The sequence below is a fragment of the Meles meles genome, chromosome 7, assembly GCF_922984935.1.
Source record: "Meles meles chromosome 7, mMelMel3.1 paternal haplotype, whole genome shotgun sequence".
NCBI lineage: Eukaryota > Metazoa > Chordata > Mammalia > Carnivora > Mustelidae > Meles > Meles meles.
This window is the reverse complement of record NC_060072.1, coordinates 90,780,806-90,851,647: the sequence shown is the minus strand read 5'-3', so window position 1 is coordinate 90,851,647 and position 70,842 is coordinate 90,780,806. Positions and strand designations below refer to the sequence as shown.

Here is a 70,842-nt window from a genome sequence, read left to right as displayed (position 1 = left end):
AAATCTCTCCTGGAGGAGGGGTACAGAATGGGGGGACCTGGTAGTTGGAGCCCATCCAGGTGATTTCACACGAAGTATCTGAACCTTGAGGGGTGGGAGGAGAGAAGTGGAGAGGAGGCAGGGGTATGAGCCAGAGACAGGGGAAGAGCTCAAAGACAGAAGTAAGAGAAGCAAGGGAGAGAGATCAAGGGGGGCGGGTGGCAAGAGAGGGAACAGGGATGGGGGAGGCAGCAAAAGGAGAGAGAGCAGAGGAGATGTGGATGGAGAAACTAAAAGGCACACACGGTGAACTTCATAAAGATGTGATAGGAACAGAGCCCCTCCGAGACTGAGGGAGGGATGCAGGGAGGGAGACAGGGAGAAGGAAGAGCTTATGGCAGACATAGCCCTAGAAAAACTCAGACCAAAATATATCTGGAGTCGGAGAGACAGACAGACCGACAGACAGATAGATCTGCCTGACGGAGATGAAGGTGAAGGAGGCAAAGTAGGAACAAAGAAAACAGGGATGCGGTGAGGAGGGGGAGGGAGCAAGACAAAGAGAGAGAAGGAGGCAAGTGTGGAGCAGGAGGAGGGAGGGAGGCCGGGGAGGGGGATATATATTTTCTTTATGATCCTCTTCAATCTCACTCGGCTTGCTGCTGAGCCGGTTCCCCTCTCAGGTGCTGCTGGGTGGTGGATGTGCCCAGAAAGCTGATGGGGGAAGCTGCTGCATTGGCTGCCCTCAGGCTCTCTCCCAATGCCAACCTGGGGATTTCAGGGACCCTTGCATGGATAGAAAAACGGCCTCCCTTGCCCTCGCCCCCAAAATGCTGCAATCAAAAGAGGCCTGAAGCTCAGCCCTAAATTTTTCAGAGTTAATGCAGCCTGGCAGACCCAGCGCACGGGGGGGGCGCGGGGGCTGAGGAGAAAGAGAAAGCAGACAAGAGAGGCACGCAAGCGCTGGAAAAAGTGTTGGGGACAGGATGGAGAAGAGTGAGGAGACGGGAAGGACTGGGACCATATCTGCATTGAGGGCTAAATAAACACCGTGCAAAGCATAAGCAAAATAAGATACTAGGGACTGTCCATTAATTTGAAATCAACAATAAAGACACCTTCCGAGCAGTCACGATCAATGCTTTCAAGCAACGCTCCACTAAAGGCCCCCACAGATACACATATGAAACCCACAAAAGGAGAAAGTGAGACAGAGAATAGAGACCTTGAGGCCAGTGTACATGTGTGAATCTAGGTTTTAAGGGACCAGTGATGAAGCAACCAGCCAAGTTTCTGAAGACCTGAGATTTAGCATTTGCCTTTTTCCCCAAGCTTTCTTGGGGTTCTGCAAAGACTAGCTCCCCTAGCTCCTCTCAGGACCAGGGGAGACTCTAAGAAAATTAACTCAAACAATCTAAAGGGGAAATGTTCTATCCACCCCCTTCCCTGCCAGCCCCATATTAAGGTCCCAAAGGCCAGATGTCTGGTTATAGCTAGAGCCCAAGGAGTCTCTTTAGCAGCAGGAAGAAGCAGCAGGAAGAACTTCAACGGGGCAGCTGGGTGGCTCAGTCAGTTAAGTGACCAGCTCTTGATTTCAGCTTGAGCATGATCTCAGGGTCCTGGAATCGAGACCTGGGTCAGTCTCTGCCCTCAGCACAAAGTCTGCTTGTCTCTCTTTCCCTCTGTTCCACCTCTCTCTCTCTCTCTCCCTCAAATAAATAAAATCTTTTAAAAAGGGGGTGGGAGGAGAACCTTATCACAGATGGTTTGGGCCTCCCCGAGGTAAGTTCAGAGGTTTCAGGAAAGAACTGGGGTCACCTATCTCTTCCTACACCCATTCCAAAGGGGTATGTGTAGATGGCCACCAGGGAACAGGGTCAGAAGGACTCCACAAACCAGGGAAAAGGAGGACTCGATCCCCAGAGTCCCTGACAACAGCTAGGTAGGTCAATATATCTAGAATAAGGACCAAAAGTTGGGCAGCCCAGGCTGCAGGCCAGTTGAACAACACCCCACCCCACCCCCAACCAAGGCAGTTTGATAACTGGTAACTGTTTCTTGGCTGGGTCCCACAAAGCCCGCAACTAGGAGGCTCTGCAGTACCAGACGGGAACGCTAGGGAGTGCTCGCCAACAGCCAGGCTCCGGAGAGGCGGGAGCCGGCTGACTTGTAGGGAGGCAATCGATCAGAGTCGCCCTGGCAACCGGGCTGAGCCCGAGACAGACAGCACGTCGATAATGAAATCATCGTTAAATGACTTCAAGCCCTAATTAATAATCCGGGCCAACCGAGGCCACGCCTGACTGAGGTCGGGGGGAGGGGATGTCATTGTTGGGGGAGCGTTGGAAGCTTCTGGACAATTAATCAATTAATTCACTCACTCAATAATTGGCTCCTTTGTCCTCTGCCGTGCCCCCTCCCCCACCCCATCCACCTCTGACTGTGGAGAGGGTAAGATGAGATGTGGGCCTAATCGTTTCCAAGGGCCACACATGCCCTCCCTCTCTCCTTTTTATCCACCTGTCTGTTTTCTGGACAAACTCACAAAAGCCTTCCACAAGGTGGGACTTCCCTGTGCTCTTCGACAAGACGTACAAAAAGAGTGATTACTTTAGAACCTGGATCCCTAGCGGTCTAGATATGTCCCCACACCTCTCTACTCCTTCTCCTATTTCATCCCCGCCCACGTGCATATGCACACATAGACACATAAGTAACCCACAGCCCACCCAGACTGAGTAAAAGAGCACTGAACTGAGAGTCATGGAAGTCAGACAAATCCCTGTCACACAGCCCACCATTAGAAATGTGACTTTGGGGTAGGTTACGTGCCGCTCCAAGGCCTCAGTTTCCCCATCTGTTACCTGAGGAGACCCAACTCATAGCTATGATTCCTTCCTGTCCTCTCATCTATTATTCCAATCATGGGATCTGGATCATCTCCCAGGCCTCTCTACTCAGTTTCTTTACCTCAGGGAGGGAAGAGGAGGATAGGGAAGGAGTGCCAAGTACTGATTTATCAAGTGTCTCATCCCTAAGGAACTCACCTTGAGACCTGGAAAGAGCGGATGGCAGAAGAGTGATGGAGGGATGCTTCGCTCAGCCCATCCCCCAGCTGCCCAGTCATTCGGTCTGCCCACCCACCTTGCTTATTGCTCTCCACAACCCCCAGCAGGAAATGAAAAAGGTACAGGAAATTGCACTTTAAATCCCCCAGCTCCTGGCTCCCTCCATCAAGCTGGGGAGCTTGGGAGGGACTAATCTCACAGACCAGACTTTCTGTTTGTAATTAGTAAGCAGCTTAGGAGGAGACAAGCCTGCAGAAAGAGCCCCAGCCAAGTGGGTTATCAAAAACGTGGTGTTGGGGGAGAGCATTTGGGTTTGGGGAGAAGGAATCAGAGGATCTTGAGAAAAATAAAGAGAGTCAGTGAGACACCTGGCCTGGACAGGTGATCACCTCCTTTCGGGAAGAGCTGATCAGGGCACCACCTATAGCAGGGTGAAAGGTGTGTAGCCAAAGGCTGGGATGGGGAGGGAGGCTAGGAAGAGAACCTTCCAGAGAGGTCCTGCAGAGAAGATCAGGGAGCAAAACTCACCAGATCCATCCCACCCCCATGGACACTTAGAAGTTTAATAAAGTTCAGAATATCCAGAGCTTACATGTAATTAAAGCCAGGAGCTGGGCAATTACATTTCTTCTCCAAGTTCTACCCTTTACTCACCTCCTCCCCCATGGACACATATCTTTTCTGAAAGACATTGAACCAGATACTGGACTTCAGAAACTGTCTCCACTAAAGACATGGGCTTAATTCAGCAAAAGAAATCTAGAATACACTTTGGAAAGGATTTCTTTAGAGCTAGGGTTGATAAATGCTAGGACAAGAGAAACACATACACACACACACACACACAACCTAAACAGGAAAAGGAAAGCCCTCTCTTGACTGCCCTTTCTTTTCATGTGGGATGGACCTCCAGATGACATACCCCACATCAGGGAACAAAATATAGTCTCGCTAAACATTAGGAAAATAATTCCCTTCTAACCCTTAGCTCCAGGATGGAGATGACTGTTTCCCTCCCCGAGTCAAGGCAAACATTCCGAAGAAGGACTGACACGGTCTGGAGGGAAGAGCTCCACAAGCAGACACTTTGCTGTCTAGTTTGCGGTCCTGTCCCCCAAGGCCTCCATCTTGTGTTTGAACCTCTCATGGTCCATTCTTTGGATTCACCCCGTGATCCAGCCCTAGGGGGAAGGAAGGCATCCCAAAGAAGGAGAAGACAGGGGGCGTCTGGGTGGCTCAGTTGGTTAAAGCCTCTGCCTTCGGCTCAGGTCATGATCTCAGGGTCCTGGGATCGGCTCTCTGCTCGGCGGGGAGCCTGCTTCCTCCTCTCTCTCTGCCTGCCTCTCTGACTACTTGTGATCTCTCTCTCTCTCTGTCAAATAAAAAAATAAAATATTTAAAAAAAAAAAAAAAGAGGGGCGCCTGGGTGGCTCAGTGGGTTGGGCCGCTGCCTTCGGCTCGGGTCATGATCTTGGGATCTTGGGATCGAGTCCCGCATCGGGCTCTCTGCTCTGCGGAGAGCCTGCTTCCCTTCCTCTCTCTCTGCCTGCCTCTCTTGTGATTTCTCTCTGTCAAATAAATAAATAAAATCTTTAAAAAAAAAAAAAAAAAAAGAAGGAGAAGACAGGGCCCTGTTCTCCGGGATGTGAGAAGAGAGACACAAGAGACAAGAAACCCTGGCAGAGAAAAAAAAATGCATATAAATTAATAAAGTATAGCCAGATCCTTCAAGGGCTGCGGGACTTATGGACACAGAGATTGAGAATATGAAGCAAGATCAGAAGGAAAGAAATGCCAGATTCAGAGGATGGGGGGGCGGGGTTACACAGAGCTGGGGAAATGGGAGGCTGATGTGCTCAGCGGATCTGGAGAGAAGAAGCTGAGAAGATAACAAAGATGGGGATGAGGATGGTTTAAAACGCCTAATATAACTGAATTTACAAACCTTCACATAAATCTCATTTTACCCTCAAAAACAAACTACAGAAGCAGGTATTAGTACCGCTATTTTACAAGTAAAGAGACTGAGGCGCAGAGATGTTTAGTAACTTGCCTCAAGTCACATAACCAGTAAAGGGCAGAGCAAAGAATCAAACGACTACATTCTGGTGCCGCCTCTGCAGGTTCTGCCCCAGGCAGCAGCCAGGCCTGGGGCCTATTTGTATAAGGGAGAAATCACTCTCCAGAGGGCAAAGACACGCCTCCTGGTACCCCTTCCAACATATTCTGCCCAGGAGAGTTTTGCCAAGTTTAGGCCTCGTCTGCGAAGTGGGGATGTAATAGCTTACCCTCTGAAGATGAAAGGCTAAGCCAGATCATTTACTGAAGATTTTTTTAGCTTTAAAACACACAATTCAGTCCACGGAAGGGCTAGGGAAAGGAGAGAGCCAGGATAAAAGTCTCAAAGCCTTCAGTCTTCCCATGACCCCTCCCCATCCCCATCCCTGTCTCTCTCTCTCCCTCTTTCTGTCTACTGACCCCCAGAGGCCTCTTCCCCACATTTCATGGCCTGAGCAGCTGTCTCCACCCAGCCATGGCTCACTAGCCTAGGAAATCCAGGCTCATTCATCCTCACAGCCTATGAGGACACATCAAGGCCAGAGAAGTCAGCCTCGCTTTCCAACGTCCTGCCGGCCCAGCCCCGCGTCACCCCGGAGCTAGACCCTGGGACGTTCTACATTGCTGCCTCCCATCCCCACCACCACTGCTACCCCATCACATCTCCCCTTGCGGTGGGGAGGGGGGGTGGTCTTCTAGGTCATCTCCACTCAAGCCCTCTCATCCCCTCTCCAGCAGACCCTGTCCCCTCCATCCCTCTGCCTCCCTAACATACATGCACACCTACACATTTCCTCCTGTCTGTCTACGAGGTTCATATTCCTTACCCCAAGATAATGCACTTCCTCAGAGCTCTGACTTCTGTGATCCTCTCCTCTCCATTTTCCTGCTCCTTGCTAATTGAATATCATTCTCCTTGTCTCCTAGCAAACCTTCGAGACTCCTGTGTCTTCCTGCATCTTCCCTCCTGTGGTCATTGCCCATCTCCCGTCATCCAAGCCATGGGGTCTGGGCCAGTTCCCCTTGACCTACTCAGCTCATGAATATTTGCTGAGGGAGTACCGAGAGCGCGCTGTGCCTCTCTGTCTCAGCTGTCAGCCTTGTCTCCCCAGCTGCCCAGGAGCTTCTGCACACAGGGCCCCTGCTCCTCCCTCTGGATCTCCCCCTCGGTGCCTGGGGCACAGAGAGAAGGTAAAGTGTGTAGGACTCATTGATTCTGCTCCCTAGGAGAGAGAAGGAAACTGAGAAACCCAAGCAGGGACAGCCTTCTGAGCCTCCACTGCCCTGTGACGTTGTGTCAGGGAAATGGCAGCTGGAAGGACTCCACATCTAGTGGATTTCCCTCTAGTGGATTTCCCTTTAGAAATCCCAGTGCGGGGGTGCCTGGGTGGCTCAGTGGATTAAGCCGCTGCCTTCGGCTCAGGTCATGATCTCAGGGTCCTGGGATCAAGTCCCGCATCGGTTTCCCTGCTCCGCAGGGAGCCTGCTTCCTCCTCTCTCTCTGCCTGCCTCTCTGCCTACTTGTGATCTCTCTCTCTGTGTCAAATAAATAAATAAAATCTTTAAAAAAAAAAAAAGAAAGAAAGAAAGAAATCCCAGTGCGTGTGTGTGGATGCATGTCCCATGCATGGAAGGGACAGGAGGGTGGAGGTCTGAGGTTCTAGGAGTCCGGGTCTTGTCTGGAGGTGCGAGTTTTGGGGGAGCTGGCCTCCCAGGCCCACTGCAGCCCCCCACCAGACACAGGCCCATGACAGCATGGACAGAGGGCGCCTGGCCCTGCCACCACAGGACAGGTGCTGGTTGGCCCTTTGGAAATGCCTCCATCCTCCCTGGGTTTGAGTTTGCTCCATCCCGGGCACCAATGCACATGGTTTCCTGTGTTCTGTGGTTCAGTCCAGTCCCAGTCGGTCCTTCTCATCTACACTCACAGGCATTCCCTGTGGTCAGCCCTTAGAGCATTCGCTAGGCTGAACCCTGTGATATTCAAGCGACGTTGACTTACACAGTCTATTACTTTGGTAACATTTTTTTTTTAACTCCAGGCTAGGGAGAGAGGGAAGAAGGTTGAGGAAGGGCAAATAACAAGAACTAGTAGTAGTGAGTGCCTACTTTGTGCGTAGTAGGACATTCCCACTATAATCCCATGAAGCCCCTAAAATCCTTTCCCCCATTTTACAGGTGAGTAAGTCCAGGTTAAAAGGCTACACGGTGAGGCGCAGGGCCAGGGTTCAGCCCCAGCCCAAGGCCACTGCCACCCACAAACAGAGAAGTCCTGACAGAGACTAGAAACCAGCAACCAACGGCTGGTTGAAAAGAGGGAGAGGAGGAAACAGGCCAAACAGGACCTCTGGCTCGAACTGAAGAGCCCCCATGGGGGCGGAGGGAGGGCCGCAAAGCCAGGGACCACACCTGAAACCGAGGCTGAGAAGGGCCGATCCGAGAAAGAGCCGGGCAGAAACAGACCCAAACAGACCGAAGGCCGGGCCCGAGACTGGGAGGCGACAGAGCGCGGGAGGCGCAGAAAGAACGTGGAGGGGGAGGCCCAGGCGGGTGTAGACAAAGCCCCAGGGCAACTACGCGGAGGAACTGGGCCAAGGGGTCTACCACGCCGCCCGAGCGGGAACGGTAGCGGCAGCCTGGGGAGGAAAGATAAAGTGGGGGCGAAAGTCTGAGAGCGGGAGGGAGGGAAAGACCCTGTGGAAGAGATACGGAGACTGCGGCAAAAAGAGGAACTGAGGGTTAGAGGCGGAGGCGGCGCGCGGAGAAGGGGAGCCAGAGTCCGCCGCAAAGCGGTGGGGAGGGGGGAGTAGTGGAGCGGGGAGGGGAGGAGAACGAGATAGGCCCAAAAAAGAAAGGCAGAAGCTCGCCCGGCCGCCTGGCATGGGGAGGGACCTTCAGCTCAAGGACACTGAGAAAGGCAAATGGATGGAGGAGAAGTGGGGGAGCGGCGGACCCTGAGGGGCGGGCAGCGGCCCAGCCGTGCCGCCCCCGGTTGGCCTGCCCCGGCCCCGATGCCCCGGCTCGGCGCCCCGCGGACCCCGATCGCGCCCCCGCCCCCGGCCCGCGCTCGGCGGCGGCATGAAATTGGCTGCAGCCGTAATGAGTCCGCGCCGAGCGGAGGAGGCTGAGGGCCCGCCAGGGAGCCCTGCGCGCCTCGTTTAGCTTGTTTATTGTTCAGGCCTAATTAAAACGTTCCACCGCGCTGCGTTTACATCCGCCCCCCGCTAATGAATTCTCGGCCGCCGGGCGATTTCGGAAACTGCCGCGGGCCGGAAGGGGGGGGTGGAGGTGGCGGGACCGGGGAAGGAGTGAAGGAGGGGGCACACACGCACGCACGCATACACGCGCCCGCACACCCTTCCACGGCCAAAGGAGCGATTAGACATCCGCGGACTGGCTCCGAGGACTGTGTGCCCCCCCCCAGCCCCATCGCCCCAAACCCTCGCAGCCTTTTGGAGGTGAGGGAAAGCAGGGATGCAGAGCTCGGAGGAGGGGTAGGGAGAGGGATGTCAAGAGCAAGCGTGTGTGGCCTTCTGTGCGTAGTGGGCCTGTGGGTGCACCTGCTCAGAGAAGCAGCCTGTGATCGCAGGGCTCTGTCTGTCGGGCGGCCCTCTGGCTCTGTGTGGGTTTCTCCCCGCAGGAGTCTGCGCATGGTTTACAATGTTTCATGTCTCTCTGGGCGTAGCAGTTTGCCGTTTGCTGTTTGCCTCCTTGTCACGACCTCAGCGAGGGCAGATGGAGCCAGTGGAGGGAGAGAGACAGACGGTGATGCGTGGGCAGCCAGACCTCCCCGCCCGCCCCACTCCTCCTGCAGACACGGGCAGGCAGGCACACACACACATACACAGCACATACGCCGCACTCCACCGCATGCAACGTAAAAGCAACGGAGACATTTTCACATATAAATAAAATAAAATACGCAAAAAGCAACCGAGATACCATTCACACATGACCACATGGAAACACACAAATGAACAAACGCACTCAGACATAGCAACATACCAATCACACACACAGATGGAAAGACAAGAGCCCGCGGCACAAAGCCACTTGGCACAAAGCCACCTGGATGAACACCCCCCCACACACACACACACATACACACACAGAAGACATGCAAACTTGAATACACGCTTCTCCAGAAATTATGTGCACACACATCACTGCCTAACACATGTCAGGGCACCCTCCATTGGGCACCCTCTCCTGGCAAATTCAGATCAACCAGCCTGCCCCACTCCATTCCCCTTCATGCTGGTTCCCCAATCTAGCTCTTTATCCCAGGTTTATGTCTCCTGCCTGGCTTATGGTTTGCTTATCCTGCTCCCGAAACAACAGACAGAGAGGTTCTCTTGTTCATTTCCTCTTTCAATTCATACCCTGTTTGGCTTCTCCTTCTACACTCCAATCATAACTCCCCTCCTCCAGGCAGCCTTCCCTGAACTTACTGCCTCTGATACTGAATTTGCCCTAGTCCTTTGCACTTGTTGATCTATGCTGGGGGAGTGTCACCAGGTTACTTGGCATATTAGGCAGCGGGAAGGGGGACTGTAAGCTCCCCAAGGGCAGGACCATTTGACCCAGTATTTCTGGCAAATGTCAGGCCTCTTTCCTCCAGTACAGGCTTCCAATGCTCCTGGGAGCATGACTGACTGGTTTGAACAGGCAGAAAAATCAAACCAGGGCTCCAGCAGCCGCCAGGAATGTCTCCTTCTGTCCCATCCTGCAAGCTTCTCTTTGACAATGACCTTGCAGAGCCATGAAGGAGGGTGTATCCTCCACTGTGTCTTCCCACATTCACTTTGTTTTTAACTGGAAATAATGCTTCCCCGCTGGGTCCTCACCTTATTCTCCAGCCTCGGAGAAAACTTGGCAATTTTCAAAAATTAGATCCCTCCTAAAGGATAAAAATTGGCCTCTGGTGAGCATGCTCAGAGCTGTACTGCAGGCTGTAAAAGCGATCCCCTAGGAGGAACGCCAGGAGTGACCCAGGCACCTTCAGCAGCAGTTACAAGCGCTACTTTGAAGAGGATGGCATGCCTTGGAATAGGTTTGTTGTATTTAGAAAAGAGAGAGGGACAAGGTCATCCTAAGAAGCACTCTTTGACCACCTCCCTACCTCACCATAGGGTTGTTTCAACCCAGCCCCCAACCTCTTTGGAGAGACAGGTGCCCTGTTTGCTTCCCCCCCAAACTTTCCCCTACTCTGCCTTCTCAACCATGCCCACTCAGCCATGGCTCTCCCCCTGCTCCTGCCCCTCTCTCCCTCCTGCAGGGAGTGGCACCCTCCCTCTCCCTGTCTCTCCCCCATGCCCCCTTCATCCTATTTCTTTCTCCACCTCTGTCTTTCTCTGTCTTCTCTTCGTCTATCTACTCCCTCTTTCATTATCAGTTTCTCTCTCTCTGATCTCTGTCACGGCTCTACCATTTCTTTTCCTATCTCAGTCTTCCTCTAACTTCCATCGTTTTTGCTGTTCTCTCCCCCACCCTCTACCTCTTCTGCTCAAAGCAATCGTGGCAGAGGGAGGCTGTGAGGATCTCTTTCAGCACCAGATGACTCTGGTATTTTTAATAGAGCTCTGAATTGCTGTGTTCCTCTCTCTCTCTCTCTCTCTCTCTCTCTCTCTCTCTCTCTCTCTCTCTCTTACACACACACTTATGAGCCTCTCCTCCCAAACAGAGTGCCAGGTCCTGAAAGGCCAGCAGAGCCCTTGACATAGACCCTGCACTCCACCCTCTGCCACCCCTACCTGCCCCTTCTCACTGCCTGGGCCTCTGGCCCCCACCTCCTCCTTTCCCTTCTCTGTCTCCCTCTCCCTCCCTCTCTGTGTGCACTTCTCCGGGCATCTTCTCAGCCCCGGCCAGCCCCACGTCCATCAAACCGTCTTTGGCTCTGGGTTCAGGGCTCTTTTACCCCCTGAGTCTGGGTCCCACTCATGTTCCTGAGTCTGTGTCTGCGCCTACTATCATCTGGGTGTCTCTTTGTGTCTGTCTTCCATTCTACCCCCCGCGCCCCCCTCCCCACCTCCCGCCCAAGCTCCTCTCTTCTCTCTCCTGTCTCTCCGTTCCCCTCTGAGACTGTCTCTCGACTTGGTCTCCGTCTCTTTGACTCTCCAGGGTGTCTGATCGGCTCTGCCTTCTTGGTTCCCACTCTAGAGGTCTTGGCTAGAATTTCCTGGGCTTTTGGGTCCCTGTCTGTGTCTCCGTCTCCCCCCTTCTCCGCCAGCCGGCACTGCGGGGCAGTGACCGGGGTGGGCCGGCGCGGAAGGCCGGGAGAGGACGCGGCGGACGGCCCTTTGTGTGGAAGATTGACGGCTCACCGCGCAGCCTCCGCAGCGCTGATTAGGATGCAGCGCGGGCTCCGACTGCAGCATTCTTCTCCTCGCCGAACATTCTCCACCACTCCAAATACTGATCCCCTCCCTGCCTGCTACGCCGGCCGCTCGGGTCGTGAGGCTTACCCCTCCCTCCACCCAGTTCGTTCCACTGGGACCCATTGGAAATTCGGGGAGGGCACCCAAGTCCCCTCTCCCCCGCCCCCCAGGTATCTCTGCGTATTGAGCCTTCGGAGAGAAGGGGAGTACGAAGGCGAAGGAGGCCCACTGGAGGTGCTTTGCCGGAGGGGGCGGGGGTGTGCAGAACAGAAATGAGCCTGGAAGCTTTGCCTCCGCATCCCGGGTTGAGAACTGCCGAGCAGCTCTTTGCACCCATCAGACAAACACGCATGGAGCAACAAGTCCAGGGAGGACATACGGCAGGTCTTCAAATACAGGAAGGAGAACAGGAAACATGCATGCCCCTCTTTTAATCCCCTCATAGCACTTATAACCCTTCCCTGTACAGAGGAGGCTCTCAAAACAATCCTTGGCTCCTATTTCACCAGCGCTCCCAAAATGAGCGCCTAAAGCAGTGGAACTCAATTCCTTTAAATATCCCTTCCCACCCCCGCCCCCATTCACTCACCCTCGCATCTCACTGTCTGCCCCCAGGACAGTTTCCCCTGACAAGCCTTCCAAGCACCCCAGTGATCATTCGACCCCAGCTCAAATCCCAGTCATTCCAACCACTCCTCCTCCATCATTTACCTGGTGTCCCTCCCCCCCTTCACTCCCCCTTTTGCCCACCCCCTTTGCCCAGTGCAACTTGGCCGACTGGGTTTCTCCCCAAAGACAGGCAGTCACTAATGAGCACTGAGTACAAGAAGGGGAGGGCCAAGGGCAGCATGGTGGGTGGGAGGGGATTCCAAAGCTAGCAAATAACCAGTCCTGTCAGCATCTGTCAAATATACCATCTCCCTCCATCATCCCTGTCTCTTGCCTCCTGGATCCTGCCAATCCATCTCCCTGCTGACGCTGACCGACTGAGCTCAGGTGCAAATTCGCAGAAGCATAGACGCATAATGCCTGGTCTGTTCCAGACCCATTTTCTCCAGAAATGTCACCAGCCCCAGCCATCTTTCTTTGAAAACTCCCGACGACCCTGGGAAGCTGGGGTTGTAAATGGAACCCAAAGAGGAAGAGAAATTGCTCTCTCCACTCAGTTACTTGATCTCAGCCCCTTGTCTCTACTGCGCATCCCCAAAAGCAGAACTTAAAACTTCAGGCAATGACAAAGAGGGTTAAATCTCAGGAAGACTTTCCAGCCTTAAGGAGGTCGTGAGGGCCTCCAGAAACTAGGGGAGATTGGGGGGGTTGGACGAAAAGGGATTGGGGAGATGCGGTTGGACGACCAAAGATCGCTTCTTGTAATATATGAGATTTCCACCAGGGGGCGAGGGACGCAGTCCTGTGGTTTGGAGAGGACCCTTCTCAGCAGCGACCTGCAAGGGGCTCGGTGGCCACAAGAGGGCGGCAGAGAATGGCTCTCCCTGCAGAGGCTGCCGGGGCCCTGGTGCTGAGATAGAATTGGGCAGCGGAGGCTGGCAGAGTCTTTGGCTGCGGCAAGAATCCATGAATTTCTGACTCGATTCGGGAAACCCCATTTGCAGCCCTTCCCACTGGCATCGCTTGTTCCCTTTGGCCCCTGAAATACCATCACCTGCTCCAACCCCTTATCTCTTTTTTCTGGTCCCCAGCTCTGGGGCTCCTGGCACAGAAGGGTCACATGGCCTTTCCTTCCACAACTGTACAAGAGATGACACCCAGCTCCAAGAGAGTGATGCTTCGCAGGGTCCCAGCTGATAACTAGAGCCAGAACTGAAGCCCAGCTTTTCTTGGTTCCCAGTACAGGGGTCTTCCTATTGGTGCTGACTGTGGCTCCTAAAAGAAAAACATACTTCGTAGGCCCCAATAGGAAGCCACTCACCACCCTGGGTTTAAAACACTGATGTCCGGCGCGCCTGGGTGGCTCAGTGGGTTAAGCCTCTGCCTTTGGCTCAGGTCATGATCTCAGGGTCTTGGGATCCAGTCCCACATCCGGCTTTCTGCTCAGCAGGGAGCCTGCTTCCCTGTCTCTGCCTGCCTCTCTGCCTACTTGTGATCTCTCTGTCAAATAAATAAATAAATAAATCCTAAAAAAAAGACCTGATGTCCAAGCTACACCCCTTCCCCATTGTATATGTGTCTACCTACAGAACTGTTGCACAAAGGACTGCTCACCACAGAGCACCGTGTATGCCACAAATACCTATTGTGAACCCCTCATCCTCAGCACATACACCCCTCAGGTCCTCAGAGTCCCACAGCCCCTGCCCCTCTCCTCCTACTTCCTGACTGGCTAGAGGAATGTCTCTTCGTTTACCATTTGCTCTTTTCCCTCCCCAGAGGCTCCTCAAAGCTGCAGACAGGAAAGCCTCCTCCCAGTTCTAATCTTGCTCCCTCCTACCGCAGCTCTGTGCACAGGGAGGTGAGGGGCCACCCAGGATCCCCCACTCTCTCTTTCCAAGGGTCCTCTCTCTCGTCTTTCACTGCTCCTTGCCTCTCCCAGCCCTCTGCTACCTGCCTACTCCTCCTCCAGACCTTTCTTGCTGCCACCGGCTCTCCTTCACCTCAGAAGCTGGTTCATCTAGGGAGCTGAGCACAGAAAAGAGAGAAAAGGAAAGATGTGAGGGACGGGGAAGAAAACCTAACCGCAAACCAGGAGAGGGCTCTGTCTTGTTCTCTTTCTCCTCAGCTAGGAAGTTCTGTTTTAAGTATGGCTCCAGGGCGCCTGGGTGGCTCAGTGGGTTAAGCCTCTGCCTTCGACTCAGGTCATGATCTCAGGGTCCTGGGATTGAGTCCTGCATTGGGCTCTCTGCTTAGCAGGGAGCCTGCTTCCCCCCCCCCTCTGTCTGCCTCTCTGCCTACTTGTGATTTCTCTGTGTGTGTGTCAAATAAATAAATAAAATCTTAAAAAAAAAAAAAAGTATGGCTCCAGTCTTCTGGTTCGCCCTTACTTCTTCCCCTCTCCTCAGAGCTGAAGACCTGGCAAAGGTGATGATAACTGGATTGAAGGCACGGGTCCAGTGGAATGGAGCAGGTGGAGGGAGAGGGGCATGCCCATGAACAAACTATGCACTGACAGGCTGCATGTGGGCATACAGGTGTGCCACACCCCACTCTTCCTGCATAGACTCCCCCACACCTGAACTCCACCCCATTCCCCAATCCAGGATTCCTTCCTTATAAAACAAGATGAAAAAAAATCATGTCAACCTCCCAAACACCTCATTGCAACTTTCATCCCATAGGCAAAACCTGAAAAGATACAACCCTCCCCTTTTCTTTCCCTCTCTCCGTGTGCCCCCTTGTCCACTCTGGCTTTTGCAATTTCCCCTTAGACCCACCGGGTGCAGCCCCCATGCACCTTCCCCAGAATGGAAGAGGCACCAGACAGAGCTTCCTCCCTGTAAAGGACTGAGACAAATGCCAATCACGCTGGGGCCTCTCACGATGCCCATTCTGCTATGAATTCCCAAGGTCAAAACCATTCTGGTGTTATTAAAAACATAAATGTTGCATACCAGGCAGCAGGGGAAAAAATTATAAGGCAGCCAGACGAGAGGGAGATGGAGGGGCCGGTAATTGTCTCCGTCTTCCCAGAGTCAAGCTCCACGGGGCTGGAGCCGCACACAGAACATTGCTTTTTAATTTAACTCAGTAAGGTCAGCAGCAGCAAATGAGGCCGGGGAGGAATGGCACCTCAGAGGGAGGGCTTCAGGGCCCAGCCCCCACCCTGAGCCCTCAGAGCCAGGGCTCCTGACCAAGATCTCCAAGCAGTGAGGGGGAAACAGAGGAGAACAGTAGGGAGGATTCTGGGACTCTCAGCCCACCAAAAAGCGATGCTGGAGTTGGGGGAGGGGGTGGAGGAGGAAGTATCTTTGTGAGGGCTTCTGAGGAACTGGGATGTGGGTGCCAGGGACAAAAAAAGACTTCAAAAGGACCCTGGGTGAGACCAGAAAGGACTCGGGCTGATGGAAACAAACCCTACCCCCCATCTTCCCTTCCCAAGATACCCCCTGTATAACGAGGATCATGATTGGAACTCAGAGCTTCACCCTTTCCCCAGCACCTGTGAATCATGAAGCCCAAGCAGAGAGAGTTCTCCAGTGAAGGTAACCACTCTGTCCCATCTCCTTCATCTCCAAGGATCCGATGGGGCAGGGGAAAAGAGGATACAGGAGAAACTGAGGCAGAACTGTCCTCCCTCAGAACCTTCCTCACAGGTTCCTTTCTCTGGCCACCTTCCCATCTGCAGTTCTTCTAGCTACATGGGGGATCTTTCTGTTTCCAGGGCTACAGGAAGGACTGAAGTTAGACCAGAGAAGGGACTTCCCAGATTAACATCTTGGCCATAAGCACACACAGACTGGAGCAGGGAAGGCTGAGGAACCTGAGCTTTTCTGAATAGGTCCAATGAGCTGAGCATGGTGAGATCAGGGCATCTAGGGAAGGCGGGACAACTCACTAGGAGTGTTGGGGGGTGTCCTTTGAAAAAGCTGTGCACCTGTCAGAAGCAGTGACATCCAAATACAATTTGGGATTTGTTGGGAAGCTCTTCTGCAGGTCAGATATCAAGTCCTGCTTTAGTTTCAGACTGTTTCCCTTTTAGGGTTTTTTGGGGGAGGGATAATTTGAATAGGAGGTTTGAGAGTTGAGGACAGGGTTTCAATTATCTCTCTCCATCTAGACGTGTCCTTGCCCCTTGGCTTTCCTCCCAGGTTTCTACTCCCCTGCCAATTAAAAATTCAAAGGCTCCCTGAGAAACCGGCAATGTCAATAAGATATTCTGAGGCCCACTACCCTGTAATGTAAACCCCTGCCCACATCCCCTTCGCCCCTTCTCCTCTCCGCACGGCCTCCACCCTGAAGCTCTAAATATGGCCACAAGGTGGCGGCCAATGCATCCCTTGGTCCCGAGCTAGGCCTGGCGCCTCACCCGAGCCAGGACCCTCTCCTCTGCCAGGACCTCCTCCTTCCCAGGCAGAAGGCCAATCCCAAGAGTCTCAGGAAAGGAAGAACTGCTGCAAGAACTCAGGCTTTGGGGATAGGTGGGCTGGGTGAGGATGGAGTGGAAAAGGGAAAGAGGGTGGAAGAGAAGACTGAGAAAACGGGGGTGCAGAGACCGAACCGGGATACCCAGGGGGCAGTGTGAAGCCCAAGGTGAGAAATCACAGTGAGATTGCCTGTCACACGCCTCGCCAGACCCAGCATCTCAGGGCCGTCGGGTCAGAGGCACCCAGGAACAGGAGGAGGAGGAGGAGCTGGGGATGAAGCCTGAACCAGAATTAAAGTCTAGGATACAGACAGGGGAGGCTCTGCTCCTCAGGCTCCTCCCTCCTTAGGCTAAGACCCAGTTGGACACCATTATCTCTGCTATTCCCAGAACACAGAAAATGAGGAAGGATTCAGTCAAGTCCCCTCAGAAGTCCTAACACTCCCAAGTGAAGAGAGAGGGGTCCTGAGAGGGAGGAGAAAACCCAGCAGGGGTTTTAGTTGGGGGCAGGGGTAGGTGCAGGGAGGTTGGAGAAGGGAGCAGGGACAAGGAACACAGCCAGGAAAGAAAAGAGAGAAGAACAAGGAATAGCCTGCAGGTACCTTGGCAAAAAAGATTTGGGATCCAGAAACCGGAGAAATAATCTAGGAAGACTTCCCAGAGGAGGAGAATATGGGGCTATAATGCAAAGGGCTAAGAGGCTGGTCTGCAGGAAGAGGAGGAGAGAAGATGGGTTCAGACTGGGGACAGACTGTGAGGTCAGGATCAAGGTAAGGAGGGCTGAATACTGTGCTGGCTGCCCAGGTAGAGCTAAGAGACAGATCCAGCAAACCTGTGGAGGGAGAGCAGGAAGGAGAAGGTCAGCCTTTAAGCCCAGCTGGGAAGGCTGGAAAGGAGTCACTATAATTTTAAGCAAGAGGAAGGGGAACAGCACCTCCATCTAGCTGAAGTATTCTTCTCTTTCTCCCCATTGCATAAAACCAAGAAAAAAGGGACAGAATCTAGGGTCCTCCAAATGGGGCACAAGAAGGACTCTGAGACTGGGTGTCAGGGGCCTGGGTTTCCCAGAGGGAGCCATCACGGGCAGAAGACACTGAGTGTTCCCACCTGGAGGGCCCCTGGCTCCTGTGTGTAAAGAATGTTGTAACTGATGGTCACTGAACTCTCTTCTCCGAATCTGCCCTGATGATCATGGCCCCCCTGCCACAGATGGATCTGACCCATCTGTGAGCCACCAGGCTTTAGCCCACATCCTCTCAGTGTCCCTGTACTCCAAACTCCCTTTCCTATCCAGAAGAAACTATGTCCAAACTTGGTGCTGGGTTCCAACTTCCCAGACTCAGCCTGGACTTATTTGGCACAAAGTGCAGCAAGAGGATTTCAGGTTAGACTCAGTAAGAACTTCCCAGCACAAGGGGTCTGAAGGCTTTTGTGAAACTCAGTAACAATGCTTACCTGGCCTTACTAGAGCCCCCCAAGAGACAAGGACTTGTTTTGGAACTGTCTGGGTTGTACTGACTAGAGAGAGAACTTTCCCTGTGATTATGGCCCTCCCAGTGTCAGAAGTTGCACGCAAGGACTTCTGGGGACTCTACTGCCCTAAGATGGAAGGAGTGGAGCCTTCAGTTAGGAATTGCAGCCTCGGAGCTCCAGTGGCGCAATCGGTTAGCGCGCGGTACTTATATAGGAATTGCAGCCTCTGTAGATCATTCCCAAAAGCTGGTGGGGGAAAGAGAGTTGACCTGAACCCTCCATTGTCTGGCCACTCTCCCATCCTGACTGCACCTCTTTATGGCCCTCCGTGGTCAGAGCAGAGCCTCCGAGCACTTCCAATGCAAGCCCTGAGTGCAGGTCTCAGAGCCCGGTATCCCCCCAGCCTCATACCAGGACCCTGACGCCCTCCCTCCTGTGCCTGGCAGGACAGAGTCACCCACTGCTCAGGCTGGTCTGGGCTCCACACCCCAGGACAAACAACCTTCCTCTTTTGGCCTCCCACCTCCCCTGACCACATGCCACAGCCTCGAACCTGCTAGAAATTCGGAAAATTCAAATCAAAAACATCTTCAGCAAGGAGTCTTCCGGCTCCCCTGGGACATCACACACATGCACACGTCCACATCTACCTGCACACATGCAGACATACACACAGATGCTCACACTCATACGTATACACAGACGCTTACTCTCAAAATACACACATATACACAGCCAGGGGTCATGAGCATTCTCATATGCATGCAACACACACTCACAAACACATTTACAGATAGGCATGCGCACTCACACTTACACACACTCACACACACTCAAACCCCTGAGTGCACGTATCCACATGCATCTCTACTCCTTGATTCTAAGGATCCAGAGCCCCATCCTCTAGATTCTAGAGGTCTAGAATCCAGGAGAAAGCAGGGAACCCCACGGGAAACCTATTTCCAGCTTCCTGACCCCACACTGGAACTCTTTTGTTATATTCCTCTTCCTGCCACCAGAGTTGCTAAGACCATGGGCCACACCATGGAAGTGAAACCCACAAAGATAATTCATTCCTTCCTGAGCATTTTTGAGCACCTCCCCCCAACCCACCTCACCCCCCTCCCCAGGCCTGAAGGTGAGGCAGACACAAAAGAGAGTGAGACCTTCTGCCCAGTGGTGTGGGGGGAGAGAGCAAGAACTAAGGAGTCAAGGACCTGAGTTCAAATCCTGATTCTGCCTGTTTTAATAAGCTGTGTTACCTCGGGCACTTTATGCAACCTCTCTGAACCTCAGTTTTATCACTTGTAAGGTGGGGTTCATTAAATTTACCCAAGCATTCTGTGAGGATTGAAAGACGGAAATCTTCCATCAGCAATGTGTCCAGCAACATGTCTGTCCATAGAAAGCCACCGCATTCCCTTCCCTAGCCCCTGCGGTTAGCGTCTCCCCAACACCTTTCCAATCCTACTGTCGCTGAAACAGAAACCCAGTCTCCTTCAGCCTCAGACCCCCAGGTGCGCACACCTTGGGAAACTTGATCTCCGACTTGGCCGGCTCCATCCGACTCCCCTGCCCCCACCCCAGCCCCCGCCCCTCCTGGTCCATCATGCCTCTCGCCCGTTTGCAGGTCGCGTTTTCCGTAATAACCTTTAATGCGGCTGGCCACGGCCCAAATGTTCGCGATGGAGCGCTGGGCCCCGCGCATCAGATGGACGATGAAGTGTTAATCATCCCCCAGGGAGCCGTCCCGCGGAAAGTCGTCATTAATTTCTCTGAATTACACCAATTCCGAGACATTCTTTATGGACAGACAGTGCGGGAGACAGTTATATGACAGGACTTGCTGTGCTAAGCAGATGTGGGAGAGATTGCGTCGCCCCATGAATACTAAACAATCGCTCGGAAGAAACCCCACTCGCTTCTGCGCTCGGAGCTGGGAAGCGGCCCAGCCCGCCCCCACCCTGATGGGCACGCCCGGCAGGTGCCTTGGGCCGGGGACAGACGTGACCGCACCCCTACCCCTGCCTCTCAGGTGGCCTCCGCAGCTCCCTTCCAGAGTCAGGCCTCAACCTGAGTGGGAAGTGGCTCTGGAGGTCTTACCCTCACCTTCCTGGGACCCTCCAAGGACCCACAAACCCCCTTACTGTCCCTGCCACAGCCTTTACTCCCTACTAGATTCCTCCTAGGCTCTGACCTGCCTCGGAACTGCTGTCTGCCTTCCCCTTCTCACACTCTGATCCTCCTCCAGCCCTCCTTCCAAGACAACTCACTACCCTACCATCTCGGAGTTCCCATCTGGCATTGCCCCATCCTGGTTCCTCCACCTCCCCACCCCGCCCACCTCTATCTCTCCGACACCCCCCCCCCGCCCATCACCCACACTGTCCCCTCCCACCTTGACAACCTACCACCCTCCCCTAGCCTGCCTCTGTCTCCTCCTGGCTCACCTCCCCGAACAACCCCATCTCCCAGCGGGCTCCACCTTCCCATTAGCTCCATCTCTCCAACCTGATGCATCCTACCACTTTGCCCCATTTCAAGTAATCTCTACATCAGCTTTCACACCTCTCCCCGCCACCACCCTTCAGAGTCTATAGGGAGGAAGAGCAGGGCTCAGAGCCGAATGAAAGGAAGTTTGTCCCCTTCTCTCTCCTCATGCCCTCTGGTTATCTTCCCTGCTGTCTTCCTTCGGAGAGACCCGGACGGGTGTTAACGGGAGAGCTGAAGAGATCTCTCCTCAGCAAGGTGATGGACGGGGTGCGCGGAGGAACAGGGTGACCAGGGGAAAACCTGCGAGGCAATTCAGTCACACCTGGGGGAAGCCCCGCCCACCACGGCGAGCCACACCCCCTCCTGAATAGCCTCGGCAGGCCGGGCCCAGCCAGCTCTTGGCTCCGCCCTGCCCGGGGCCCACAGGGACCCTTGGCAGCCGTGGGACCCTGGGTAGTGGGCCTGGTTACTTGGTCACTCCAAAGTCACTCCCTCTCAGGAGGCAAATAGTGAACGTTCCTCATCAGGGCGTCCCACACTCCGCTTCCACCCCGGCTGGAGGGAAAGCTCCCCCTCCCGGCCCCCGCCCCCAGCTCCGAGCGCGGGTTTGGAGGAGAGAAAGGAAAGTGCGCAGCCTCTGCGTCTTTTCTCCTCGCAGATAATTTATGTCTGAGAGCCGAGCAGATGGCGGGTAATTTAGCAATTACCGTGTGCAGGAATGGGACTCGCGCCTCCACATGGAAGCCAAAGATTCCCCGCCGCAGTCTCCTCTTCTCCTCTGCCTGCTTGCTCTATTTTGCCTCCTCTTCCCCCTGCCCGCCACACCTTGCTGAATCCCAACACTCTAGGGGAGAGGATCTCCCTCTATGGGTCCCCTTGCAGCCCGATCCCTCCCTGTGTGAGGCGGATGATTTCTGCTTCAGAAAACAAGTAGTGCGGTCGGATCCCTGGAAGTTATTCCTCTGCTCTCACTTTAATTTGTCTTGCTGTTATAAGTAATCATACCGTCCAGGGAAACTGTGGGGGCCTGTTCCAACCCTCCCTTTCCTCCCACTTCTTCGTGTCCTCCGGTATGTCCCGAATATCTAGGTTCCAAATCTCAGGCTTCAGAGGAGGCTTCTGGGCTCAGAGATCGATCAGCTCAAGGGTTGAGAAGTCTGGGTATCTGCCTGGGCAGTAAGGGGAAGGCAGTGGTTATTTTGGGGAGAATGGCCAAAGAGCGCTTTGAAGCTCTGTGTACCCAGTGAGAGTGAAATGGCCTGTTGAGAAGCTGGGTTTAGCGAGGGAAGGGAGGGTAGAGAGGACAGGAATGAGTCTAAAATGTCTCCTCCCCATTCTCTGCCCATCCTCTCTGGGCCACCTGGAGAGAATGTGCTCTAACACAGGCCGTGAGATGGAGTCCTCCCTAAGCTGAGGGAGGGTGTCCTCTCCCCTCCATCCACCTCCACCCAGCCCAGCTCAGGACACCAACAGCCCAGGCCACACTGTACCCAGCCACACACCCATACCCTCTTTTCAGCCAGGGCTGCCAGAGCTCTGACCGCTAACCTTACACACCAACATGAGTGCCCCGGGATTCTGGCAGAATCTTAGAGGACCTCTGGCCTCTGAAGAGCTGTGCTCTGGGGCTTTGAGCCCCACCACCACCACCTCCCCCAGATCCTCCTCATTCCTCGACACTAGAGGAGCACTAATTAATTAGTGTGTGCAACCAGCCATAGGCACGATCTCGTTACTCACCACAGGGACCCGCTGTTAACACACCAGACCCCCGGGACGCGGGCACACACCAATTACACAGCCAGCAGCTCGGCTAATCACTGCTCCTGGTGACACTGTGACTCACAGAGGAATCCCCAGCTTCCCTCGCCCCATCCCCCCACCCCACCCCTCCTGCCTCCTAGAATGGGATGCTGAAAGGGAGGAAGTGAAAACTGGGGAAAAGTTGGAACTTGCTGGGGAACAGGAGGCCAGCCCTAGAGCAGCTAAGGGAGACTGGGAATGAAGTTAGAAAGAAAAGAGAATTTTCCTACCCAACACTTTGGGCATAAACAGCCCCCCCCCCAACAAAACAAAACAAAACTAACTTCAGCAAGAGGGAGTCCTGGTTAGACTATGAGAAGGACTTCCGAAGGAGTTGCTAGTGTAGGATCCGGCTGGGAAAGAGCATCCTTTCTCCTTATAAGCAGGACGCAAGAGAAGATGGCCACTGAAGTGGAAGAGGAAGAGAGAAAGGGGCAGTCCCAGGAACACAAGTATCTAGTTGCATCCTGTCCCCGGCTACAGTTCAAGGGTACAGAGAGGAGGCAGCTTCACTGCAGACACAGATAGACAGCTTCCCCACACACACGTCCCATTGACTTTGCCATTCCGCTGTCACTCCACAGCTTCTCCGAGATTTAGCATATTGACTCTCCGAGCTGCAGAAAATTGAATTTTCTTCATTACGACTGTCTCCCGACAAAAGCAGCTCATAAATTCTCCATCTTTTTCAGACTTCCCGCCCCCTCACCACCCAACATTTCTTCGGAGGATTCACGTATGTGAACATACCATGCCCATGTCAAGGTGAGGCATGACCAGCTCTCCCCACCGACATCCACTTGCCAAGACCACCCCTCACGGCGCATGCGTAGATGCAGGATAGACCTGGGCCAGGCCGCTGCCATCGGCTTCCACAGCCAGGGTCCACGGATGCCATACTCCTGTGTACCATAGAGCAGATACAGTGGGTCCCTACCATGGGACAGAAAGGTCTCTGCCTCAGGCATGCTTCTCCTGTGCCCTAACAGCAGTCTCACAGCTGTTACTCCCACATGGGACAGATTCAGATGTCCGGACCTGAAGGATTCACTCCAGGGTCACCCAGGCACTGCCTGGGCACAGCTAACGGCCCCTCCCTCTGGGATCGGAGCCCTGCCCACAGTCCCACCTAGGGATACATGCCCAAGTCCATGTGCTGCGCACAGACACAGAGGGAGAGGAAGAAACCTCCCCCAGGATCTAGTAGGGAGTCTTTCTTTACACCGTGGCAACCGCTGCTGTCTCCTGCCACATTGCCCAAGCCCAAGTGCCCAGGAAGGTGCTCCTTCTCTATGGGCTACAGCCTCCTGCCTCCACAGTCCTCCCCCAGGCACAGACACCCCTTTCCAGCATCCAGGGGTTGGTGTCGACATTGGTTTCTGGCCCCGGCGTGTACTCTCTTCTTGTGACTCTCTACCACTTTGGCCTCAGGAACAGAACTGGGGGGAGGACAGAACCTAGTCTAAGTTCCTTTTAATACCTGTGCCAGCCTGGCAGCTGAGGCTATAATGGATGGGCAAGAGGCCAGGCTGATGGCCAGCACCATGTGGCTTGTGCCCAGGGCCAGATTGGGGCAGGAAGTAGTGGGCTAGGTGCCCAGGCACTCCACCCTCCAAAATGTCACACAATCTGTGAGTGGAAAGAGGCAGAAAGAGGGACCCAGATAGGTAGAGTCAAGGACATCCCCTGAGATCAGACTAAGCTAGTCTCTGTCCCTATCCTGCCCCTTAACAGCCACTCCCTCCCCCACAATTCTGACCCAGGCACAAAGGGAAGTCACCCGATACAGACAGGAGGGATCCCAACTGTTGTTTCTTTTCAAATATGACCAGCCCTACTTTAAACAGCAAGAACTAGGGGCTTTGGGGTATGACTAGAATAGAGGATAAGGATGATTCTTCAGTTAGGAGAGGGACTGAGACTTAGAGGGGTGTCCACGCATTTTTATGTGTGCTAATTATTTTGGGGAGGAACTTACCACCAGTCTGGTGGTTCTTTGTGGGTGTTTTTTGTTTGTTTGTTTGTTTTTAAGATTTTAGAGAGCACAAAAGAGAGAGCACAAGCAGGTGGAGCAGCAGGCAGAAGGAGAAGCGTGCTCCCTGCTGAGCAAGGAGCCTGATGAGGGATGGGATCCTAGGACCCTGGGATCATGACCTGAGCCAAAGACAGACGCTTAGCTTAATGGACTGGGCCACCCAGGCATCCTTATGTGTGCTAATTAGCGTGCAGATGTTATGCACAATGTAGATGAACATCTATTGTCTTTGTGATCCCAACCTGCTCCTCATATTCACACATACACACACACACACACACACACACACACACACACACGCACACACACACACTTTACCTATTTTACCTATGTTTGGCTCCTCTGCTTTTCCCAGCACCTAAATTTCTGAACCACCCTTCATCTTCTTTAAGAGCAAGTGTGGAGCTGCAAAAAGATGGGGCAGAAGGGTGCCTGACTGACTCAGTCAGTAAAACATGTGACTCTTAATCTTGGGGTCATGAGTTCAGGCCCCACGTTGGGTGTGGAGACTACTTAAAATAAAATAAAAATTTAAATTTAAATTTTTTTTTAAATATAGGGACGCCTGGGTGGCTCAGTTGGTTAAGCGGCTGCCTTCGGCTCAGGTCATGATCCCAGCGTCCTGGGATTGAGTCCCACATCGGGCTCCTTACTTGGCAGGGAGCCTGCTTCTCCCTCTGCCTCTGCCTGCCACTCTGTCTGCCTGTGCTTGCTCTCTCTCTCTCTCTCTCTGACAAATAAATAAATAAAATCTTAAAAAATATATATTTAAAAAGAATTTTTTTTTTAAATATAAAGAAAGATGCCTGGGGAGGCTGAGTTCTACAGTACAAGAAATGGCTTTCTGAACACCAGGGAGTATTTCAAACCTTCTATATCCAGAAGTAGAGGAACAACTTCTCCCATCCCAATCCCACCCAGACCTATCCCCAAACCTGCTCCTCCCACCAAGTTCCCCAACTCAAGGAGGGAGTACCATCCACATAGCTCCAACCAGGAACCTGTGATCAGCCATGACTGACTCTTCCTTCTCCTTGGGTTGGAGATGGATCGAGGTCCTCTGTTGCACACATTAAGTGACTTAATTGACAATTTTTTTTTTGAAAAGCTAGAAGTTGCACTTTTTTAGGTTCACACATCCACAGGCATCAAAATGACTTCACAAATCAAAGTGTCCTGCCCCCATCTCCCTCGCTGCCCCCACTCCTTACCCATGCTACCTCCTCAATAACTCTTGAGTCTATCCACTTTGCTCCATTCTCGAGCTGATGAGAGTGAGTTCTCAGCAAGATAACTGAGCTACCTCCTTCCTGTTTTCCCAGGCTCCAAAATTAACCTTCTCCCTTCCCATTGTACTAGGGAGGCCCAGGAAGCAAATGGGATATGCCCACCCACAGTTTCTCAGAAAGAAGTACTGTGAAAATGTTAGAAAGGTAATAGAATTGTTAAGTACATGAAATCAACTACTTCAATTGAGACCACGACAAAGCTCTGTTTATTTGGTGAAGGGTAAACATTTCCAAACTTCCCAGTATAACATAAAAATAAAGAAAAACTATAGGAAGGACAAATGACCTCTTTCTTAAAAAGATTTTGTTTGTTTGTTTGTTTGTCTGTTTGTTTGTTTAGAGAAAGAAGAACACAAGCAGGGGGAGGAGCAGAGGGAGAGGGAGAAACAGGTTCCCCCACTGAGCAGGGAGCCAGCCAAGGGGCTTGCTCCCAGGACCCTGAGCTGAAGACAGACACTTAAGCAACTGAGCCACCCAGGTGCCCCCTGCAAACAGCCTCTTGAAGGTAAAAGACCACTTCAATCACCAATCAGCCTGTGGCCTGATGCCCTTCCATCGTTTTGATTGACTGGGCTCCAATCTGTCCTTCAGCCAGGAGATCTTTGACTATGAGTGGCTCACAAAGTTGGTACCGCGTGAGTTCCGGTGGAATGAATGAGAACCAAAAAGGGGTGGAACAGGGGGGCAGATTAGAATCATTCTCTCCAGAGGCAAGACAACTATATCAACTCTAGAACTTTAGCTCAACCCAGTGTTAATAGAAAGTGGTTAAATTTGATCTCCAGCCCCTTTGCAGTGAGGTGAGGCCATATAACTGGTTATCAGCAAGGGAATATAAATGTACAGGCTGAGGAAGTGGAGAGTGGTGAGGTCTCCCCCACCTGCTGGTTGGGTGTCACCTGGGCTACCTGAGGCCACTTATTGAATATGGCAGATCCACAGCTTGAACAGGTCTGGATTCCTGAATTATCTGATTACAAATATCCACTTTGGACTGTACGATACATAAATCTTTATCATGTTAAGCCACTGAAATCTGAGGGTTGTCCTTTGCAGCTGTCACATACACCCTAACTAATACACAAAGCAAAGTAAGATCATCATTGCAAGCAGCAAGGCCAAGGGCACTGTAGAATTTGGACTGTGGTGGCCGTGAAGGGCAAGGGGAGATCATTTGGAAGTCAGAAATTCTTGATTTGACTCTCATCCTGGCTGTGTGACTTTAGGCAATATTTAATATTTCTGAAACTTGGTTTCTTCCGTGATAAAAATAACATAGTAATAACATGACCTGGTTCCTGGTATTTGTTGTGAGGATCAGAGGAATCCAAGAATGTAAGAGGCTTTTGATACCAGAGGGTTACAAATGTTGGCTAATATTGCAACAGGTGACACATAATGCTTAGTAAAAAAAATCTATTGAATACCGGTGCCTGTCTGGCTTGGTCAGTAGAGCATGTGACTCCTTTGATTCCAGGGTCATGCATTCAAGCCCCACACCTGGATGTGGAGACTTTTTTAAAAATAAATAAATAAATAAAAACTAAAAAATAGAAACAGGTTTTTTTTTTTAATTTGTTGAATAAGGGGCACCCAGGTGGCTCAGTCAGTTAAGCCTCTGCTTTCAGCTCAGGTCATGATCTCAGGGTTCTGGGATAGAGTCCCGCATCAGGCTCCCTACACTATTTCTCCCTCTGTCCGCCCCCACGAGCTCATTCTCTCTCTCTCTCTCTCCCTCTCTGTCTCTCTCTCTCAAATAAAAATTTTTTTAAATCTGTTGAATAAATAGATGGATGAGTAGTCAGATCCATATCTTGCTCCCTACTAATAGAGGAAAGACGAAGGCAATCTGAACACTCTGAGATTCGAGTATATCTGTAGGTCCGTGGGATGAAGCAGGAGCTGCAGGACCTGAGTCTTAGTGAGAACCCTAAAGCACCCTTCTACCCAGTCTAAGGAAAATGGAGCCAAAAACTAAGGAGACAAAAGAAAATGGGACAGGGGCCCTAAAGAAAAGTCCAAGAGAATCAGACTTTGCCCCCAAATTATGTTAATGTTTTCCCTACTGCTATGGACTAAATGTTTGTGTCCCCCAAAATTCATGTGTTGAAGCCCTAAAGCACAATGTGATGGGATTTGGAGATGGGCTTCTGGAAGGTAATTCAGGTTAGATGAGGTCTGGGCCTGAGGCCCTCATGATGGAGTTGGTGCCCTTCCAAGTAGAGACCAAAGACACTGCTTTCTCTCATCGTCCTCCTTGAGAGGACACCATGAGAAATCACCCATCCACAGGCCAGGAAGAGAGTTCTGATCAGGAACCAAGTCAGCCAGCACCTTGATCTTGGACTTCCTCCCAACATCTAGAAATCAGAGAAATAAATTCCTGCTGTTTGCACCACACTGAGCTTCTGATATTTTGTTACGGCAGCCCAAGCCGACTCTGACTCTGAGCGACTCTGACTCTGACACCTACTTCCCACAGAGTCCACAGTTTGGAAACACTAGTAACAGCCTACAATATCTGATACACCAGCTGCTTCTGTATGTTTGTAAAGCACCCAGCAGAGCGCCTGGCACATGGCAGGCACCTGGTAAATACTAGCCATTATGATTTTCTGAGAAAGCAGCCTGTTATATTGGAAAAGGTATGGAGTTCAGAATAAGATTGTTCAAAGAGACCTTGAGCAAGTTACTCTCAGAATTTCGGTTTCTTCATCTGTAAAATTTGCTAGCACCTTGCATGGTTGTCGAGATGATTCTGTGCGAGAAGGAGCCCTCTCCATACTCTTGGCACTCAGCTAGAGGTAACTCCTCAAAGCCTTCCAAGAGTCCGGGACAGGCTTCCATTCAACATTTATTACGTATCAGGCACTGGACTAGATGGAACAATACTGGAGAGACGGGACTTTTACCAAAAGAGAAACGAGACCTTACTCTTCAGGAAGATCGGATTCATCTTGCAGCAGCTCCTACCACACTCACTAGAGAGATTTTCAAAGTCACGTCAATCTAACCCCAGCCCCAGTCAGGAGTTTCCCTGTGTTCTGACAATACCAACAGTCCCAAGATCCCACAATCTCACTCAGGAAGAATTCTTCAGTCCTTTAACTGTCACTTCCACTGGTCTTCACAATATTATTTCCCTTATTAAAAAATTCATCGGGGGCGCCCGGGTGGCTCGGTGGGTTAAGTGTCAGGACTCTTGGTTTCAGCTCAGGTCATGATCTCAGGGTTGTGAGATCACCCCGTGTCCAGCTGGTCTCTCAGTGCAGAGCGTGTTTGAGATTCTTTCTCTTTCTGCCATGCCCCCTGCTCGTGCACATGCTCTCTCTCTCTCTCAAATAAATTAATTGCTTAAAATATTTTAGGGCACCTAGGTGGCTCAGTTGGTTAAACATCTTCCTTCGGCTCAGCTCATGATCCCAGGGTCCCGGGATCAAGTCCCATGTCAGGCTCCCTGCTCTGCAGGGGTCTGCTTCTCCCTCTGCCCCTCTTCCCACTCATTCTTTCAATCTTTTTCTCTCTCAAATAAATAAAATCTTTTTAAAAATAAATAAAATCTCGGGGCACCTGGGTGGCTCAGTGGGTTAAGCCTCTGCCTTCGGCTCAGGTCATGATCTCAGGGTCCTGGGATCGAGCCCCACATCGGGCTCTCTGCTCAGCAGGGAGCCTGCTTCCCCCCTCTCTCTCTGCCTGACTCTCAGCCTACTTGTGATCTCTGTCAAATAAATACAATCTTTTTAAAAAAATAAAATAAAATAATAAAATAAATAAATAAATATATTTTAATTATAAATTAAATTATTTATTAATTTAAAATTATAATTATAATTATAATATAAAATTATAATAAATAATAAATTATTTATAATTATAATTAATTATAAATAAATATAAATAAATATAAATATATTTATATATTTATATAAATATAAATAAAAATAAAATAAATAAAATCTTTAAAAAAAAATCCGGGGCACCTGAGTGGCTCATTTGGTTGGGCATCAGACTCTTAGTTTCAGCTTGGGTCATGATCTCAGGGTGGTAGGATCGAGCCCCTCGTCAGGCTCTGCATTCAGTATGGAGTCTGCTTGTTCCTCTCCTTCTGCACACCCCTCAGATAAATGAATAAATAAAATCTTTTTTAAAAAATCATCAGCGACTAACTTCCTATTCCTAATAGGAATCAAATCCAAACTTTTTAACCCGATGCATTGCTTGGGAAAACATAAACTATAACTACATAGTTAAATATTATTTAAGTTACATATTATTTTATAGGGTTTTAAAATTGTATGTATTTACTTGACAGAGAGAGAGATCACAAGTAGGCAGAGAGGCAGGCGGGGTGGGGGGGGGAAGCAGGCACCCCACTGAGCAGAGAGCCCAATGCGGGGCTCAATCCCAGGACCCTGAGATCATGAGCTGAGCAGAAGGCAGACGCTTAACCCAATGAGCCACCCAGGCGTTCCCATTTCATAGTGTTTTATATAACTATAAAACATAAAGCCCAAATTTTAGTGCTGTAATGAATAGAAATTGATTTATTGGTCAAGTGAAGTCCAAAATGCATGCTACTGATTATAGCAGGCAGTTTTCTCCCAAGTGGTGATTCAGGGAACTAGGTTCCTTCCAACCTGTGGCCCTACCATCTTTAACATTTGGCCTTCAAGGTCACTGTGCTTAAGGTCATATTCATCAAACCACAAAGGAAACAAAATGAAGGATCTGCCTTGGGAGGCTTCATAGGTCAAGCCTGGAAATGAAACATATTACTTAAAAGGAAACTGAAAAATGTGGTCCAGCTATGTGTCCAAGATAAAGAAAGAGATTCTGATAAATACATAGCAGTCTCTGCCTCACCTGGCATTCAAGATTCTCCACAGTCTGGCTTTAACTTACCTTTCAAACTTGATACCATTACACAGGTATGACTATGGGTCAGCTTTGCTGCCGTAGCAACCAATCCCAAAATCTCAGTGGCTTACAGACCAAAGATTTATTTCTGACTTATGTATATGCATGCTGTGGGCAGGCTACAGCTCTGCTCCATGGGTCTTCTCACTTCAGGACCTAGGCAGGAGCATTTCTCTCGTGGAATACATCCGTTTTTGTGGCAGAGAAGAACAAGAAAGTAGAAACTCACATGTGCAAACATGGCATCTGTCCACATCCCATCAGCCAAAATATGAAGCATGATCAAGGTCAAAGTCAATGAAATGAGACATATATACTTCATCTGCAGGAAATAAAAAAATATATATATGCAGACATATATACTTCATCAAGTCACATAGCAATGGGCAGGGAAGGAGAAAGTAAATAATATCAAACAACAAGTCAGTCTATTACAATTGCCATCTTCCTTCCAGGATACATGATAGAGATTACTAATTAATCCCAGCACTCTTTCCTCAGAATCCTTTTCAACACATTTCAGGCAGTCATTACCAATAATCTGAGTTTTTCTTTTAAAAAAGCTGAACTTTATATGCTGTTCTTATATGATCTCCTAGGCTCCAGTAAACATTATAAATTCCCACTTCTGAATCTTTGCTTCAGGCTAGAATAAGCTTTGCCTTCCTAGACCTTGTCCTGCCAAACTATCCAAATCCAATCCACCCTTCAAATATTTATATGTTATATTCATTCTTTCTTTTTAAAAAAAATTTTAAAGATTTTATTTATTTATTTGAAAGAGAGAGAGCACACAGGGGAAGGGACAGAGGGGAAGGAGAAGGAGAGAATCTCAAACAGACTCGGCGCTGAGTGGGGAGTCCAACGTGGGGCTCAATCTTAGGATCCTGAGATCATGACCTGAGCGGAAACCAAGAGTCCCATACTTAGCCAACTAGACCACCCAGGTGCCCCTTTATATTCATTCTTTCAGCAAAATTTATTGAATAACTAGCATAGTACCTCACACATATATTTGTTGAATGAATCTGTTTCACATCACCTGTGCCTTGTGCATAAAACCCAGTGAACATTTTCCCTTAACTAATTAATAGCACTGTTTCTTAGAACGATGGGAGCTGGTATCACATACCAGCAGTTTCCGTGGTGGAAGCTTGGTATACTGACTGTGCTTGAATCCTGATTCTACCATTTACTAGTTAGATGATGCCAGGTAAGTCACTTTAATTGTGCCTCAATCCTTATCATATGTAAAATGAGGATAATAATAGGACCTACTGTATAAACCTGTCATATCAAATGGAAAAATTCTTAGCATAAACACATTGTAAGGGGCACCTGGGTGGCTCAGTGGGTTAAAGCCTCTGCCTTCGGCTCAAGTCATGATCTCAGGGTCCTGGGATAGAGCCCCGCATCGGGCTCTCAAGTCATGATCTCAGGGTCCTGGGATAGAGCCCCGCATCGGGCTCTCTGCTCCACGGGGAGCCTGCTTCCTTCTCTCTCTCTGCCTGCCTCTATGCCTGCTTGTGATCTCTGTCTGTCAAATAAATAAATTTTTTTAAAAATCTAAAAATAAAAAAAAAACACATTGTAAGCATTAAAAAAATGGAAAATGTTTTTGTGTTTTGTTTTTAGCTCCAGCTGAGACTAAATTTTCTTCCAAGCCTTTTTTTCTGGGTGGAAGACAAAAACCAAGAACACATGGGACATGGGTCCCTGAACAGGCCCCACTCTTAACCCACCCCAGGACCTTGAGCCAGCTCCTCATCCAACAGCTTATTCCCCAACTCATAAATCCTGACTAATGACACAGACGTGTCCCCTTAATGTTTGTGAAGCCCAGTGACTTATTGTTAAGTGTTTGGAGATCTTCAGATGAAAGGCACCCAAGGGCAGGCACCAGACGCCCTATCCGGTAGTAAAAGAAAATACTACCAAAAAACTTGGAAAAAGCAGAGGTTCCTTAACTTAGTGAGCAGAGAATTAAAGCAAGCACCCAGGAAGAGCAAATCAATCCTTAGACTGTAATCCCTTAAAACAGAGATGGGGAGAAAAATCATTTTGAATGCCTCAGACTCCCTGGAGATTCCTGGAGGGTCCAGGAAGGGGTAGGCCGGAGAATGCCCAAGTCTTTAACTTGACTTAAGTTGTGGGAGGAGTGTGAATCTTTCACCTCTCTTAAATAAAAACAAGAGTAGTAACATGTATTGTTACCCTAATTCATTTAAGCCAGTTAAAAGGCTTGGGCAAACCAGCCTGTCTAAGTGGCTTGTTTGTGAGTCCCAAATGATGAACTCACATAATTGAATTATGTCAGTCTCCCCTTTCAACCTCGTTCTTTCTTCCCCTCCCCATCACCACTACCACCTCAGGCAATGGTCCCCTTCCTAGATCCAGAGGCCACTCTAGGAAAGCCCAGTCCTTGTGTGTATTGGCAGGCCCTGGCACTGAAACCTTCGAGGCGTGGGGAGAACATATATGCACACACATAGTGGTGCACAGCCGTTTTACAAAGAGGCCGTCCCTGAGGTCGAAGCAAAGAAACTGCTACCACAGCCAGTAGTTCCCCGTCCCTGAATAGTAGATAGCTGGAGGGTCATGCAGCACTGGAGTTCTACCATTGCATAGATTTGATACTTTTAGACCGGTTCCTTAAACATTCTGGGCTTTAACGTCTTCATCTGTGAAGTGCGGATAACAACACTATCTACCCCACAGCTAGTTGTGAAAAGCAATCCGGAGGACGCAACACAACCCGTTCAGCACCCCCGTAAGGCTTTACGTAGGAGGCGTTAGGGCCCTAACTCCTCCCCACCATCCCACCCACCACGCGCGATACAAACCAGCAGTCGCCACAAATAGAGCCGGCCCCCTCTTGAGGAATCATGGGCCGTGAAGTCCTTTGGTTGGCACACCCTCGTTTACAGTCAAGGACGTGAGAACTACGCCTCCCAAGTTGCCGCTGAGAGGCAGTAGCCACGGCCGCCCTCTGCTCCGCCCTCCTCACGCATGGCTTCCTGGGATATGTGGTCTCAGATCCAAGCCAACTCTCCGACAAAAGAGGGCGGAGAAACCACAAACCCCAGAAGGCCTCGCGTCCCTTCTTCTCCCTCCCCTCCAGGAGTCGGACTGCTGTTTTTGTTGTTGGTGGAAGGTGAGGGAACAGCTGATCCGAGAGTGGGGTAAGAAACTTGGCCTAATTTGGGGGCGATCTGATGCGGGGGGGGGTTACCCCACATTCTCTGTGGAAGGATAACCTAAGGGAACTGTAGAAGGGAGATGCCGGAAGGTTTGGGTTTTAATACTTTCCGTACTGGAGAAGCCACCCCTACTGTTTTAAGAGTTCTGGGTCTCAGGGGGGCCCCAGATCAGGAGGGTGCCCCCTAACTGTTTTCACCTTCTCCTCAGTTCTTCTCTATAAAGCTTGTTACGCTTCAGGTAGTTGGGAGAAGCTGAAATATTTACTCATTCTCTCCCAGGCAAGACTTAACCCTCGCAAACCTTCCCTTTCTCCTTACCCTCCCGCCCCAAACCAAAGGCCTTTTCTACGCTGAATCGCTGGGCGGGCGGGGGGGGGGGAACCTCCCAAGTGGTAGAATGTTAAGGAACTCTAGAGCCCTACAAAGTTGGGGGGTCTCTCCCCTCCCTCTCGAACACTTGAATCTAGCTACACTCATACACTTTTAAGTGCCCAGAGCTTTGTTTCGGGTCTGGTCAATGTTTCCAGCTGTTATGGATTTTCTTTGTGGGGCATATTTGGTGTTCCCCAGGCTTAGATCTTTGCAGACAAGTCATCCCTGTTTAGAACTGTTTTTGGAGAAAACATAGGCTAATTCTGACTGGGGATTTTTCAGAGATGAAACCCCAAAGATACTTCTTGTCCTGAATCCAGTCCTTATTTTGGAAGGAGAAGTTGCTTGTTTTTTGGAGAACTGGCTCACCTTTCCTTCTCTACTGAATTTCTGTTGTTTTTTAAACAACAGAAGTCCTAGGCCCAACTTCAGCCTGACATGGGGTTGTGATGTTTAGGGGTGTGCACATGAGTACCCATGGCTGATTGGATGCCATCTTCTGCAGCTGACATAGGATGAAGATGAGTGGGCTGGAGAGCAGCGATGGTGAGGGCCATCTCACAGGCTTAGGCTGAGGAGTTCTGTTGATTATTGTTGTTCCTCACCCCATACCCATAGTTCTACCCAACTTGGAACAGCTCTTCCTCTCAGTCCCGTCTAACAGCATGCCTCCAGTTCCCCATCCAGGCACTTAGAATCGAGGCCAAAAGGGGCAGAAAGAAAATAGGAAAATACTGCATCTGGGTTAACATAGTCAAACCAGTAGGTTTTTTGTTCTGCTCCTGGCAAGAGCTGAAGAAAAGAATGTTAGGTTCTGTGTGAATTATCTCTCCCTTCTCTCAACATCACATATATATTTCCCCTTCTCAGGGCCCCTTACTTCCCAGCTTCCAGGCTATCCCCTACCAGGGGTGGGGCTTTCCTGGCTCCAGGCTCCCACATTCCATCTCCCCACACCACCACGTTCCTGCCGAGTGTTTCACTCCACCCTTGAAGCAGCCGCCTCCAGAATTCTTGACTTCCTGGAGTAATGAAGTGGAGAGACAAAACCTGTCTTTCCCTATATCCTCCCTTTCCCTTTGTCTCTTGAATGAGAGCAAAAGCTTTTTTTTATTTTTTTTTTAATTCATGGAGGTAAGACAACTCTGAGAGGGGAGAGAACTGGGACCTCAGGGGCCTGAGGATTGGGCTGTTGATCCCCCCACCCCAGCCACTTTCCAGCTCTGAAGACTCAGTCTTTACTTTCTCAGAGATTAGTTGTTGTTTTCAGATATCATGAGTCGTCCTGGGTACAGCTGGAGTGCGCAAGGAGACCCACTCAGAATGAGGGGCCCCACACCTCAGTTGGATTTTGAATCCAAGAGCTGAAAGATATGGGGGATGGGATGGGGAGGTGGAGGTTGAAGGATTTGGAATGCTCAGGATGTTAAGAGGTAGAAAAGGAGGGACTCAGAAGGCAGAGCCTTGGATGCTGAGACTTGATCAATGGGGCTGTGAAAAGGGAACAGAAATGAGAGAGATCTTAACTCTAGGAAGAATCTATGACTCAGGAAAGGAACAATGTGAGACAGGATGGGGACTGACTCAGAGGGCCAGATCTATGTTCTGGAAACCAAAATGATACCTCCAAAGGGTCGTCTAACCCTCAGGGGCCGGAAATGAGATATGCCTTCATCTCCAGGTGTAGTGACAGGAGCTGTGAGTGGGTGGGAATGGAGTTGGGGGGAAAAAGAGTTGGATTGGCGAGATTGTAGGATATTAACCCTTTATTTCAGAGGAGGGCAGATATCTTCAGGGCAGGATGGAAGAATCGTCACTAAGCCGGGCACCTTCCCGAGGTGGAGTCAACTTTCTGAATGTAGCCCGGACCTACATCCCCAACACCAAGGTGGAATGTCACTATACCCTTCCCCCAGGCACCGTGCCCAGTGCCAGTGACTGGATTGGCATCTTCAAGGTATCTCTGAACCCTCTTTTGGCTCAGATTTACGGGCCATGGGTTGGTTGGAATAAGGGGAATGACTTAATCCTTGGGTTCTCAACCTCATGTTGGTAGAAAAGAAGTCATAGATAACTGAGGGCTTCTATGTAAGCAGAGCTCATCTTCTCCCTATCTTACCCCTGCTCTCTCTCTTTTTTTAAGATTTTATTTATTTATTTGACAGAGAGAGAGAGAGAGAGAGCGAGAGAGGGAACATAAGCAGAGGGAGTGGGAGAGGGAGAAGCAGGCTTCCTGCAGAACAGGGAACCCAATGTGGGGTTCGATCCCAGGACCCCAGGATCATGACCTGAGCCAAAGGCAGATGCTTAATGACTGAACCACCCAGGCGCCCGTTAGCCTTCCTCTCTTCTGCCACAAATATCCCTCCACTTTGGCTGTCTTTCATCGTCCCTGTCCCTATAACAGCATCCTGTCCCCGGTCAATCCCTCAGCCCTTTCTGCCATCTGTAGCTTATAGTTCCATCACTTTACCCCTCTCCCATCATGGGCCTTCACAGGTGGAGGCTGCCTGTGTTCGGGATTACCACACATTTGTGTGGTCTTCGGTGCCCGAAAGTGCGGCTGATGGCTCACCTGTCCACGCCAGTGTCCAGTTCCAAGGTACGAGGGAAGATGGAAGGTCTGGGATGGAGGAGCCAGGGGGATAGAGGTGTAGAGCACAGTGGGCTCAGAAACAAAAGTTAGGCACAGACAACAAAGAAAAATAAGTGCAAATAAAGAAAGTAAGAACTATATCCAGCGGGGCTCAGCAGACATAGAATTGTGGGATTATTGTAGAATCAGGGACTTAGAGATGGAAGGAACTATAGAGGGCCACTGATCCTGCCTCCTGTGAAAAAAAAAGAGGAAGTCCTCTTAGAGAGCTAAGGGTAGGGAAGAGGGAAGGAAAGGTGGGATCAAAGATTAAGAACGTGGTGTTAGATTCTGAAAGATCTGGTTTTGTATCTCAACTCTAATACTTATGAGCTGTTTGGCCCTGGACAAATTACTTAATCTCTCTGTCTACTATCTTAACAATAAAAGGGGATGCCTGGCTTAATAGGTACAATATGAAGGTTTAAACTGATACAGGTAAAGGGTTAGCATAGTGCCTGGTACAGCATGGGCACTCAGTAAATGGTAGCTAGCATCATGATGATGATGATGGTGATGGAAGGTAGGTTTGGGAAAGAGAGGAAGGACAGGATTAGGCAGAAGGGAAGGACAGGAATATCCCAGGATATGGAAATACCCTGTGGGAGGTGGAGAGAGAACAGTATGTGGAACAGGGAACAAGAGGCTAGAGCCAAGGGCAATGGCTGGTAAGTCACATCAAGGGGAAGGGGGACGTGTCAAACACTTGAGGGCCTGGGATCATATCGGGTTCTGGGTCCATTCCTCTTCCCACAGCCAGCTACCTGCCCAAACCTGGAGCCCAGCTCTACCAGTTCCGATATGTGAACCGCCAGGGCCGGGTGTGTGGGCAGAGCCCCCCTTTCCAGTTCCGAGAGCCAAGGCCCATGGATGAGCTGGTGACCCTGGAGGAGACCGATGGTGGCTCTGACATCCTGCTGGTGGTCCCCAAGGCCACCGTGCTGCAGGTGAGAACAGCGCGGCAGAGCTGCTCCTAGGCTGGGGAATGGGTGGGCAGCAGGGCAAGGGATCCCTTCTCGCCTAACCCTCCCCTGGGCTATGGCCTCAACCAAAGACCTTGCTGGGAGTTACACAATCTTGCCAGTAAGAAAGTCTCGGTCTAACATAGACACAAGCATGTAGGGCAGAAAAGCAAGCCGCCCACAGGCCACTGTCACTCAAGATTTCATAAGTACTTTTCGAGCTTTCCTCCCAAGTGCTACATCCTGTTCTAGGCCCTAGGGGGAGATATAAAGGGTGGAGGGAGGCCACTCCAGGGAAGGAATGTTCAGAGGAAGGGGAGGATGAGACCCATGTCCAGGACAGGTGAGGAATGAGAGCAGATAGTATGGCCCTAGATAATATTGGAGGCTCTTGAGCACTTGAAATGTGACCAGTCCAAATTGAGATGTACTATGTGGGTAAAATACACAAAGGATTTTGGAGGCATTGCATTTTAAAAAGTAAAAGATCTCAATAATTTTTTATATTGATTACATGTTGAAATGATATTTTGGGTAGACTGGGTTAGACAAAATATTAATTAAAGTGAATTTCACCTGTTTCTTATTACTTTTTTGAAGTATCTACCAGAAAATTTAAAAACTATTTATGTGTCTTGTATTCTTTTCCCATTGGACCAAATAGACCAAACAGAGAAGAATTAGAGAGTGAGGGCAAATGTTGGCAAGGACATCCTAAAGGCAGAGAAGGGACAGGGACAGGTGGGGAGGAAGTACATACACTCCCCAGACAAGAGGACAGATTTGAGAAGGCTCAGGAGGTGAGAATGAGTAACTTGTCTGTGATGGAAGTAAATTCTTGCCTTCTAGAACCCTCTAAACACACAGAATCAACACAAGAATAGGAAGAAGATGTTTGTATCTTACATAAGTCAGACATGTGTGTTCTCCTACCCCATAATTTGTTTTGTTTTTTTATTAATTCTAATTCCAGCGTAGTTACCATACAGTGTTATGTTAGTTTTAGGTGTACAATACAGTGATTCAGCAGTTCTTCCATTACTCAGTGCTCATCATGATAATGATGATAGTCCCCATCACCTGTTTCACCCACCCCCACCCACCTCCCCTCTCATAACCAGCAGTTTGTTCTCTGTAGTTAAGAATCTCTTTCTTAGTTTGTTTGTCTCTCTCTCTCTCTCTTTTTTTCCCCGTGTTCATTTGTTTTGTTTCATAAATTCCACATATGAGTGAAATCATATGGTATTTGTCTTTCTCTGACTGACTTAATTCTTTTGGCATAATACACTGTAACTCCATCCATGTCATTGCAAATGGCAAGACCTCAGTCTTTCTTATGGCCAAGTAAAAGTCGTATGTGTGTGTGTGTGTGTGTGTGTACCACGTTTTCTTTATCCATTCATTATTCAGTGGACACTTGGGCTGCTTCCATAGTTTGGCTCTTGTAAATAATGCTGCTATTAACTTAGGGGTGCACGTTTCCCTGTGAATTAGTGTTTTCATACTTTTTGGGTAAATACTTAGGAGTGCAATTACTACATCAGAGAGTAGTTCTATTTTTAACTTCTTGAGGAACCTCCATACCATTTTCCACAGTGGCTGCATCAGCCTGCACTCCCACCAACAGTGAAGAGAGTTCCTTTTTGTCCACATCTTCGCCAACACTTGTTGTTTCTTGTGTTTTTGATTTTAGCCATTCTGACAGGTGTGAGGTGCTATCTCATTATGGTTTTGATTTGCATTTCGCTGATGTTGAGTGATGTTGAGCATGTGTCTTTTGGCCATCTGGATGTCTTCCGTGTTCTGTTTTTACATTTGTTATTCTCATTACAATTACCTTTCAACAATATATACTAAGAGATCACTTTACAAATGAGGACAAAAACTCAGAGAAGGTAAGTAACCCATTCAAAGTGACATAGCTAGTAGAAATCGTAAACCTACATCTGTCAGGTTCCAGAATAGATAAGGTAAAATTCAGGGAGCCATCCCTTTTGTCTGCATGGATTGAGAGAGACTTCTTCCAAGGGTGTCGGGAGCTGGTTTGTCTGACTGGTGGTGGGCAGGCTTCAGTAACATCCCAAGGCTCCCCTTACTCACCTCTTTATAGCTGTACCAATATAGCTTCCCAGCCCTGAATGCATCTGCAGAGTGATAGGGACGGGAGCATCACAGGCACAGCCCCCCTCTTCATCCTACCCCCTGTAGAACCAGTTGGACGAGAGCCAGCAAGAGAGGAATGACCTGATGCAGCTGAAGCTGCAGCTGGAGGGACAGGTGACAGAGCTGAGGAATCAAGTCCAGGATCTCGAGACTGCTCTGGCAACCGCCAGGCGGGAGCACGCTGAGCTGATGGAGCAGTACAAGGTGGGAGTTGGGCCAGGTGAGGGCGGGGCCTGGCTGCTCACCCAGGGTCCAAAATCTAACCCAGTGAAGATGGAAAAGGAGAGATACTAGTGGACTTTTAAGATGGTTCTGGTATCAAAAATTAGCTTTAGGGAGTAACAAGTGGGATTAAGCTTGAGGTAATAGGAGACACATCGCAAACATAATGTAATAAGATTCTTTGCTCACGGTAGTAGTGAGGGAGGGTGGAGGTGGCCATGTTCACCAGCAAGGGAATGTTCCCTTGCAGTTTCTTTCTCAAGGAAGGTAACAGGGTAGAGGGGTGAGAACAGACAAATTCTACTATGCTCCTCCTAAGGCCTTTTCTGTTCTTTGAGAGGTGAGTCTCAACTTCATCTTTCTGAGGTAACCTTAATTCCAGGGGCTTTCCCGGTCCCACGGGGAGCTCATAGAAGAGAGGGACATCCTGAGCCGGCAACAGGGAGACCATGTGGCGCGCATCCTGGAGCTGGAAGATGACATCCAGGCCATCAGTGAGAAAGTGCTGACAAAGGAGGTGGAGCTGGACAGGTGAGAAGACCTCCTCTGCCCCCATCACTTCCTTTCATTTCCTGTCACCCCCAAAGTCCAGCCTCTCGTTTCAGGCAGCAGGCGAACCTGCTGTGTCATTTGGTTATCCCGCTTACAGCGGAAATCTTTTCCTACGGAGCTCTCTTCTGTCTTTCCTGATCCTATTCTGTATTCCTCACCTTCAGAAGTCATCGTAGTTACTATTTATGGTACAGCAAAGGCTAAGCAGGAGCCAGGAGCGGAGGATTTGGAAGAAGAGAATGGATAGAACAGTCAACACGAGATAAGAGAGGATGGATGTCAGATTTTACCACAGCAAAGATTAGAGGGGCACCTGGCTGGCTCAGTCAGTGGAGTGGGTGACTGTTGATCTCAGGGTTGTGAGTTTGAGCCCCTCGTTGGGCATAGAGATCACTTAAAAATCTTTTTTAAAAAAGAAGAGGGAGCGCCTGGGTGGCTCCGTTGCTTAAGCATCCAACTCTTTGGTTTCAGCTCAGGTCATGATCTCAGAGTTACGAGATCAAAGCCAGTATCAGGCTCCATGCTGATCCCAGAGTCTACTTGAGATTCTCCCTCTGCCCCTACCCCCTACCCCTCTGGCCCTGCTTCAGTGAGCGTGCACACGTGAAAGCACTGTTTTTCTCAGTAAATAAATAAATATCTTTTTTTAAAAATAAAGAAAGAAAAAAACTATTATTTAAAAAATAATAGAAAATGAAAATAAATTTAAAAAAAGAAAAAGACTAGATTCCGTTCTCACCATTAGGAAATGTTCAAACTGATGATCCAGGAACGTTACGGAATCTCCTAAAAAAAGGCACGAGTCATAGAATGTTAGCACTGGGAGGAATATAGGGTATTGAAGAGGTAGCCTCTTTCAATATCGGACAACTGTCAATTTTTTAATCTCTTGGATTGAACCAAACTTTCCCTTCTATAACTCCTTCCTCTTACTTTCCTCCCTTGGTCCTGGTTTAGACCTCTGGAGCCGCACAGAATGAATTTCCTTCTTCTACCAGACAGCTGTTATTTCCACCAGATAGCATAAATATTGAACACTTGCCATGCCTGTGCTTCAGATTTTCACCAGGAGAAACACCCTAGTTCTTTCTTTCATCGAATCACACAATTAAGGCTGTTTCATTCAGGACCTGGTACATCTTAAATCTATTTTTTAAACTCCTTAAAGGAAAGAAGCACATTATCCAAGGCCCAGAGTAAAACTTGAGTTACTCCCTGAGGCTTCTCCAGTGCAGACTATGTTAGTCTTGCCCTAGAGAGCTACTTAATGTCTAGGTTCTAATTCATGGACTAGAAAAGCATGGATCTGACTGAGCATCTGGAAGAGATTTGGGACTGTCTAGACCAGGGGCCAGTCACAAATGGCCCATGTGCCAAATGTGGACTTGCCACCTGTTTTTATACAACCCGTGAGGTAAGAATGGTCTTGACAATTGATTAATGGTTTAAAAAAAAAAAAAGATATGAAAAGGAAGGTAGGAAATTCAGATTTCAGTGTTCATAAATAAAGTTTTATTGGGACAGCCATGCCATTCACGTACATGTGGTCTGGTGCTGCTTTTACACTACAGTGGCACAGTTGAGTAGTTGCCACAGAATCCTCCCAGCCTGCAGAGCCTGAAGTATTTACTGTCAGGCCCTTTACAGAAAAGTCTGCCAACTTCTGATGTAGGTCCAAAGTTCATAATCAATCACAGCTGTTCCTTGCCTAAAAAAAGACTGGGTTCTGGTCTCTTGATGGAACGAAAACAACTAGGAAGCCATCCATGGAACATTCCTTAAAGTGATGCATAAAGAGAAAAGAAAAACTTTTTTCTAGATTGTGCTCTAGAACCAGGAATCTTGGGTACTTGGGGCTTACAACGCGATCACCTTGGTCTGGGGATTTGAACATCCCAAAGACAAGTGGAGGTCTGAGCCTAGAGGAGCACCAGTAGAAGAGCTCAAGACAGAAGTCTGAGCCCCTCATTGCTTCTCTGGTGACCAGTCGGTCATCTGACATTCCATCTCCCCACACACGCAGGGTGAGGGACACAGTGAAAGCCCTGACTCGGGAACAAGAGAAGCTCCTCGGGCAGCTGAAAGAAGCGCAGGCAGACAAGGAACAAAGCGAGGTAAGGGCTCAGAGTCGGTTCGCCTTCTGAAGTGTTCCTGCAGTGTTTACTAATTAAGTCCTGTCTGAGTGCTAAGCACCAGAGCAGATAAAAACGTTAAGAGAACATTGTATGCACTCTCCTAGGAAGCATAAAGTGTACACCCAAATAAGTTTAATTAAAGTGAGATATGTTAAGCATCACCAGGGAAGAATGATAAAGTGTTGTGGCAGGATGGCCCTGGGTGGCCCCATGTCTGGCTCCCTGCTGAGTGGGGAGTCTGCCCCTCACTCTGCTGATGTTCTCTCTCCCTCACTCTCTTTCTCTCAAATAAATAAAATCTTTAAAAAATAAAAACTAAAAAGGGGGGCATAGGGGTTTCTGGCTGGCTCAGTCAGCAGAACATACGACTCTTGATCTCAGGGTCCTGAGTCCAAGCCCCACTCTGAGCATAGAGCTTACTTAAAAAAAAAAAAAAAAAAGGCAAAAGGGGGGGAATAAACTGGCCTAGTATTTTCCAGCCTTTTTGGCTTTCTGCCCCACCTCCCCAGTAAAGTTTTATGTCTTATGTGGAACCTCACTGAATAGATAAAAGTAGTATTTTATTACTATAAATTTATTTTTATAAATTCAAATGTATAATGTTGACTTATAAGGTAACAAAGCAATAAGGTAATTCTGATAGATGCCAGACCTTGAAATCAGAGGTTGTAGGTAACCGCTCTGTCAGCCTCAGCAGCCAGTATATTTCTGTATTGTGTTTGGGTTGTGCAGTACCGAGGACGCTTTGAGTCTCACACACAAGGAGATGCCAGGGACAGCCATTGTTTGACAGTCCACCTAGCCATCTCAGTGTGCTTTTCAGTTCAATAGAAACTTCATTCTGAGGTTTGCACAAAAATTAATTAACCTAGAAGCATATGGCAGTGGATTGAGACTGTTCTATTAACTTGTGAGTCTGTGTGTTGGGTTTTTTTGGTTTTGTTTTTTTTTAATAATTTAGAAGAAGCTCGGATCACATATTTGCAGAACCTCTAAATGGCTTCCTCCAAGCCCTAGGCTTCTGTGGAAGGATATTTGAAGATCATTTGCTCAGCAGTGAGGAGTAGGGAGAATTTGAGTAGACAGAGATGAGAGGGAGGCCATTTTGGAAACAGAAATATGCGAACAAAGGCTGAGTGCCCAGAACACTCAGGCAATTGAATGTGTGGGTGAAGAGTTTGAGGTAAGGCCTAGGTCAGATTGGAGAGGACTTTGAGTTTAGTCTTTATTCTGTAAGCAGTGAGCAGCATCAGTGATTTTCAGGGGGGTGACACGTACTTAAAAAATGGTACTTTAAAGAAGATTCATGTGATTTCCTTATGGGAGATGAACTACTTACAGGATTATTCAGTAATCCAAGTATGAAATGGCCAGGGCCTGAGCTAACATGGTTGCAGCAATAGCAGAAAAGAGAAAATGGCTGTGAACAAGATGGAGGATGGAGACGCGGAAGGCTTTTCCATGGGTCGCTAAGGAAAGAACGGAGCCAAGCAGGCATAGCACCGACAGATCCAGCCTGAACGACCTGGGAAATAGTACCATGAGTGGAACTAAGAGCGGAACGGAGTAGAGTGGGAGGTAGAATGTGCTAAGTTTGAGGGCCCTATGGTACATCCAGACTGAGTTTTGATCTAAAAGGAAGAGCAGCTGGGCGCCCAGGTGGCTCAGTCAGGTGAGAGTCTTCCTTTGGCTCAGGTTGTGGTCCCAGGGTCCTAGGATAGAGTCCCACATTGGACTCCCTGCGCAGTGGGGAGTCTGCCTCTCCCTCTCCCCTGCTTTCTTTCTCTGAAATAAAAATCTTTTAGGGGTGCTTGAGTGGCTCAGTGGGTTAAGCCTCTGCCTTCAGCTCAGGTCATGATCTCAGGGTCCTGAGATTGAGCCCCACATAGGACTCTCTGCTCAGCAGGGAGCCTGCTTCTCCCCGCCCCCCACCTTTCTCTCTGTCAAATAAATAAATAAATAAAATCTTAAAAAAAAGTCTTTTAAAAATAACTAAAAGGAGGAGCAGAGAAGCAGAAATGCTGCATGGGATACCTAGATTCATGTAAGACGCTGCCCAGGCTGGGATACTGGTACCTCATGTTGGGAGCTGGAGACTGGATGTTCAGGACTGAGTTGCTTTTAGCTAAGACCTTCAGCCGGCTGAGAAGGGCTGGGAAGGGCCGACAAGAGCTGAATACTTGGGTTTGTGTTAAACCTGGAAAGCAGAACCTTGGCCTCTCTCATCACAGTGGTTCACCCTCCAGCCACCCCAAATACGTAACACCCCTTTCCTTACCTATTCACCACCTCCATCAGGCTGAGCTCCAAATGGCACAAGAAGAAAACCATCGCTTAAATTTGGAGCTACAGGAAGCAAAGGGCCGGCAGGAGGAACAGGGTGCTCAGGCCCAGCGACTGAAGGACAAGGTGGCCCAAATGAAGGATACCCTAGGCCAAGCCCAGCAGCGTGTGGTGAGTGAAGCCCTCAGGCAACAGGAAGTAGAGAAAGTTCCAAGGCCTCACTATAGAAAAGTCCGGGGGGAAAAGATAAGGCTGGGGATGGAGCAGTGCAAATCTTGAGCCCGGAGGCAGCGGTGGGTAGCAGGGAGCCTGGGTACCTCTGTGGTTCACGAGGGACTCATTGGGAACCCTAATTCCATGTTCTTTTGTCTGCTGAGGCCGAGCTGGAGCCCCTGAGGGAGCAGCTGCGAGGAGCCCAGGAGCTCGCAGCCTCGAGCCAGCAGAAAGCCGCCCTTCTCGGGGAGGAGCTGGCCAGCGCAGCGGGAGCCAGGGACCGCACAATGGCCGAGCTCCATCGCAGTCGCCTGGAAGTGGCTGGAGTCAACGGCAGGCTGGCTGAGCTCAGCCTGCACCTGAAGGAGGAAAAAAGCCAGTGGAGCAAGGAGCGGGCGGGGCTGCTGCAGAGTGTGGAGGTAGAGGGATGGGGGAACCCAGCAAGCTCACAGCCACTGCCCCCACCTCCATGGGGCCAGAGCCCCTCAGATGACAGAGGGGGATGAGGACCTTAGAGAACTCAGGGATGGGGAGGGGCTCCAAAGGAGGTACAGTTAGTTCACTGTCCAGGGATGACCCGTCCCTAAGCAGGGTGCCCCCCGTCCCTTGTAGAACCTTCCTTGGTTACTGTCTTGATTCAGAAACATTTACTGCCCCAGGAACCGGGCCCCGTCAGTAATGCCCGTTCCTGATCAGCAAGGCACCTTCTGGCATGTCCCTTCCTTCACTGAGAAGTATAGGGAATGGGAAAGCCAAGAAGGGGAGAAATTGCTCCCAAAATACTCATTTAAATAAAAGAAGGGACATAGTGAGGGTTGGAGCTGTTGCCAGTGGTGTCTGTTTTCCTTCACCTTTCCCCTCCCATGTTCCTTTTCGGCCATGTTACAGGCGGAGAAAGACAAGATCCTGAAGCTGAGTGCAGAGATACTGAGACTGGAAAAGGCGGTTCAGGAGGAGAAGACCCAGAACCAAGTGTTCAAGACTGAACTGGCCCGGGAAAAGGATTCTAGCCTGGTGAGGCGCGCAGCCACCCATGAGTCCAGTCCTGTGGCCTCCTGAGGCCGCAGTGCCCCTTCTTGCTGTCTTGGGTGTGGGCTCAGAAGTCCTGGGTGCTCACTTCCATGTTGAGTGGCCTCTTCCTTGCACTTGTCCCATGGCTCGTTGGTTTGAAAGGTACAATGTCCCCTTCTGTTCTCAAGACACATATCTTGAGCCTCTCAGGGGTGACTTAGGAGAATTATAGAGTGCCCTGCCATGACCAGGGCCTCTGCACCCCAGCCCCGAGGCACTCACCCAGGCCTACACTCCAGAGGCAGAGTCTGGGACTCAGGCGACTGCCTCCTGTGATCAAGACAGGAGTCATAGAAGAAGCGTGTCGGGACTTCCCCTGTGTGAGTTGGGGCAAGAGAAGGACAGAGGCACAGAGAGACATGGTTCTAGGTTGGTGGGTCCAGGTCGCAGGGCCTGGCTTCCTGGAGGCACATTCTAGGCTCCCCACTCCCTCAGGTGCAGCTGTCAGAGAGCAAGCGGGAACTGACAGAGCTGCGGTCAGCCCTGCGTGTGCTCCAGAAGGAAAAGGAACAGTTGCAGGAGGAGAAGCAGGTGCGAACCCATGACTCAGGCTCCCTGGATGCCAGAATTGAGGACTTGAGGGCTGGGAACTTCGTATCTTCCTGCCATCTCTTGGCTTAGAAACTGTTATCTCTGAGAGAGCCCAGAGGCCAAAAATGGGACCATGCCTCCTCTCGTTGGCTGATTTGATAGGAGAGGAGAGGACTGCCAGCGGGGAGGGAGAGATGCAGGGGGTAAAGAAGGGCTGGGTGGGCGGGGAGCGAGGCTCTACTTTGAGGTGCCCCCCACTGTAGGGAAGGCATCTCATCCTGAGGAGCTCAGAGTTCCTCTTGGGTGCCCAGGGAGGTGGGCTCTACAGGGCAGCAGGGTGGGCACCCTCCCAGTCTGTCCCACCTCTCCACCCCCAATGCCAGGAGCTGCTGGAGTATATGAGAAAGCTGGAAGCCCGCCTGGAGAAGGTGGCAGATGAGAAGTGGAGTGAGGGCGCTGCCACAGAGGATGAGGAGGCGGCTGCAGGGCTGAGTCTGTACACCCCCAGTCCTGTGACACCACTTCCCCTCACCCCATTTCCCTGCTGGGGAGAGCTGCGTGTGGACCCTCTGGGAGCTGCCTCCACCTTCTGTGTCTTGCCCTTTTCCTTCCCAGACGCTGGCCCCCTGTCTAGTTTAACCTTATCCCTCGTCCAGAGGAGACAGCTCAGCCAGCCTCTAACAGCACATACTTCTGTGCCCTCTCCTCACCGACAGGCTGCCCAGCGGCTCTGACAGACTCAGAGGATGAGTCCCCGGAAGACATGAGGCTCCCTCCCTCTGGCCTGTGTGAGCGCGGAGACCCAGGCTCCTCTCCTGCTGGGCCACAGGAGGCTTCTCCCCTGGTTGTCATCAGCCAGCCAGCTCCCATTGCCCCCCACCTCTCAGGGCCAGCTGAGGACAGCAGCTCTGACTCGGTGAGCAGTGCGGGGAGACAGAGCCAGGGGCACCGGGGAGGGGGAGGGAGGGTCATACCCAAGTGGCCCAGCCTCTGGAGCAGGAAGTCTTAGCTTCACAGGGCTCTCTTTTTTCCTTGGGGGAGAGGAGGCAGGCCCAGCCTCTCTTCAAGGCCATCCAACGAACAACACCTCAAAACCCAACCCAACCCAGTAGCCTTACTGCTGCCAGCCCCTGCTCCCTACTTTGCTTCTTACCCACCAGCCCCCATCAGAACTCCTGTCCTGCCTCACTCCTACTGCAGCCCACTGTCTGCTTGTCTGGGCGTAGACTGCTCTTCTCTCACCTGCTCCAATAGGCTGCTCGCCTGTCTTGGGACCCTCACTACCCCCAAAACCCAATCCTGTCTCTTTGGTGCCCAGGAGGCCGAAGATGAGAAGTCAGTCCTTATGGCAGCTGTTCAGAGTGGGGGTGAGGAGGCCAATCTGCTGCTTCCTGAGCTGGGCAATGCCTTCTATGACATGGCCAGGTGAGTGCAAGATGGGGAGATCAGGAGGGAGGTGGGAGGATGCCAGTGGAAAGGGCATTGGGGTGAATAGTCCCCATGCCCTTCACCCAAGCTCCCTCTTCTTGGCCCCAGCCAGGAAAAGGAGACATAGGTATGGTTGACACAAAGTCACCCGCCATTCCAGATCCCAGGTGCCTTCAGGTCATTCCTGCCCCCATCTTACCAATGCCCGTGTGCACTTGGGCCCTGCCTTTAACTGGCTTCTGTGTTGTTCTAGCACCATCTTCCGTGGAGCCCAAATTGCCCTGCATCCCCTCTCTCCTGCCCCTTCCCCCTCCCCAGCCACCAGGTAGGTACCTAGGCTATGTCTGGGGAGGAAGGGAGGTGGCCGATGCCCCCAGGGATGGGGTGAGAGAGAAAACTGGAATCCATCTGGCCAGCTCTGAGATGTCCCTCTTCCCTGACTCCCCCGGGAAGCCCTCTGGGTGATGCAGTAGCTGGGGCGGGGGTTCAGATACCGGACTGCCCCATGGACCTTCCCTTTCCTTTCGCAGGTCAAGAGGGGAAGGCAGGGGGAAAGAGATTTTATCATCTAGCCCCCAGCTTTGCCTTGAGGCGAGATGGGCTCATGGCAGGGAGGGGGTGATGCTGTCATCCTTCTCAGCTGGAGCAGGAAGATGAAGGACGATGTCAGACTCATTTTCAGCCTCATTAGGCAGCAGACGGAGATGGAGGGAGGAGAGCAGGGGGTTGGGGGATGGGCCGCACACTACACAGCGACTGGCAGGGTCTAAAGAAGAGAGGACATGGAGAGCCAGGGAACCAAGCTCCAGGAGTGTGGCGAGAAAGATGCTGTGTGTGGGGAGAGAGCCCCCCAAGGAGCTGCCTGAGGAACCAGGGGACCCGGGAGCCCCGGGGCATGGGTCCCTCTCCCCAAGGTCCACAAGGCAGGAGGACATTGGAGTGCACTGACCGTCTCCTTTCCTTCTGTCTCCTGCAGTGGCTTTGCAGTGGGTCCCTTGGCAGAGGCCAGCACTGGGGGCCCTGCCACCCCGCCGCCGTGGAAAGAGTGCCCCATTTGTAAGGAGCGGTTCCCGGCCGAGAACGATAAGGATGCGCTGGAGGACCACATGGATGGACACTTCTTTTTCAGCACCCAGGACCCCTTTACCTTTGAGTGAGCTCACCCCCCACCCCGGGACATACCCAGATACACTTACACACAGACACACACTCACGTACAGACATACACTTAGGTCTCATATCTTTCCTGACATGTGGGGCTCCATGATACTCTGTTCCCCAAGAACCGCTCTCTGAAGTGTGTTCATCCTAAGCTCTTGCCTTCATCCTGTCCTGCCTGGGGCTCTTCTGTCCAGGCAGGGGCCCTCCTTGGAAGCGGTGGCTGACTTCACCCCCTGAAAGCGGTTTGGGAGGAACCAGGATGGAGGAGAGCATCCCCAGGGGGACTAGAATCACCCCCTCCTAGCCCTGGTTGCTCTGTCACTGACACGAGCCACCACCCCACTGCCACCACACCACCACTACACACATACAGGCACTCACACTCACACGCACACACTCTGCTGCCCCAAAGCCAATTCCTGGGGCACCCCACCCACTCTTAGTCGGGGTCTGTGCCGGTTTACCTGAGTTTTCTCAGGGTCCTGCATGGAGGCGGTGGCGGCATGGGCATCATGGCCTCTTCGAGTCTCTCTCAGTTCTGAGTTTCAGTGGTTCTTTCTGTCCCCCCCCATCCCAGCCCCATGGCCTGCACCCCGCCCCAGCCTTTCCCACACCATTAGGTATGAAGTTTGGAGGTTTCTTTTGTATTTTTGAGGTTTTCTTGTACTCTAGCTCCTGCCCCTCTCTGCCATCCCTCCCCCCAGTGTCCTCACATGGAAAGAAATAATGCATTTGTGCCTTCTGTGAGGGATGGGGGGAACAAAGGGTCCCAGGTGTCCCCATTTCTCACTCCTTCCTCCCTCTCCAGGTTCCCCCACAGCAATAAGAGCTTTCCCTCATTATCTCTCCCTCGATCTGTAGTTTGGACAAATATATTTATATGATATGTATAGCGATTCTAATAAAATGTGTTCTTATCATGAGGTGTGACTAGAGCAATGAAGGCCCAGATACCTGGCTCCTGGACCGTACTGGGGGGGAAGGGGAAGGGAGGGAGGGGACTCCCTGCGGCCTTATGGGAGACGGTGCCTGGCAGCATTTCCACATTGTGCCTCCTGATAGGCTGAGGAGGAGGCAGGTTTTTTGTCTCAGGTTGGGGGGCTGGGGTTTGACTTGGAGAAGACTGCAGTGGCCGGGGGGGGGGGGGGGGGGGGGGGCGGTGGCGGGAGAAGACTGATGGGTTGACATGGGCCCTGCTCAGGATTTCGGTCCTGGGGTGGGGCGGGGTGGGACCCAGAGTTCTATGCCCAGGTGCATATCTCAGAAGGCAGAAGTTTCCGCTGCTCAGACCTTCACCCTCCATAGCAGCCATCCCTGTACCATGGGCCAGAGACAGGCATTACTCCCATCAGGAGTTCACCCCGCCTTGGGGAACCACTTAATAAAAAATACCCTAAACCTCGTACTTCTACAGCCTATTTGATACTCCTTCCATCCCTGCCTCCTTTTCTCCCTCTGCTGTCATCCTCACGTGCACGTAGGCACACTCTGACTCCACAGTCACAAATACGTATCCATCCACTCTAAGCAGCTTCACAGGCTAGACATACACACAGCCTCGTAAAGCATTTATTAAGGACCTGTGCGCTCACCGAGGCTCTCAGCAACACCCAGCACCAGCCCTGCCTACAGCCCCCTTGTTCCCCATCCCAGAAGCTCCCTTAGGAGCCACCCTCCTTTCTCTTCGGGGCCTCTGAGCTGGCAACCTGCACTGATCTCTCTCTCTCCACCCACCTGAAATCCCCCCAATCCACCCCCCTCCCAGCCCTACCTGGATGACATCTTCCATCCTTCCTTCTTCCCTCCCGTCGCTGTCTCCTAGCAACCCCATCTCATTCCCTGAATCCCTTCCAAGGAAATTAGAGATAATGGATCTCTCCTCTCTCCATCTCAACTCCTCTTTATTGATCCTCCTTTAATGAAAGTTAATTATAACAATGATTTAATTAATAGAATCCCTCTCTTCCTTTATTGCTTCCCGTATTAAGACTATTAATAAATACGAGCTGGGCTGACAGAGGCATCTATCACCCGCCTGGGATTCCCCCCATCCCTCCTTTTTCCCTCCCCCTTACCCCCTCCCTCGCTTGGCCTATAAACTTGCCGGGGTAGTGGGGGTTAATCAGAGAGGAATTATGAGCCAACATCCCCAGCAGGAGGTACATTTAATGAAATCACTTGTGATTTATGTCTGGGGAAGGCTGGGGAGGGAAGAATCTGGAACCCAGGCATCCTGGCTTCTAAAAGTGTGCCCCACCTAGTGCAAAAGTGGGGGAAGGGAGACAGAAACAGGGACCCAGAGTCCCTGCTCCCATCCTGCAGCCCCTGCCATGCCACTCAGATTGCTCCCCCGCCCTGGCGCCACATGGGTAGCTGCACTAGGCCATTGACACAGGCTGCCTGGCTCAAAGCGCTTACATGAGATGCAGCATAGGTATTCTTTCCCACCTGCAGAACATCACAGGGGTCATTCTCACCATCCATTCTCCCTAACCCAGTTCTGCCTCACCTTCCCCAACCCACTGTATGGTCTGCTCCTCCACGAAGCCCCCAGGTTCTCATCAGACCCCTTCACCTGGATATCTAGAGTTCCCAGCTGCTCCTTTTTCTGTCCTTCGTGTGTCTTCCTGTGTGCTCTCTACACCTTCAGGCTGGGAAGTTTAGAGCCATTTCTCATCCTCACTCATGATCTGCCTACCCCAGGATCTAGCACGTAGCCCCTGACAGACACAGGGAGCTCAGGGAGGATAATTGACTGCCTGCACTGGGGGCAGGGGCGGGGGTGGGTAGCAAGACACCCGCGTTCCAATTCCAGCTCTTTCTCCTACTCTCTGTGCGGTGTTTGGCAACTTGGCCTTTCTACTTGTTTCCCTTCTGGAGTGGATGGTCTCTTCTGCCCTACCTCCCAGCATCCATGCAGAAACTGTTGGATCTGAATGGACTCCAGGCGCTAGTGTGAAAGGAAAAGTCAGACCAAGTAACAGATAGGAACCGGGGTGTCAGTCGTTGGTGGGAGAGAACGGATTCAAACGTCACTTGCCGCTTGTAGAACCTCAGTGGCCGCCCAACTAAAGTGCAGGTCCCTTAGTGATCTGTAAGTCAGGGTCTCCACCCTCCGACTCCAACCTACCTTTCCATTTCCACCCTACCCTAAGGAACCCTGGACTCCAGTGTCACAGAACCACGCCACCATTTTTTGCAGGCCTCTGAGCACATGCGTTCCCCACAGCTCAAAGGATGCCTCCTCCATGAATCCCTACTTGACTTCTCTCAGTCCCTGCCTGAGGTGCCACATACAACCCTTTGTAAAAACACACAACAGCAGGCTTACAAGTCTTTCTCCTCTCTCGACTCTAATGTCTCAGGTTCCTGAAGTCCAGTCCAGAAACTGGCACATAAGGGCCAGTCCTTCCAAAAATAAATTTTGTAATTATTTTACTAAAATATTTCATACATACAGAAGTATATATATGTCCACATAAAAGGAATGAGGAATAACACAGGGAGCATCACTGGACTCACTAACCAGCTTTAAAAAACATTAGCAGGGGCGCGCCTGGGTAGCTCAGGGGGTTAAGCCTCTGCCTGGGATCGAATCCCACATTGGGCTCCCTGCTCGGCAGGAAACCTGCTTCTCCATCTCCCACTCCCCCTGCTTGTGTTCTCCTTCTTGCTCGCTCTCTATCAAATAAATAAATAATCTTTAAAAAAAAAAAAAAAGGAAAGAAAAACATTAGCAATACTGTTGAAGTGCCCTGTGTAGCCTGAAAGAGTAAAATGTGATGTCATTTGGGATCCAGACATGTCATGCATGTTTGTGCTCAGAGAACTTTATGGAGTGCTCTTCACGGGTCAGGTGCTGGGAGTAGAGAAGAACAGTCAAAAACAGTAAAAAAAAAACAGCTTCTAGCCAACATAAAGCAACAAAAACAGGAAAGCAAGATAAGCGCTCCTGTAGAGACAGGCATGGTAGGCTCTGGGCCCACAGAGGAAGGATAATTAACCAAGACTTAGGGAGACAAAGCTTACCATGGGTGACAGTGTAGAAGCTCAGTGTTAAAGAGATAGAAGGAACAGAATGTGCAAAGACCTAACTGGCTCAGAAGCCTGAACACTCAGGGCTGCTGAGTGAAGGTTGTACACTGTGAAATGAGCCTGGGAAGATGGACTGGGAGATCTCAAACGTTCACTCAACGTTCACTCAACTAATATTCATCGAGTGCCTGCTGTGTGGCAGGCGCTATTCTAGGCACTGGGAAACAGCACAAACAAAACACAAGAATGCCTGCCCTCACGAAGCTTATACTCTATTGCCAGATCATGGAAGTCCAGAGAAACCAGTTAGGAACCCCTTGTAGTATCCCAGGCAAAAACAGTGAGTACCGAACCAAAGCAGTGTCAAGACGAAAAGAGGCAGAATTAATGGGACTTGGTGATAATTAGATATGGGAAATGAACAGGAGTCAGGCTGATCCCGAGTTTCTCATTTCAATGACCAGATAACCAACAAGGCCATTCGCCAAATAAATTGTATAAATAGAGAAATACATGGAGGGAAAATATGACTGGCGCCATTTTGACTTGTTGAATTTCCAAAGTGTTTGGAATCCTCCAAAAGAGAGATCCAACAGGCAGTTGGATAGGTAGATATAAGTCTGGAGCTCAAGAGAGTTTGGAACTGAGGACAGAGACTTAAGATCCTTGAAAGTAAACGTGATGAGGGTGGAGAAAGATCACCCAGGTGTCCCTGCATGTAGAGTGAGAGGGTAAGGGGGCCAAGGGCAGAACCCACGTGACTATCCACATGAAATGGAAGTTTGGAGAGCTCGAAGTCTTGGAGAAGACTGGGAAGGATCAGTCAGAGGTAGGTGTGGCAGGTGCTACAGAGAGGTCAAGGGAAAGACTCCTGGAAACCACTGACTTGGCAAGAGGAGCTTGGGGAAAGTGTTGGGGCTGGAACTTACCGTGCTGCTGGACAGCACAGAACCTACAATAGATACACAATTCTGACCCACAGGAATTGGAATACGTCTCCAGACTCACATAAAAACAAGGACTCCTGAGTCAAGGTGTCAGAAAAATCAATGGTGGGAACCGAGATGTCTGGATCCAACATCAAAGAATTCCTGCTTCTTCTGACTAGCCAGGCATGAGGCACACTCTAAGCAGGCATTGTCCACTCTGCTAGCCACCAGCCCCTGTGACTACTGAACACTTGAACTGTGGCTAATCCAAATTGAATTGTTGTAACTATAAATTGCATAACAGATTTCAAGACTAAGTACAAAAAAAAAAAAAAGAATTTACAAGAAGTTTATATTGATTAGGCTTATTTAAATGATAATTGGGTATCTTGGGTTAAATAAAATATGTTAATGTTAGTTTTACCTGGTTCTCTTTTTTTTTAAGATTTTAAAAATCTCTACACCTTAGGGTGCTTGGGTGGCTCAGTGAGTTAGGGCCTCCGCCTTCGGCTCAGGTCCTGATCCCAGCGTCCTGGGATGAGCCCTGCCCCATCGTTGTCAGGCTTTCTGCTCAGCAGGGAGCCTGTTTCCCTGTCTCTCTCTGCCTGCCTCTGCCTACTTGTGATCTCTGTCAAATAAATAAATAAAATATTTTTAAAAATCTCTGCACCCAACATAGGGCAAAACATACAACCCCAAGATAAAAAGTTGCATGATCTCCCAACTGAGCTAGCCGGGTGACCCTAGTTCTTTTTACTTTGTTTAATGTAGCTACTGGAAAACTTAAAGTCACAAATTTAAAAACATGTATTACATTTCTACTTCACGCTGCTAACTGAAGCCCTACCCCAGAATGGGACCCCCACAACCTGGACATCTCTAGACTCCCAGCATTCCTCCTAGCAGGAAGACACATGCCTGAAATTTCCAAGACCGCATACTAGACACACTTCTCTGCCCCATTCTACCGAGACCATAACCCAGGGCAAGAGATCCCAATGCTTAGTACCCCATGTCTAGGTTGCCGGTCCTGGTCCCTCATATTTTTTTCCTTCTCCAGGTCTATTGATAATCAGGTGAGAGTAGAAATGTCCTATTCTGACTCACGAAAGTGGAATTTTTTTTTCCAGTCTTAGAATCCAGAATCTCTCAACCCTAAATTTAGAAGCTATATTTTCCCTCTTCTGTCTCCCCTATTTCTTTCTTTCTTTTTTTTTAAGATTTTATTTATTTATTTGACACAGAGAAAGCACAGGTAGGCAGAGAGGCCAGCAGAGGCAGAGAGAGAAGCAGGCTCCCCGCTGAGCAAGGATCCCAATGTGGGACTCAATCCCAGGACCCCGGGATCATGACCCGAGCCAAAGGCAGACACTTAACGGACTAAGCCACCCAGGCGCCCCCTGTCTCCCCTATTTCTCAACTCCCATGCTTTTCTAAAACTGGAAATCTCCCAGCTTGGTAAAATCATGGTGTTGTGGCAATCAAATAGGTGTTAGAGGTCTCCGGATTTAATTTGTCATACTTCTAACCATGTGACCGGGAATAAAACGCTCCATCTCTCTGAGCCCTTATTTGCAAAGTGTGGATAACTCTCTCCTGAGGGGTTATTGGGATGATGATATGAGATCAAATGTATAAAATGCCTCGTACAGAGCCAGGCACATGGTAGGTACTTTATAATTTGGGGATTTCTGTTTTGTGTCTTACCCCTGCATATTTGGAGGAACAGAGCAAACTCAGGTTCGCACGTGGGGACTGATAGGACCTCAAAACCAAAAGGGCACTTAGAGATATATTTCCAACTGCTCACTCGGTACAGAAATTCCCTGGACTACATCCCTCATTGGTAGTCATCCAACCTCTGCTTACACATCTCCAGGGGCCATTCATCGGTTCACTCAATAAATAAGAACAAGGCACTGTGGGAGCCACAAAGAAGGGCAGACACAGATCTTGCTGTTAAGGAGCGTATATATTAGCAAAAAAGATATATAGAGGAATAACTGTAATATAAGGTAAATGTGGTATGTGCCAACTGAGGTGCCATGAGAGGGTCAACAACCTTACAAGTTAATTTGTGGACAACTAGAGGACAGCTCTAATATTAAAACCCCTCCCTCCCAAGTGTCAGAGCCGATTTATTTCATGGAAAATTGTACAAGATTCTTCCACACTAGGTTACGGGTCATCCTTAAGGAGGACATTTCTGTAATAACCTCAAAACACTAGGGTTGCCTGGGTGGCTCAGTTAGTTAAGCAGCTGCCTTGGGCTCAGGTCATGATCTCAGGTCCTGGGATTGAGTCCCGCCTCCCCTCTCCTGGGGGGGTGAAGGGGTGTCTCTGCTCAGTGGGGAGTCTGCTTCTCTCACTCACTCTGCCTCTGTTCTTTCTTCCTCTCTCTAAAATAAATAAATAAAATATATTTTTAAAAAATTCTAGGAGGGTGTGGCCATGGAAAAGTCTAGAATGGAGGAATGGGAACATGAGTGTGGGGAGAACTAGATTAGTTATAAGCTTTAGAATCTCTTTGGTATCATAGAATTTCTGGGAGTCCCTAGATCCCCATCCCACCCTCTAAGGACTACCAAGAAATTCCTGCCCACTGGAAAACCCAGCACTTCTCTACTCTCAGGACTTATCCAAATGTTTTCTGTCTGCTTTTTCTTTCCATTTTTCCCCATTTTCAAAAAGATTTTATTTATTTATTTGACAGAGAGAGACACGGTGAGAGAGGGAACACAAGCAAGGAGAATGGGAAAGGGAGAAGCAGGCTTCCAGTAGAGCAAGGAGCCCAGTATGGGGCTGGAGCCCAATATGGGGCTCGATCCCAGGACCCCGGGATCATGATCTGAGCTGAAGGCAGCCGCCCAACGACTAAGCCACCAGGGTGCCCCCTTTTTCCCATCCTTATCACATTTTCTTCATTTTTCATCAGCGTCTCTATCATTTTGTGTCCATCCGTGCTTCAGTCTGTCCCTCCCATCATTTAGAATTGGAGTGCCTGTTATTCTTGAGGTCTCTCTGCCCCTATTTCTATCTTCCTCCCTTTGACTCTTTCATCATTCTCCACTGCTTGGTCAGTTTCCATTTTTCTGTCTCTGGCCTTGCTTTCTCCCCAGCTGCCGCAAAGCTATAAAGCCAGCCGGCCCTGCAGCAGGCAGCCGCCAATCACTAGGCTCCAGGAGTTGGGGGAGGGGGCTGCCGGTAGGTGGGGGCCCGAGAAAGCTGGGGCACTGTTGCTACAGCAGGGGAGGGGAAAGGCAGAAAAGAGCAGAGAGATGCCACTCCCAGAAGGCGGCCACAGCTGCCTCCACAGCCTGTGTCTGGACCCCTTTCCTGCAGGGAGCAGACACCTGGCCCTCTTCGGTTGTAAGGCAGGATACCTGGGTCCCTCCCATATCCTCCCCAAACCATGATTTCTCATCCCAAACCACTGGCCACAGATCACCCCACGAGAGATTTGCCTCCTCCTTCATTCTTAGGCCCTCCCAACATAAGGGAGCTAAAGGACCCTGGGGGTCTGAGGATGTCTGGAACAAATGCTTACATGAACACTGGGACAATAAAAGAATGGTCAAGACAGGGCAGAGTGAAGGATGCTGAGAATGGCTATTGGGGAGGCTCAAGAAGAGGGACAGTCCTAATAAGGCAAGGGTGAACCAGAAAGTGGGGCACTCCAGTCTTCTTACCAACTCCTTGGCCATTCCTAAAGTGCCATCGCCAGCCAGAATTCCTGGACCCTGGTCCAGATTGGGATTGAACAGATCGGGGTGCTGCCTAGTGAGCAACTACTTAGCTCATCATTAGAGACCTACAGGGTCAGGGCAAAGGGCGGGGGCTGGGGGGCTGCCTAGAAAGGAAAAGAAAGGAAGGGGAGGGATTAGCCAGAGATTTTAGGAGAAGAGTGAAGGAGGAGGAGCATTTCCACCCTTTAGGGCAGAAGGAGACTGGCCCAGAAAGCAGTAATTCCTGGTGTGCCGGCGACCCCTGCTGGCTACATGCGCCACCACCTGGGAGAAGAGAAGGTTAAGGCAACCTGTGTGTGAGTCCCGGTGCGGGTAGAGTGTGACACTGCGTGTATAAGTGTCTCACTGTACAATAGTGATGGGGCGTGTTAGTGCTACCCAGATTACACGTGAGCACCCCCGCACAGAAGGCAGAAAAGTGACCAGCACAAAAGCCACAACATTCAGGCTCTGAACCCGTGGCTCCCCTGTGGGGCATCTGGGTGTCTGGGAAGGAAGAGTGAGGACTTTGAGCCCAGCATACACCCTCACTAGTGCCACAAGATAGTCTAGATCCAGTCGGCAGGGTACCGCTGCATCAAAGCAAAAGTAACCAGTGTGGGGTGAGGGGGGAAAGTGGGGGCTTTGGAATCCAACTTCTCTGGGTTAAAATCCTGATGACTTGGTTACTACCTGGATGACCTCAGGCAAGTGACTTAAGTTCTTTAAGCCCAATTTCCTCACCTACAAGGGCATAATAATAATACCTCTCTCACAGTACTACTGTGAGTGTTTAGCCCAGTGCCTGGCATTTAATAGGTGCTAATTTCCTGCCTCCCTCTTCCTTTATCTACTCCCACCCCCAAGGTCGAGCAGGGATTTCAAAAGGCAAATAAACAGAGGATGATGTTGACAATGATGATGGTGGTGGTTTATATTTACATCACTCATGCAAATCATTTTAAACATATTTTTAATACACGGCTTTTTTCCTTTTTATTAGCCAAGCACATCATGATCATGTTTTATTGGGACAGAAATATCCTGGTGTTATGGCAGGTATCTAGAAGGATGGCCTTATGAAGTGATAACAAGGCATGACAAATCTTTCTTTATTGTGATACATTTTCATTACTCAGGTTAATCAGGAATTGCCCATTAGAACAAGGGCTTAAGATAAGTACATGACAGTCATCTGTGGAGATCAAAATCTCCTGATTTTCCAATGGGTATCTAATTGTTATTGCTGTTGTGGGGGCCGATTAATGCTTTGATTGAACTGGTCTTAAAACATTAGAATAACTCAAGGAGATATGACAGGTAGTTAGAAATGGTATATTCTGAAATTAAAAAGAAGATGGATTTCAGTTCCACGAAAGGATCTTTTAATCCCTTCAGCAGGCCAGCAACGGGGCAAACTGTTTATGAAGTGAAGAGCTCCATTTCAAGCAGAAGGGTTGAAGCAGAATCTTCCCTGGCAGGCTGACCGGGACAGAAATTGAGGCTGCAGAGGGAGATTGGTAAGAGGCCCTCCGAGGCCCCACCACAAACACACTCCAGTGCAGAAGGAATACTTGGCTGGCCGAAGTGTTGTTCCAAATGCATAACTGCCATACCCATGGTCATTGTTTGTCACCATAGGGTGGGGGCCGCAGGGAGGGGGAGGGGAGGTAGAAGTAACAACTGAATTCTTTTCCTCTCTGAGGCTTCGCTCTTCCTAAGGAAAGGCAGAACTCCAGGATCTTTCCCTCTCTAACCATCCGCACATTCCTTTTGATTTCTTCGGCAATTCCTTTTTATCCCCCCTGACTTAATGGGATCCACCTTCAAGTATCTTAAAAACCTGAGTTAAAGAAAGGACTTTTTTTCATCCGTTGGTTTTCTGTCTACAAGAGGTGGGCAGGCAATGGGTGGGGACAGAGAAGGGAACAAACATTTGTTTAGTTCCTGTTAGTACAGATGCTGTAATTTCAGCATTTGATTAAGAGAGATATGTGTCTGCTGTCGTGCCAGTAAATGTGTAGATAAAATGTATATACTGCTTTATAAATGTGGATGGAAATGGAAGAATTCCTTGCTGTTCGGGCCTCTGTAAGGAATTTTGTTTGGTATCTCGCTGCCAGTGGGGAAATCTGTGTACAGCTCCTCTGAGGGTTTCAATACCTCCCCTGGGCACGTGGACTAGCCTGAGTTATTCTTCTAGCTTTTGGATCTTTGTACAAGATCGCAGGCTTCTCCTCCCCCATGCTGGGCACAAAGGTGTTGTCACATCAGGACCCATCTGCCTCTTTACCTGCCGTGCGTGTGTCATTGCATTTCCCATCTCTGTCCCAAGGCACCCAGACCCATGTGCCCAACCTAACCCACATGAACCTATGTGTGTCCAGCGGCCTCTCCTCCCACCTCTGCGGAGAGTCCTTGGCACCCTCCCCTCCTGGCTCCCCCACTCCCCACTTTCCATGCCAGGAGAGATCTAATTACACAGAAATTAGTACAGAGAAGGATCGTTTGCTTTTATGGCACCAGGACCGGGGCAGCTGTAAATCTGGAGCCGCCACTAGAGCAGCCTCTGGGCACTGTGCAGGCTGGAGGGGGGCTCTCACCTCCACACCCCACTTTGTTCCATCTCTGTCCAGCTGCCTGGGCCTTCATCCTGGCCCAGGAAACCAGAGCTCTATTTGGTACCTATCTCAATGGGATAGGGGGAGGCCTGGGACAGGGAGAGGGGGTTGGGGGTATTGCCAATCAAAGATGACACATAATTGGTGTTCAATTAATGTTCCCTGAATGGTTAGAGAGGGGTTCATCCCAGCAATGCTAACTAATACCCAACTACCCATACCAGTTGCCAAGAGATGAATATGTCTAGTTAGCACTTACTGGATACTCTCCACTTCCTTATGAGCCCAGGTGAAGTAAATAGGGTGTTCTGGCATCCTGGCTTCCACTTTTGAGACCCTAAACTCCTTCTCAAGCAGCATCAGTTTATGAAGACAGTCCAGAGTTCAGATCTTGATTTTTCTGTTTACTGGCTGAGTGGCCTTGGGGACCCTACACCCTCTCACCTGACGCTTGGCTTCCTCTTTGTGAAATGGTGGTTGTGAACCTACCTCTCAAGTTTTTGGGACACCTCAGTAAGTAAGCACTGGATCAAGAGGAAAGTGGTCCTCTAATCGTTGTTATCGCTGTTAATGTCTCACTAGCTGACACTTCCATTTCCCCACCACCTATTAATTAGCTTTTATCCCAACCAACTCCCTCAAGTGCCACCATACAATTTGGGGCAACAGAATTTACAGGCAGGTTGCTCCCAACCTAGAAAGAATGTTTCTTTATGTTGAGAATCTCATCAGAAGACAGGTGACTCCAACAATCCTCATGTACATAAAGGCACCATTTTACTCATAGCCAACTTTCTCTGGGTTTCTACCTTGGCAGTGATTGTTTTTATCTCCGTTACTTTCATGGAGGGTACGAACTTGTTCCTTGGGGTACTGGAGAGTCTGGTTGTAAAAGACTGGGTAAAAAGAATCAAGGACCAAGGGAATTAGGAAAGAGGAGGTATTGGGGAACTAGGGTGGAGATAGGAGGCTTAAACCCATCCCACAGCAAGGTCAAAGGGCCCTTCAGGGAGTAGGAGAGACAGAAGCCAAAAGTGCAGGCATCTTCTTCCCAACACAGTCTCCAGACTCAGGGACTTGGGATCCCCTCCCTCTTGTCCTCTTCTATTCTGGCATCTCCAGGCCAGGGCACTCAGCCAAGAGTTCTTGATTTTACGGGTATTCAGATAAGCACAGAGAGTTCTAAGTGGTGTGTAGGCCAGGAAGGGAAGAGTCCAAGAAAGGAAGGGGTGCACCCCCTTCCCCAACTGGTCTGCTTAGATCTCCAAGCACCCTTTGGCAGGACCCCCTGCTCCCACCCGTCTGGCGCATGAGGAACCCACAGGAGAAAGGTGAGGCACATCTTCTGTGTCTGGCCTCTTACGCCCCCCGCCCCCCCCCCCATCTGCGTCCCAAGGAGGGTGAGGATTTGGCGTGAAGGGCAGAGCGGCTGGGGCATCTCTGGCCCCCGCCTCCCCCACCCCCAACCCCAACTCAGGCTGCAGTCTCTCCTCGTTGTAGCAGAGCGAGAGCAAAGGGACGGGCAGTAAAGATGAGTGATGGCGCGGAGACAAGCAGAAATACACCATCATGAAAATGCTAATGACTCCTTGCTCTCTTTCTTTATGGTTGGAGTAATACAGACTTCAATCATAAAAACAATCTCCCAACATTTTAATGGGCTCCATCATGCCCGCACTTGTCGGTATATTTGAAGAATAAATCACCCTCCCCGCTCGGAATGAATTCGCTGTCAAACTCGGCTCCCTCGGAGAAAATGGATGGGGAGCGAGGATGGAGGGGGTGCGTGCGTGTGTGTGTGTGTGTGTGTGTGTGTGTGTGTGTGTTGCGGGGGGGGGGGGGGTCCTTTTCCTAACTCCCTCCTAAACCGTTCTTTATACTGTTTTGTGAGATGCCTGCATCCTGAGTGGGAGGAGACGGCAATCGGGAATCGGTGGAGCTGAGCCCTAAGGGAGGTTTTGGGGCAAGAGTGGGCAGGGGCTGTGATTCCATAAGAAAAAATAGCCCCCGAGATGGATAAGGAAGAGAGAAAGGGGCTGGAACTGTGAAGGCTTTGGACGGAAGGGGCAAAATGATGACATTGAACCGAGAGAATGCAAAGGCATACAAATCCGCATTATTTCTGCGTTATTTGGTCAGATTTCTTTCAGACTAGGCCTCAGGCAGAGATGCAGAGGGAAAAGGGAAAAGTTCGGGAGATCTCTTTGGGGGCAGAGATGGCAAGAAACAAGCCCAGGAGTTCCTGCTCTGAGCTTGCAGGTTTCAATGCAGTAAGCCACAGGTCCACACTCTGCGGAGAGGGGCTGAAAGTCCGGGGTAATTCTTATTTCCATACAGGTGGCCGTCAGCCAATGAAAACTTGGGATGCGCCCAATGTGAGCAGCCAATCCCAGTTAAGGATGAGCCGAGCTGCCAGCCTTAATTGCATCTTGATTGGTTGTGATGTTGCTAGGCAGAAATGGAGTCCTAGAGATTGATGCGGGTAAGACTGTAGAGGCAGGTGGACATGAAAATATCTGGAAACCTAGACTCCTGGATTGACATTTTCTTCCTTTTCTCCTTTCTTAAAGGGGTCGGGGGAATTACTCTCCCTTTTCTCCTCCGCTTGAGTGGAACAGAACCACATAGTTCTATCTTTCCCCCAAAACGGCTTCAGAGAAATCTGGCTATTTCCAGGGTCTTCTAATCCGAAACATCCCTAAGGGGTAGTTCAACCTCACAATCGGTCTCCCACTAAGTAAATCCTTGCTGAGACCTATCTTCGAGACTTCCGGCTGTGATTTAGGGCAAATTTTCCCTAACACGCTGAGGAAACAGGAATCTTGCCACACGTTTTTCCTTCACCCAGCAAGATCTAAAGAATGAGAATATCCTACCTCCTGGCCACTCCACCATGACCCAAGGAGAGGACCCGCAGACCCTGCGAGGGGTCAAGGCGGCCACAACCTACCCCCAAAGGGCTGTGTAGCGACAATCCCAAACGCGCTGTTTCTGCGCCTTAATTTGCATTCATTTGCATAAACCCCGTTCTCCCGCCACCCCGCTTCTATGGTTCCTCTAGCTCCGCGCAACCCGCCCTCCACACCCTACCCCTCTCACAAACCCGTTCGCCCCCACCCTGACGCACCCCCGCCTGCAGCCTCCCCTGCTGGAGACCAGGCGCCGAAGCCTCCCGCGGCTTCTGAGTCACAGCCTCCGGGGAGGCCGGAGGGAGGCGGCTAGGGGAGAGGCGGGGGCTGCAGCCCGGAGCTGCGAACCCGCTGGTCTGAACTAGACCGTCCGCGAACAATATGCCACCATTTAAATCTGAACGCGCGCCAGCCGCCGATTGTGATGTTAATTCGGGGATGATTTAGGGGGGCGGGACGAAGGGGGGGGCTGGCCGCCTCTCTGTCAAAGTGCTGTCCGGGGGCTTAATATTTGTAATTGAAGCTGATGAGGACTCCGTCTCTGTTTCCACTGATAAAAAAGGCAGGGAGGGAAAAAGAGCAACTAAATTATGGGGCCGAGAGAAAAACATGATTAATCAAAGGTTTGAACTGTCGCCGTGTTCGAGGCCCAGTAAATCTCGCCCGGCCGGGGCCCGTGGAGGCCGGAGGATAAATCTGAACCGCCCGGTGTTTGCCGCCGCTCTCTGTTTGCCTCTCGGTTAGCACGTCAATTAATTCGATAATTGGATTTGAAGAGATGTCAGAAGATTATCGAGGGGGAGCCAGGAGAAGCGGGTGTGGAGGAAGGGGCCCCGGGGATGGCGAGGAAGAAGGCGAGAGCCGGCGGGGTCAGCTGCTGGAAGGATCCAGAGTGACGGCCCCGCCAAGACAGTACCTCTCGGGCTGTCTGGGTTAGCGCCGCGCGGAAGAGACCTGGGGGAGGGCGGCTGGGCAGCTCCTTGCCTACGGCTACGGTTCCCAGGCAACCTCTCCGCACACGCTTCCTCCAAGCTTCCCCGAATTATCTCTCAATTCTGTCCCTGTGTCCCCGACTCCTTTCTCAGTTCCGTTCCCGATTTGAAGCTGATGGGTGCCCCCGCGTGAATTCCTTTGCAATTGTTTGTATGTTTGTAAACGGAGTTTACTTGTTCCCAGGTCCCTCCCTCTGATTCACCCCATCTGACCCAGAGTCTGCTCCCAAAGACTGGGGTTCCCAGAAAGAGAGAGACCTAAACTTCCTTCTGAGTCCCTTCCCCTAGTGGTCAGAACAGAATTTCTTTTCTCATCCCCTAAGTGCCTCTCCACACACACACTTAGAATTCTAACCTACTACCAAAGCTACTCTCTGCTTAAGGAAAACTCCTTTACAAACAACATAGACAGGCCAAGTAGGACCCTGAGCGGCAGCCTGACACAGAAGTAGCTGCTTCAAAAATTCAGTCCTTTAGTAACTTAGCGTGGATCCCCCAAAGGGTGGACTCATGTCCTAGAAGCAAAGTGTTTTGTTTTGTTTTTTAAGGTTCTCCCCACCACCACCACCATTTTTGTTTTGTTTTGTTTGGGTTTTGTTCTTGTTTTTTGTTTGGGGAGTGACCTTGATTTGATCTTTGGGGCCATGGTAAGGTCAGAGGAGAGACCACGTCTGCCTGTCAGTGTGTGTGTGTGTGTGTGTGTGTGTGTGTGTGTGTGTGAGAAAGAGAGAGAGGTAGATCATTCTTTAGTAGGTTTTTGTTCCTGGTCTCTGTAGAATTTTAGGCAGAGATGAAGAAGGTTGGAACCATGAAAATGATTCTGGAAAATGACAAGATGAGATTCGAAGCTAGGGATGGTGGTGAGGGCAGGGACATAAAAGTCATCCTGCCAGGTTTGCTGGTGTTAAAGAAGCCCTAGGAAAGGACACTAGCAGGAACCCCAACCAGAGGCTGCCCCAGTGAACATGACCCACAGCTACCCTTGGTACCCAAACAAGGGAGATTAAGGAGAGAGAACTGAGCCAAATAACATGAGGGGTACAGCAAATCCATTTTTATTTAAGCCTACCAATTTAGAATATGGACTGATGCTAGCCAGCCATGCAACTTGTTCAGATAACTATCATCCTTTGTCTACATATGAAGGAGGCAAAATCCCATCTCCGAAGGGACAAAATGGAGGATTTCGGGCTGCGTCGGTTTGCATGTGCAGGGTCCTAAGAGAAGTCGACTTTTGCCTACTCTTTCATGTCACCTGGTCACAATCTATTGCCCGTGTAGGTTAAGCTCCACACTCAGAAGTGAATTGAACTGACCACCTGTTCTTCCATCACTGCTTAGTTGTAACTATGTGCTCTCTGAATGCTTCCTTGATAGCAAGCATCCTGTACACTGGAAAATGTTTTGTTTTGTTTTTTAAGATTTTATTTATTTCTCTGACAGTGAGAGAGAGAGCACAAGCAGGGGGAGTGGCAGGCAGAAGGAGAGAGAGAGAAGTAGGCTCCCTGCTCAGCAGGGAACCTGAAGAGGGGCTCTATCTCAGAACCCTGGGATCATGACCTGAGCCGAAGGCAGACGCTTAACCAGCAGAGCCACCCAGGTGCCCTGGAAAATGTTTTCATTTAAACTTAGCAATTGAAGGATGGAGTCACAGAAAGAATTTGGGTTCAGGGGTCCTTCGGCAGCTTTCTCTATACTCCCCATCAGCCAAGCCTTTCATGAAGCCGTCAAGATCTTCATACATAACTTATCAAAAAAGGACAGCCATCTCATGAATGACAGTACTGCAAGCTCCCCAGATACCACAAGGAGGTAAAAGAGAAGATTTAAGAGATTTCCATAAGATCTAGGCAATTGAGGCTGGTAGAAAGAGCCCAGGACTTGAAATCAAAAGAATAAGCTTCAAGACCTGTGTGGTCACTGTCGAGCCATGCGATCAGAAGGGGCTGATGATCAGAGAGCTGAAATGACTTCTGCAGGTCATAGAGCAAGCAAGTGGCAGGGCCAGCCCAAGAGCGCCTGGGCAGCTGCACTCTCCCAATTCACTATGTAGACAGCACGGCGTAAAATCAGACTTCCTGGTTTCAAGTCCTGGAAGGATTCAAGTCCTGCTCGGCAGCTATGCCTCAATTTCCTCTTGTGTAAAGTAGAGATAATAATCACACCTACTTCATAGAATTGTTGTTGCTAGGATTTAGATAATTCACGTTAAGAAACCAGCACTACACCTAGCACATAATAAGTATTCAGTAATAGCTGTTTTCATGATGATGATGGACACAGTTCTCATAACTCACCAACCCGAATGAGGCAAACTGGCAAAAGGTATTCATCGTGCCTGTAAAATGCTTTGTGATTTAATTACTAGGTCTTAAGGGAAGCAGTGAACAGTGCCCGGAAAAAAACTGTGTTTTGATGACTCCGAAGACAACTGCTCCCTCAAACCAGTCTTACACCTTTAAGTCGGCCAGAACCAGGTCCATATAGGAGGGTAGACCTGGAACAGCTGTACTGGGGATCATTATTCAGTTATTTCATTCATTTGTTCCCTCGATGTATGCCTAGTGGAAAAGAAGCATGGTCCCTGAATCCAGTAAACCTATAATGAGGGCCCATTATGTGCAGCACATTTATAAGCAGTTATCAAACCATGAATCATTATATTTTAGCTCCTCTAGTGAAGGATATATATACATATATATACACACAGACATATAGGTATAGTGTATACATGTAAATATATGTATATATGTGGATAATATATACATACATATATCAAGAAAAAAATTTATGCCCCCAGCACCTAACACAGTTCAGGCACATGGGAACACAATAAATGATACTGCATGAATACACAGATACAGACAAATGGGAAATGTTAGAGAAATAGAAATAGTTCCTTCCCTTAATAAGCTTAAACTCTAAATGGGGAGACAAGACTTGCACACAGGAAAGAGTAAGAGAACAATATAAGACAGTAAACACACTAAGACCGTGAGTGAGTTCTAGGTGATATAGATTAAGAAGAGCTCAAGCGAAGGTAGGAAGAGTAGTAGGGGAGGGATGCCTAATATGAAAGGAGTGGAGGGGTCCCTGGGTGACTCAGTTGTTAAGCATCTGGTCTTGATCTCAGGATCCTGGGTTCAAGCCTCGCATTGGGCCCCATGCTGGCTGTGGAGCCTCCACAAAAAAAGAAAAAGAAAAAAAAAAAGGAAGGCATGTGGGGCGCCTGGGTGGCTCAGTGGGTTAAAGCCTCTGCCTTCGGCTCAGGTCATGATCCCAGGGTCCTGGGATCGAGCCCCACATCGGGCTCTCTGCTCCGCGGGGAGCCTGCTTCCTCCTCTCTCTCTGCCTGCCTAGTTGTGATTTCTCTCTGTCAGATAAATAAAATATTAAAAAAAAAAAAAAGGAAGGCATGGATCTGAAATAAAGAAGAGAATTTGTAATGGCGGAGGAGGAAAAGGGCATTCCAGCTGCAAGAACAGCAAGAGTGACAGCATGTGGTAAGAATCCCATACATGCTCAAGAACAATACAAGATCAGCTTAACAAGGAGGTCAGTCTCTGTACGTGGAAGACAGAATCTATATGTGTTCACAACCATGTGTTTCTCTGATTGTGTTCCTGGTCACCAAAAAAATGATGTTTGGATTTTCTATTATTTTAAATTATTCACACCTCCTTCCCCTGTCTTAACCTGAAAACCAAGTAAACAGCTGCTACTGTCAGCAAAACAAACAGATTGTAGAAGCAATTATGCCATCACTATTTCTCATTTATCTGCGTGCAAGACAACTTACTCTTCCTCCTTCTCCCACATGGTCCCAGCCTGAGATGGGATTGTTACTGCCTAGATTATGACTCTCTCCTTCATAAAACTCCTTTTTCCCAGACCTACTCCGCCCAGACAGCTTTGCCTGAGAAAAACTTCATATTTATTCCCCAACCCCCATGGTTGCTTTGAGGAAAGCATGGTGGGGTGTGGAAGGAAAACAATGTGAATGAGTGGTTGTTATTAAAGACCAGACGCTTTGTACATATTAGCTTATTTATTCTCCCAATAACCCCCCGAGGGAGATATTATCATCTCCATTTTATAAGTAAGGAAACTGAGGCTCAGGGAGTTTGCCCAGATTCAAAGAAGAGTTAATATCACAGTAGGGGTTTGAGCCCAGTCGATGTGATTTCAGAGTCCATGCCCTTGGACCCAGCATAATGGACCTCAACCCTGGATCCCTGTTTTAGACGGTCTCCTCCTCCAGAGTGAGGATAACTTAAGGCCAAGGGAATATGCCTAACCAGAGCTCATGCCTCCCCCATTCTAAACCATCCTCCAGTTGCTGGAACCCTTTACCAAGCAGCCCTGAGCCCTAAAAGCACAGGAGCTACTGGGGAAACACAATTAACCCTGTTGGCCTGGAGAGTGGGTGGAGTTTATGGAGATATGTGGCTGCACTGACCACATGCTTTTGTGTGAGGCCTCTCAGGTCATAGGATAGAGCCCAGATGGAAACAGAACCCTAAATGTCAAACTAGGGGCTAGAAGAGTCCCAGAATTCCAATTATAAATCTTCCCGTTGGTATTGACATAGTTGTCAAAAGGGTAGAATATGGTTAACTTAACAGTATGTTTCCTTTGATTTTACAACGTTTACATATATAGACATTTGGTATGTAGACCTATATTTTTTATCTTGTCCTGGCCCCATAAATATTAGGGATAAGCCTATTCATCTCACTATGATGCTCTTGCCCTTTCCATTCTGTCCTTTATGCTTGGAAAACCCCTAAACTTGCCCACCAAGCAATTTACCCCTCTTCATTCTCACAGTTTCCCAAATCCACTCTTCACCTGACACTTTTTCAGCCGGCTACAAAAAGAAGTGCTGAAGTGCTTGGCAGGAGCCCACAGATCTTCAAGCTGATGCTACCTACGGGGTCAGCTCCTCTAAATACCGTGTGACTCCCACTTTCTTCCAGCACCAACTAGAAACTTCTCTCTCATTTCTCTTGTTTGCACTTCACAGGCAGAGAACCTGAAAGGCCCAAACTGTTGCCTGCAGACAGCTCTGATGACCGGTTGCTGCCCTGAGTCACGTGTTTGGTGCTGGTTCAATGAATGTGGCGTGGGGTGCGGGGTGTGGGGTGCAGGTGGGGAGGGCGAAGCTCTACTGCAAGGCTGATTATAGTAAGTGCCATAAAACAGACAAGTTAAGGAGATCAGAGAGGAGTGAGAGAAGAGCGCGAACAACTGAAATGCGGACTGGGGCAGCAGCTGCTACCATTCTTAGATACGCAAAGAACATTGAAGACCAAGTTAAAAGAGACCATTGTTAGTTTTGAAGGTAAACAACTAAACTGATACAATGAGACTTACCGAATGGAAGTATACTAGTAATAGAGAAGTTGTCAAATCCCCAATCTGACAGGTTCTCCAGAAGCTGACTTAAACTCATTTCATGGGACAAACAGGGGATCCGTACAGGAACAATGCCTGGACAGAAAGGCATTGGTCAAACTCACTGAGCCCAAAAGGCATAGATTTTTATCCATCTGAGTGAACACAAGACAGTACCACATTTAAACAGGTGTTGACGACAGTCAGGTGGGACGTGGGCCAGGAACTCGAGCCGGTAGAACAGGAAGAAAACCAGCCACGGGATTCTTAGGAAGCAGCCAAGTGGCAAAGGCAACTGACTCTTGCCGGATGACAGAAAGCAGAGACCCACTCAAGCTGGCTTAGGTCAAGGGAGCCTAGGGTGGGGACATGAACGAACTGACGGGGGCAGCTGCCGGAAACCCATACATGTGGCCACTGCCTGTTAGATTGTGAGCTCTTATAAGACAGGGGTGACCCTTCGTGTCTGATTCCCCTACCAGATCTAGCACAGTGCCTTGCATCGAGTAGATTTCAATAAATATATGTTAAATGGAAAAAAAAAAAAAAAAGAAGTGCTGAATTCCTCTGTCCTTTCACAGCTTGCAAGACTTCTGCTATTCCCAGTCTGAAGACAATGTAACTTATAGTAAAGGCCTATAAGTCATTTTATTGTCTGCCTCACCATTCTTTTGCCCTTTATGTCTGGGAGTCTTCCAGCGGCTGATAGCACTCATCGGTGGCTCCTAAGAGCCACAACCCTGTCCTACCCTCTATAGAGCAATATTGGGGAAGAT

The 70,842-nt window shown here is 49.9% G+C and overlaps 1 protein-coding gene across 2 annotated transcripts; it reads left to right on the top strand.

Annotated features, from left to right (window-relative positions):
• Window positions 1-33,659: 33,659 nt before the first annotated feature.
• CALCOCO1 (calcium binding and coiled-coil domain 1) lies at window positions 33,660-50,381 on the top strand. 2 transcript variants are annotated; one of them, XM_046013245.1, is made up of 15 exons: window positions 33,660-33,712; window positions 35,878-36,059; window positions 36,602-36,704; window positions 37,494-37,684; window positions 39,908-40,066; window positions 40,467-40,615; window positions 42,660-42,750; window positions 45,070-45,225; window positions 45,432-45,686; window positions 46,156-46,281; window positions 46,774-46,869; window positions 47,253-47,361; window positions 47,586-47,785; window positions 48,188-48,294; window positions 49,274-50,381. In XM_046013245.1, exons 2-15 carry the CDS (start codon window positions 35,904-35,906, stop codon window positions 49,452-49,454), a joined length of 2,079 nt encoding a protein of 692 aa, XP_045869201.1. In that variant the 5' UTR covers window positions 33,660-33,712; window positions 35,878-35,903; the 3' UTR covers window positions 49,455-50,381. The 2 variants fall into 2 exon arrangements, with proteins under 2 accessions (XP_045869201.1, XP_045869200.1); XM_046013244.1 differs by lacking the exon at window positions 33,660-33,712 and adding an exon at window positions 34,517-34,648.
• Window positions 50,382-70,842: the final 20,461 nt, after the last annotated feature.

Excerpts from the sequence above, each read along its gene's own strand:
- CALCOCO1 (XM_046013244.1), top strand. The coding sequence starts at position 34,618 with ATGAAGATGAGTGGGCTGGAGAGCAGCGATG. Across the intron at positions 34,649-35,877 it reads TGGGCTGGAGAGCAGCGATG|AGGAGGGCAGATATCTTCAG; the intron begins GTGAGGGCCATC and ends CCTTTATTTCAG. Across the intron at positions 37,685-39,907 it reads CCAAGGCCACCGTGCTGCAG|AACCAGTTGGACGAGAGCCA; the intron begins GTGAGAACAGCG and ends TACCCCCTGTAG.